The sequence below is a fragment of the Nicotiana tabacum genome, chromosome 5 (assembly GCF_000715075.1).
Source record: "Nicotiana tabacum cultivar K326 chromosome 5, ASM71507v2, whole genome shotgun sequence".
Classification (NCBI taxonomy): domain Eukaryota; kingdom Viridiplantae; phylum Streptophyta; class Magnoliopsida; order Solanales; family Solanaceae; genus Nicotiana; species Nicotiana tabacum.
The window spans coordinates 143315816-143387904 of record NC_134084.1 but is presented as its reverse complement, the minus strand read 5'-3'; the positions used below and the strand labels follow the sequence as shown (position 1 = coordinate 143387904).

At 39.9% G+C, this 72089-nt stretch overlaps 4 protein-coding genes and 1 long non-coding RNA gene across 6 annotated transcripts; 2 read left to right on the top strand and 3 right to left on the bottom strand.

Annotated features, from left to right (window-relative positions):
• Nucleotides 1–10273: 10273 nt before the first annotated feature.
• Nucleotides 10274–11322, top strand: LOC142180653 (uncharacterized). The gene is made up of 2 exons (XR_012709284.1): nt 10274–10381; nt 10812–11322. It is a non-coding gene; the product is annotated as an uncharacterized LOC142180653 (long non-coding RNA).
• Nucleotides 11323–31822: 20500 nt separating this feature from the next.
• On the top strand, nt 31823–38238 carry LOC107826239 (uncharacterized). 2 transcript variants are annotated; one of them, XM_075254160.1, is made up of 7 exons: nt 31823–32384; nt 33101–33189; nt 34294–34417; nt 34508–35178; nt 36338–36484; nt 36933–36989; nt 37981–38238. In XM_075254160.1, exons 4-7 carry the CDS (start codon nt 35008–35010, stop codon nt 38002–38004), a joined length of 399 nt encoding a protein of 132 aa, XP_075110261.1. In that variant the 5' UTR covers nt 31823–32384; nt 33101–33189; nt 34294–34417; nt 34508–35007; the 3' UTR covers nt 38005–38238. The 2 variants fall into 2 exon arrangements, with proteins under 2 accessions (XP_075110261.1, XP_075110260.1); XM_075254159.1 differs by having other exon boundaries at nt 31829–32384; nt 34294–35178.
• A 9861-nt stretch (nt 38239–48099) lies between these two features.
• LOC142181013 (secreted RxLR effector protein 161-like) lies at nt 48100–48699 on the bottom strand. The gene has a single exon (XM_075253123.1). It carries the CDS (start codon nt 48697–48699, stop codon nt 48100–48102), a length of 600 nt encoding a protein of 199 aa, XP_075109224.1.
• Nucleotides 48700–48857: 158 nt separating this feature from the next.
• Nucleotides 48858–51544, bottom strand: LOC142181012 (uncharacterized). The gene is made up of 4 exons (XM_075253122.1): nt 50666–51544; nt 50342–50623; nt 49635–49977; nt 48858–49408 (listed from the first exon to the last, which is right to left on the bottom strand). The coding sequence occupies exons 1-4, from the start codon at nt 51542–51544 to the stop codon at nt 48858–48860; spliced, it is 2055 nt and encodes a 684-aa protein (XP_075109223.1).
• A 135-nt stretch (nt 51545–51679) lies between these two features.
• Nucleotides 51680–52275, bottom strand: LOC142181011 (uncharacterized). Its single transcript, XM_075253121.1, has 2 exons — nt 52108–52275; nt 51680–51994 (listed from the first exon to the last, which is right to left on the bottom strand). The coding sequence occupies exons 1-2, from the start codon at nt 52273–52275 to the stop codon at nt 51680–51682; spliced, it is 483 nt and encodes a 160-aa protein (XP_075109222.1).
• Nucleotides 52276–72089: the final 19814 nt, after the last annotated feature.

Genomic DNA, 72089 nt, shown 5'->3' with positions numbered 1-72089 from the left:
CTTATTCTCTACTTGGAACAGGACAAGAAGTTGTTTGAAGAACACATAGTAGCAGATGTATGAATGCAATACACAAAATATTTGCCATATTCTATGTGGCTCTTAGTTGGATTATGTTATCTCTTTTGTTTATAGTACAAACACGGATAGCAACTGATATATTTAGTTGATCACGTAGCATAAGATAGTGGGTAGAAAACGATGAAGAAATAAGGCGTATACTTGAGTTTGATTTTGTAAGTATATTTAAAGGAAGTGGAAGAAAAGGAAATATTTGCTCAATTTTGATAACTCTAGGGAAGCAATATATATTGTTCTATATTTGTCACTATTTTCCAAGGGGCATCCCTTCTCTAAAGCAGGTAAAATAACTTTTTAGGCCCCATATTTATGAGGGTCTTATTTTTTATTACACCTAAAAACGTTGTGAATGAAAATGTTTGATTCTTTCTTTAACAAATATAGAGAAGAAGGATTAGCAATTGCTATAATTTATGTCAACGAAATTGCATTTGAAATGAATATCGAACGCAAATTTCGTAAACGTGTGATATGTAGGAAGAAATAATTTGATGAAAATGTTGATAATAAATTTTTAAAATCTCTCGAAGAGTCCTTTAGAGTTGATTACTTTTTATACATAGTAGATTAGGCTATTTTTTTATTTCACAACAAATTTGAACAATTGCATATAAAAATATTTTTGGTTTTCTATTTAGCAGTAAAAAATTGAGATCACTAGATGATAGAAATTTGAAAAAATATTGTCTTAATCTTGAATGTTCCTTAAAGCATAATAATCAATCCGATATTTATAGTTTAGATTTATTTTATAAATTAAAAGTGTTAAGAAAAATAGTACAATTAGAAGATAATAGTTTAATTGATATGCTCAATTAAATAAAAAGATTTGATTCATTTTCAAATGTTTATATTGCTTATAAAATTACGTTAATTGCTTTTGTTACTGTTGCTTCAACCGAAAGAAGTTTTTCAAAATTAAAAATTATTCTTACCTAAGATCAACAATGTCTCAAGAGAGGTTAAATGAATTAGCTATATTGTCAATTGAGAAACACTATTTAGAAGAAATTGATTATAAGAATATTATTAATAACTTTGCATCTCGAAAAATAGAGTTCACATAAAAAAAAAATTAAAAAAAGTTAAGGCTATCATAAAGTTTGGCTTTAAGCCACAAAAATTATCGGGCTGCCTTGATTCTAAACCTTTATAGTTTTGTAGGTTCGCTATGTGAATGTGATATTAGACAAGAACAAAACGGGATCAGAATTCAAAATGTTGGGCCCGTGCTTATCTAGTTTAAGTAAATAAAAATGTGTGATTCAGAGGATAGATATTCCAGAGTGGAAGTGGGAGCGAATCACCGAGGATTTCGTAGTTGGACTCCCACGGACTTTAAGGAAAGTTTGATGCTATTTAGGTGATTGTAGATCAGCTGACCAAGTCCGCGCACTTCATTCCTCTGTGTACTACCTATTCTTCGGAGCAGTTAGTTGAGATTTATATCAGAGAGATTGTTCACCTTCATGGTGTCCCAGTTTCCATTATTTCAGATAGAGGTACTCAGTTTACATCACAGTTTTGGAGAGCCGTGCAACGAGAGTTGGGTACTCAGGTTGAGTTGAGCACAGCTTTTCACCCTCAGACAGACGGACAGTCCGAGCACACTATTCAGATATTGGAGGACATGTTACGCGCTTGTGTCATTGATTTTGGGGGTTCATGGGACCAGTTTCTTCCATTCGCGGAGTTTGCTTAGAACAATAGTTATCAGTCGAGTATTCAGATGGCTTCATATTAGGCTTTATATGGGAGACGGTGTAGATCTCCAATAGGTTGATTTGAGTCAGGCGAGGCTAGGCTTTTGGGTACAGACTTGGTACAGGATACTTTGGACAAGGTGAAAGTGATTCAGGAGCGGCTTCGTCCAGCACACTCAAGATAAAAGAGTTATGCTGACAGAAAAGTTTGTGATGTGTCTTATATGGTTGGGGAGAAAGTTTTGGTGAAGGTTTCACCCATGAAGATTGTTATGAGATTTGGGAAGATGGGCAAGTTGAGCCCTCGGTTCATTAGACCTTTTGAGGTGCTTCGGAGGATCGGGGAGGTGGCGTATGAGCTTGCTTTGCCACCTAGCTTGTCGAGTGTGCATCTAGTATTTCATCTTTCTATGCTCCGAAAGTATATCGGCGATCCATCTCATGTCTTGGATTTCAGTACGGTTCAGTTAGATGGTGATTTGACTTATGATGTGGAGCTAGTGGCTATTCTGGAGCGGCATATCCGAAAGTTGAGATCAAAAGATATAGCTTCAGTGAAAGTGCGGTGGAGAGGTCGGCCCATGGAGGATGCTACTTGGGAGACCGAGCAGGAGATGCGGAGCAAATATCCATACCTATTTGAGGCTTCAGGTATGTTTCTAAACTCATTCAAGGACGAACATTTGTTTAACAGGGGGAGAATGTAACGACCCGACCGGTTGTTTCATGAGTTATAGCCTTGTTTCCCCCATTTCTGCTTCATTTTGTGTTCTTCAGCCGTGTTTTGTCGTATCCTGTTAGTTGGTTCGGGTCTAGAGTAGTTTTGGAGTGGAATGAGACACTTAGTCTCCTATTTAGAAGTTTAAGTTGGAAAAGTCAACTATATGTTGACTTATGTGTAAACTATCTTAGATGTGAATTTTGATGGTTCTGTTAGCTCTGTTAGGTGATTTTGGACTTGGGAGCACGTCCAGAATGTGATTTGGAGGTTCGTGGTATAATTAGGCATGAATTGGCGATTTTGGTCGATAGTGAAAATTTTAATATCGGGGTCGGAATGGAATTTCAAAAGTTGGAGTAGGTTTGTAGAATCATTTTTGAGGTGTGTGCAACATTTCAGGTCATTCGGAGGTGATTTGATAGGTTTCGGCGTCGTTTCCGGAATTTGAAAGTTTAGAGGTTCTTAGGCTTGAATCTGGGGGTAATTTGGTGTTTTGATGTTGTTTTGAGTGTTCTGAAGGTTCGACTAAGTTCGTATGTTGATATGTGACTTGTTGGTATTATTGGTTGAGGTCCCGAGGCCTCGGGTGTGTTTTAGATGGTTGACGGATTGGTTTTTGGTGTTTGAGAGTTGATGAAAACTGCTTGTGTGATTCTGATGGTGTTTCCGCACCTGCGGAGTAGGAACCGCAGGTGCGAGGTCCACAGAAGCGGAAAAAGGATCGCAGATACGGGCAGAAGTGGTGTGGGATGGATGCGCAGGTGCGAGTATTGGAGCACACCTACGAGACCGCAGGTGCGAGATGTGGGCCGCAGATGCAGATTCTGTGGAGTAAGTGAATCCGCACCTACGATTGTTTTTTCGCAGGTGTGCCGTCACAGAAGCGGTATTTTGACCGTAGATGCGGTTTTGCTAGGCAAAAAACATAAATTGAACCTTTCGCAAATTTTGCTCATTTTCACCATTTTTAAAAACGGGTTTGGAGCTTTTAGGTTATTTTAAAGAGGGATTCAAGGGATTAACAGTGAGGTAAGTTTCTTGAGCCCTAATACTCGTATATGTGGTGATTTCCCATTGTTTAATCATGCAATTAGTGAAGAATAGGGGTGAAAATGGGGGGTTAGGACTTGGGAGTTGGAGAGTTTGATTTGAGGATTTGAGGGACCACTTGATGTCGGATTTTGATGAATTTGGTATGGTAGACTCGTTAGTTTTGTGACTTTTGTCGGATTTCGAGACGTAGGCCCGGAGCCGGGTTTGATTGAATTTCGGGATTTATGTCTAATTTGATAGTTTTTCTTGAGGAATTCATTCCATTAGATCATATTGATGGTATTGTTCTTGTTGTGAATAGATTCGGAGAGATTGGAGGCCGAGTCGAGGGGCAAGAGCATCACAGAGTAGAGATTTGACCGGTTTGAGGTAAGTAACAATTGTAAATCTAGTCTTGAGGGTATGAAACCTCGAATTTTGTATCGTTTTACTATTTTGAGGTGGTGCGCATGCTAGGTGACGGGCGTGCGGGCATGCACCATTGAGGATTGTGACATGGTCCATCCCGTAGCAACTAAAAATTGCGTATTTTGTTGAAACTATATGATACTTATGTGTTTTAGAAAGAGTTTCTGTATATTGGGCTGAATGCCATGTTTAGGCCTTGTACTAGAGTTGTTTTGACCATTAGGGGCCTTTTTGTTTTTACTATCCTCTCACTGTTTTTGATTGAAAGTCTATACTTAGTCATGTTATACTTATTGATTTCATGACTCAGTCTTTATTACTTTGTTTTGATGCATATAAATATTGTTTTGGGTTGAGTACCCTATTTTTACTGAGAGCCCGAGTGGCTTGAGAGGTTTATGACTGAGTGAGGCCAAGGGCTTGATTTGTGAGGATATTTATGGCATCGGGCTGCACGCCGCAATATGTTTTACTGATTCATGATTGAGTGAGGTCGAGGGCCTGATTGATTTATGCCACGAGTTGGTTTGTTATAGCGCTTTGGCTTAAAGAACCTCTCCGGAATCTGCACACCCCTAGTGAGCGCAGGTACTTACTAAGTGCGAATGCCGAGTGCTGAGTGACTGGGAGGCATGAGTGATGGTGAGGTATGCCCGAGGGGCTGTATATGAGTGAATGTGAGGTTTTCTCGAGGGGCTGTATATGAGTGATATTTTGCTCGAGGGGTTGTTTATGATTTCATCATTTTTGCTCACTGTTGCATTGAGCCTCTATTTGAGAACTATTGAAAAATATCTTCAAATGATTTTACTGGAACTGCGTTAAACGAAATGATTTGATTCAAACTCTGCTTTTAAAAGCTTGTTGTATTTTTACTGAGATTTCATGATATGAACTTTATATGCTTTGTTGCTCGTCACTACTTCTCAGCCTTTATTTACTTTGGTTACTTACTGAGTTGGCGTACTCACATTACTCCATGCACCTTGTGTGCAGATCCAGGTGTATCAGGACCCAGTAGCGACTGTTGACTATTCCAGCTATAGATCTTCTCGGAGTTAGCAAGATAGCTGCTGGCAATCGCAGCTCTGCCCTTCTCCCTCCTATCTTCCTATAGTTGTTTGTAGTTACATTTCCAGACTATGTTAGTCTCAGTATTTTCAGACAAATTGTAGTAGATGCTCATGACTAGCGACACCCCGATGTCGGGCTTTTTTTCGCACTTTTATTATTCAGATTTTCTTTAAGAAGTTTATTATTAAATAGCTTGAATTTATCTTTGAAAATGAAATATCGTGTTCTTTTTGGTAAAGAGTCGGCTTGCCTAGTACCACGATAGGCGCTATCACGGCATGGTAGCTTGTGTCGTGACTGCTTTATTTTACTGTAATTTCTATAATTAATTCTTATATTTATCATTTTGTGCCAAGTGAAATCACATATCCTTAAAACCACTTATAAGTTTAATTGTTATCCGATTTTAAAGGTAAACAGAAATAAAGCGGCATTATTTATTATACAGTATAGTTTTTGGATGATTATTGCTAGACACCTTCTAGCCCGATCCCAAATGTTATCCAACACTGTCCACTTTCCATCACACACCTCCTATAATCGAATCACAAATTTGCTTTCTGCTACAAATATATATATATATATACTACTATTACTAATAAGCGAGAATGTTGAGGAGCTTCCGGTCAAAATGAATTGGCAAAAAACAAGTCAATTCTCATTATTCCCTAAAATACTCTTCCAGCTCAGTATGCTTGCTTGCATTCACAGGGTTAATATTGCCTTTTCAATCATTCAGCCGCAATTTGGTAAATCAAACTTCCATTCCAGAGATATTAGTAGTTCTGAGGAGGATAATCCAATGTGGATCCCATCTAAACTTTTCCCACATTTCTCTTTAAAATCTTGTAATAGCCTCTGTTATGTGTGGATAAGCTTGCGAAAGAGTGGGCCCTCCACCTACATTTTGCATGATTTATCGTGTAAGATTTTCAGTTCTCGAAAAAAAGTGGGCCCTGGTTTATTTATATACAATTAACAATTCAAATAAATCGAGGCCCACTTTTTTCAGAGAACTGAAAATCTTACACGGAAAATCAAGCAAAATGTAGGTGGAGGGCCCACTTATTTGCAAGCTTATCCACACATAACAGAGGCTATTACAAGATTTTAAAGAGAAATATGGGAAAAGTTTAGGTGGGACCCATGTTGGATTATCCTCCTCAGAACTACTAATATCTCTGGAATGGAAGTTTGATTTACCAAATTACGGCTGAATGATTGAAAAGGCAATATTAATCTTGTGAATGCAAGCAAGTATACTGAGCTGGAAGAGCATTTTAGGGAATAAAGTGAATTGACTTGGTTTTTTTGTCAATTCACTTTGACCGGAAGCTCCTCAACATTCTCACTTATTAATAGTAGTAATAATAATATACAGTAGAGACTTGAGTTCCATGTTTATATGAAACTAATGTATCTGTTCGCGCTTCGCGCGATTTTAAAAAGAATTAAAGAAATAGTTAAATGGGAATTTCATAAATTTTTCTAATAGAAATCAACTTATTTTTACGAAATCAAATAATTAAACGAAAAACTACATATTTGAACAGTCAAGACCATCTTATGAGTAATTGTCTGATGTATTTGAGCAATGTGAGGATTGCGTTTTGCGACACTAATGCTTGCTTGGATGGTTTACCCTTCTTAAGAAATGTTGTTAACGGAATAATATTTCAATCATATCTTACTATAGATGAGAACAACTTCAAATAACAAAAAGAGAATGATCAATATTTTTATCTAAAATACTAAGTTTTAGTTGTCATTGGTACCCTATTTTAGAGAGCTAGCTTGAGAGAAAGATTATGTAATTGTGACTTCTTCGGTCAATGGTGATTCAATTAAATTGTTTAAGAGTAGAATAATGCCTCATCTGAAGATGGAAACTTTATCCCTGTATCAGGCTCTAGGTTGAGTCCATAACATAACCAAAAAAAAAAAAAAATTAAGTGAAAACCATACATCATGCCAGCTACAATAAAAAACAATAATAAATAACCAAAACTTTTAAATATTTGCAGAATATAAGGCTCCAAACACAGAATGATGATGATGATGGTAATAATAATTATAATTATAATAATAAATTTAAAATATTATACAACGATTCTTTTTTTTAAAATATTAAGAAGTTGCTACTAACAACATAAGGATGGACATTTTTCTGTAGCCATTATTTTTTATATGCTTAGCCCCTGTAAAAGATTTTTATTTTACTATATTGTCTGATTTGGTTGTGAAATCTCACATGTCACGTACTTGCGAAGCATGATACATTTTCTTTTATATTAAGTGTGGTTGGAATGATCGATAATGTTTGGATACCGTTGCATTAACAATAATAATGAGTATAAAATTTTGAAAATTAGAAGGTAGAGAAAATTTTTTATTTGCTTTTCACTAATTCTAATATACATTAAGTTTTTTACGTGAAAACTCATGTATAGAGTTCATAAATTAACCAGTCGTAAGTTTCTTAGGTGCCATTATTCTCTTGCAATTAGTTGATCATCTCAACAATTGGTATGAAAACACCATTATTGTCACCACAGAAATTGATCAAAAAGGAAAATATAAGGGCAGAAACTACAACAAAAGACGAACTTCGAGAAGTAGCCGTATTTGCTAAGAGCTATAATTTCTTTTGCCTACTAACAATTAACAAATGATACCTAAAAAGTTATAATTATCAAAATACTTCTAGAAGAATCAAACTTTATGAGGAAAGAATACTTCCTCAAAGTGCTTGCTCGAGATCAATTGTATCATACCTGCAAAACAAAACAAAAAAAAAAAAAAAAACAATAAGCAATCCAATTCAACGAAGTAAATGAAACACAATACTCATAACTGAGTGTTTATAATTCTTCTTATAATTCAAAAAAGGTAATAGCATTATCACAATATATATTTCTAGAAGAATAAAAAGTTATAAGGAAAACATGTTTGAGAATATTTTTATTCTATCGCCAAAAGAGGAAAGAATATCATTCCGTCCTACAAATAATGAATCAATTATAAGAAGAAAACAAAACACAAATTCAGAATTACAAAAAAACAGTAATGCAGAATTTCTACTACAAAAGAAACAAACCTATAGATTGCTGAAATAATTTTTTTTTTCTTTGTCGAATATCATATATTCGTTGCAGTAAGCTTTATGAAGAGGAAATGGGTTAAAGATCAGTTATGAAGAGGAAGAGTGGTGTTGATTTACTACTTTAATTGCCACAATTATATAGGTGAAAGATCAATTATGAAGAGGAAGAGTGATGTGTTGATTTACTACTTTAATTATCATAGTTATATAGATAATTATTATGACATATTATAAACTGGTGTCGGTTAAAATTGCATCAGTTATGAGCATTGATTGTTGCAACCGTTGCACAATTTTTTGAAGAACATGACTTCTGAGAAAACTAATAACATGATATTTGGTTAATTTATTAATGATAGAGTAATGTACTAAAATGAGAGAGAAACCCAATAAACTAAGCTGTTAATTTTTTCTTTTGTAATTGAAATAAATATAATGAGATGTAATAATTAGGATAGAGAATGGTCAATTTTCAATTACTAAACAATTTAAATGAAAAGAATGAAAGGGAAAAGGCAAAAAAAAAAAAAAAAGAGAAAAAAGGTAAATAGGATTCTCGGCCAAAGAGAGGTGCCAAGACACATTTTCTACTCCCTTCTTTATATATATATATAAGTGGCTTTATATGAATGATATACAGTAGTTTTGACATGATTAATGCTAGCCACTACATATTAACGTGCACTTGATATATATGATATAAAGAAGTTTTCTGGTTCCTTAATAATCTTCAGCCAATAATATTATATGAAAACGATGCTTTTAAATTATGCATTTGTTTACAATATATAGACAAATTGCATTGACTAACGTGTAAAACAAAGCGAGAGGAGGGGTGCGTTAGGTAAGAAGGAAAATATTTTTCTAAAAACTATTATCATAAAAAATGCGTGGCTTTATCACTTATTTCCCTTGTTTGGTTGGTAAATGAAAAAAAAATTGAAAATATTTTTTAGTGTTTTTGTTAGAGAGTCGAAAATACTTTTTAGAAAAATAATTTTTTATGCTACTCTCCTCATACCCCTTCCTCCAAATACACAACGTTTTCAGGACTCTATTTTCTTTAACAATTTAATTATTCTTCAAAAAATTCACACAAACCCAAAGGAATTAATGTGCTGCTTTACTTTTTAAAGCAAAAAGAACGTTGAAATTTGTTCTCCATAACTAAATAGAAAATATTTTTTTGGTTGAAAAAGAAAGTACTCTTTCTATAACATGAAAAGGAAGTACTCATTTTATTTAAATGAAAGAAAATATTTTTTTTAACATCATGAAAAAAATATTTTTTTTTGTTCAAATGAAAGAAAATACTTTTCACTACACATCATGGAAAAAAAGTACTTTTTTGTTAAAATGAAAAAAATAGTTTTTTCTTATATCATGAAAAGAAAATAATCATTTCTTGAAATGGAAAAAAAAATTACTCTATTCATAACATGATAAGAAAGTACTATTGATAATATTTCTATTTAATTATGGTGGGGTTGGAGGGTCGGGGGAGGGGGTGGGGTTGGGGTAGGGGGCAAGGGGCGAGGGTGGAGTGGGGGTTGAGGTAGGTAGGGGTGGGTGGGTAGGTGGGAGTGTGGGGATGAGGGTTAGTGGGGATGGAGAATATGGTGGGGAAGGTTGAAAAAAAGTTTTTGAAAAATATTTTTTCTTCTCTAGAGAAAAAATTTTCTTCCAATTGGAGGAGAATGGGTTCATGAGAAAAATATTTGTAAAAACATTTAAGCCTACCAACAGAGGCTGACCCATATGTATAGGTGAGGGTTCATCGGATCCCGTAAACTTCGGATGAAATCGTGTGTATATATATACGTATATACCTTAAAAATGGTTAATTTAAAGCTGTTGGCACCCTGAATACTAAAAGCCTTTAGGGGTCACTGGTTGAGAAATAATATGCCCTCGTCTCGTAAATATTCCGGGTCCACCTCTGCCTACCATATATATATATATAAACATTTCCTTTCATACCAAACATACCCGAGATTAAAAACACATGCACGAGAGATACAATTTCATGATACACGACACTTCATTTTTTCAAAGTAAAAGGAGCTCACAAAATTGGCAATAGACCTTCACTAACGGCTATAAATATGCCCCTAATTAGTTGAGCAAAGCACTACAAACAAACACAACTTCCCCACTTCAGATTTCAAGACAAAGCATTGTCATTGGCTGGAATTAAATTTGCTTTCTTTTTTGCTGCTCTCCTCTTGGCGATTGTTGGTTAGTAGTTGCATTCCCCTCTTCCTAGCTCTCTATCTCTTTATATATGAACTCTCTCCATTCCAATTTATATGGCACAATGTCATTTTTAGTATGTTCCAAAAGAAAGACAAAACATGAACTAAATAACTCCGTGCAAGTCAAACATGAACACATAAAATAGGACGGAGGGAGTGTATGCACTGTCGAGGCAAACGTCGAGCTACAGGTTAAGCTGAACTAAATAACTTTTGCTCAAAGAATGTATTTTGTATTAAGGAATACATCAAATATGTATAAATATTAAATTTAGAACTCAGTCATTAGCACCTGAAATCGTCGCTCTAAAATTCAGATCCCATAAAGTTGAAATTCTAGCTCTGCCTCTAAGTGTGTATATATATCATTTTATATTAGTGTTTAACTCAATGTTGCTTGAATTAATATGCAGTTAATCCATCCATGATCAGCTCGCCGAAGATGAAAGTGAAAGCATTGAGAAACTTACCCTTAGATATGGAAATGGAAATGGTTGAAAGAAATCTATTGTTCTCAAGACTAAAAGATGATGGTTGGCTAACTTGTAAGAGACCTTGCAATCAGAATAGTGATTGCTCTGACGGTTGGTTTTGCGATTCATGTGGATATCCTGTCTTAGGGGATAGATATATGCAATGCCTCATTCCTCCAGAATCCTCAAAGTATGCTCAAGTGATTCCAACTGCATTCATCGCCGCGGGAGGTGAAAATCTGAGTGAATAGCTCTAATAAATAAATAGAACTGCATTTCTACATGTGTTTATGTTGCTTTTCATTTCCCTACGTACTTTGAGTGAATAAGTGACGACTATGTGTTAGATGTCCCAATATTAATTGGTCGTTTATTTTCTATCATATATGTATGTGTCTACTTACTATATATATTAATCTTGATGAATGAAATAAGTTATGCAGTTTGTGTATTTTCTCTCTCTTTTAGTACTATTTCTTTTGCTTCATCATTTTCTATAAACGCTTGGAAAAATCTGATCGTTGAAGTTGAATGCTAACTCAGTAATAGAGGTGTCATCGTGCTTCTTAGGGGTGCAATTATATATTACGTTCTTCATCTCGCATTTTTTAAGTAGTTTTGCATGTGGTTATGCAAATATAAAAGAAAAAATTGACATACGATCTTTTCCCATATCCAAGTACATTGTAATAGTACTTTATATTGCTGGTATCTATAGCTAAGTTTTGTAATACTGTGTCACGACCGGAGCCCGCCGCCACCCTGAGCTACTTTGCGAACAGAGACGGATTCAGGATTTTAGTTATGTGGGTTCAACATTTATTATTTTTGGCACAAAACTCATTATATTTTTAAAGTTATGGGTTCATATCTAATTTTTGTCTTAATTTTAGTCGACTTTTTTTCATAAATTTATACTGCATATGAAAAGTACTGGGGGTTCAGATCCCGTAGTCCGAAGGCTGCATCAGCCCCTGGCTGGAACTCTAACTTATTATCATTCTATGAAAATAATCAGTAGTTTAAAAAAATAAAACTATGTACCCTTGTCTACCCATTTGTTTTCCTACCCATAAACTAATTACATTTCCTACCCATAGTAGGTTTTGTGAGGAATTTTTTCTTTATTCTCCAATTCTTTTTTATTACTATGCTTCTTTTCTTTTCTTTTTTCTTTTTTTTCTTTTCTCCTTTTCTTTTTTCTCGTTTTCTTCTTATTTTTTTCTTTTTTTAATTTCTTTTTTTTATATTCTTTTTCTCTTCATAATCTAATTTCATTTACTGTTTTCATTATTTTTTTTATATATTATTACTAAAGAAAAATCAAATTGTGTACCAATTAAATGTAGCTAATACAATCAAAAAAATATTAACTAACATATGATACCAGTATAGTATATATGTATACCAACAGGGTATACAATTGTATGCAAAGAGTTTAAAATTTTTTAATTCAATTATTAAACTAAAATAATATCAGTTGTCACTAAAAAATTTAAAAAAATTCTAAAAGGATCTAATTGTAAGAGTATACCGTTACATTATATAGCATATTATAATTTTTTTTTTTGCATTTTCATTGCCCCTCACGCTGGGTAAAAGCTAAAACAAATTAAAAGGAAAAAGGCAAGTGAATTTACAGGTAATAAGTATACTATTATAGTATATTGTATACTATTAGAGCATATTGTTACAGTATCTTGCATATTATTACATTATACTATAATAATATATTGTATACTATAATAGTATACTATTGCAGTATAACTATATACTCCTATAGTATATGTATACTATTTTGTAAACTATAATAGTATACTGTTGCAGTATAGCTATATACTCCTATAACATATTGTATACCGTAGTGGTATATTATAGTTGTATTCTTCTTCGATTTTCAACTGAAAATTTCGATCTCAATCACCTCAAATCAGCTCCAAATGCTATCAAATTTCAGTATGAACTTCCAGAAGGCACTATAAGCAAAGCACCCACTTTGAATCATATAAGAAATCTTCAAAAATAAAATTGAGCTTCAAGCCCAACAATGGTGGATATTCTTAGTAATCCTTAATGGGAAAATTCTCAAAGGATCATATTAGCATGGGACCATGCAAATCAATTGGTGTTAGCTAAAAAAAAGTCAATTAATGTGTCTCTGTGTCTAGGGTTGAGTCAAAAACCCATGTAGAGTTTTTTCCCAGAAAGTCGATAAAGAGGATAATTGCCTTTAACTATTCTGTTGTTGACTTAGTAGCATCTGGTTCTTCAGGGTCGCTAATTATATGTGGATTCTTGGAGTCTTCCTATTTCGTTTTATTTAGTTTTTCATCAATTGAGGGGTGTAGATTGCAGATGAAGCTTATTGCTTTGATATTATTCATCGCTTCCATCTTTGGCAAATTAGCGACTGGAATTAGCGGGTAAATAGTTTGGGCCCCATGGGTAGGAGTAGTAAATAGTTTGGGCCTGGGCATTGAAGGATAAATAGTTTGGAATTAATGGATATAAAGTGAGATTTTCTCAAATTATTTTACTTAAATATAACAAAAATTATTTAAAACCCTCTCTCGCTTCTCTCATAACAACCATCATCCTAGAAATTAGGTTCAATTTCCTTCAGTAGTATCCGAAAAAACTCTCAAATATTTTTTAATTATTTTTTAGTTTTCTTATATGTATATCCAAATGTATATAACACAATAATAATTATATTATTTGTATATCACGTGTGTAACATAATAATAATGTGTATATCAAAAATTATATCAAAATTTTATTTTCTTTCTTTGTATAACACATTTCAAATTGAAAACTCAAGTTCAAGACGACTCCACATGTGTATCCTCTATTGTATCCCGTGTATATCTCTATGTGCATCAGTGATATCTCATGTATATCATGTGTAACTGTGTATATCCATGAAAATTTGTATTATATACATGATATACAATGTGATATACACGAGAGTCCATAAACAATTTGTGTTGTATACACGATATACAAAGTTGTAACGACTCGGCCGGTCATTTTAAGAGTTAGAGCCCCGATCCCCTATTAACTGCTTCCTCCGTACCTGTTTCTACTATTGTGACTTGTCGGGAAGATTCATTTTGATTTTTGAAGTAGTTTGGGACACCTAGTCCCTAAATGGAGGGTTAAGCCTTATGATTTGGACCATAGTCGGAACTATATGAAGACGACTCCGGAATAGAGTTTTGTCATTTCTGTTAGCTCCGTTGGGTGATTTTGGACCTAAGGGCGTATTTGGATTGTGTTTTGGAGGTATGTAGCTTATTTTGACTTGAAATGACGAAAGTCGAATTTTTTGGAGTTTTGGACCTGTAGTGGAATTTTTGATATTAGGGTCAGAATCCAATTTCGAAAGTTGGAGTAGGTTCGTAATGTTGAATAAGACTTGTGTGCAAAATTTGAGGTCATTCGGATGTGGTTTGATATGTTTCGGCATCCGTTGTCGAATTTGGAGATTTCTAAGTTCTTTAAGTTTGAATCGGGGATGATTTGTGTTTTTAACGTTGTTTGATATGATTTGAGGGCCCGATTAAGTTCGTATGGTATTTTAAGATTGGTTGGTATGTTTGGTTGAGCTCCTGGGAGCCTCGGGTGTGTTTCAGATGCTCAATGGGTTGAAATTTTAACTTATGCAATTTCTGAGTTTTTTCTTGTTCTGGTGTTTTCGCAATTGTGGAGAGGTCTGCGGAGGGGCGATCGCAGAAGCGGAATGGAGAAGGAAGCTGATATCCGCAGAAGCGGATGAGTGAGCGCAGAAGCGCATCCATAGGTGCGAAGAGCAGTGCGCAGGTGCGTAGCCTAGGTTTAATGAATCTCCGCAAGTGCGGAATCTTAATTGCAAACGCGGGACCGCAGAAGCGGAAATATGACCGCAGGTCGGTTTGACTGACAATAAAAAGGGTAAAATTGAGGGTATGAATTCATTCTCTATTTTTGGATTTGGGAGCTCGAAAATTGGTGATTCTTTAAGGGATTTTCAGAGAGTTTTGGGGTAACGATTCCTAACTCGTTTTTAGTTGTATTTCATTAATCTAAAGTTGTTTTCTCTATTTAATTTCGGATTTGGTTTGAAAAGTTGGGAAAATGGGGGAAAGTTTCCCCAACCAAGTTTCTCAATTTTGATTGGGATTTAGACATCTAATTTGGATAAGTTTGGTACGAGTGAATTCGTGAGTGAATAGGTGTTCATATTTGATAACCTTTACCCTATTCTGATATGTGGGCCCGGGGAGGCTTTTTTGGGCGATTTTTCCATTTTCTAGCCTTAGCTTCAATTTCATTAGTTAGATTAGTTTCTTGTAGTTATATTTATGTTATGTAATTGATTTGGCTTGATTTGGATCATTCAGAGCCGGATATTCTTGAAAAGAGCATATGTGATGGATTGATTTGAGCTTGGTTTGAGGTAAGTAGATTGCCTAACCTTGTGGGGGGGGGGGGAACTCCCCTTAGGATTTGGTATTTTTTGATATGTGAGTGCTGTGTACGTGAGGTGACGAGTACGTACACAGGCTATTTGTTGTAAAACCCTATTTTTCACTAAGTCATAACCTGTTTCTCTTTATTTGAACTACACTAGCATATGTAACTATCATGCTTAGTTAGAATAGCATGCCTACGTGTTTTAACTGCCTATTTGAACTCTATGCAACATGTTTAGTGAAATTACTTGCTTTCCTTGACCTGAACTTAGTCTAAACTGTAGGTTTCTTGTTGTAACTATTATTTCTATTGGTTGAGCTACATATTTACTTTGGGACTACAGAACGGTATTCCCCGAGATCTCCCGTACTACATATTTACTTTGGGACTACAGAACGGTATTCTAGGAGATCCTCCTGTTCTGCATATTTACTTTGGGACTATGGAACGGTATTCCCGGAGATCCCCCTGCACATTTATGTTTGGGACTAAGAGACCGTATCTCGGGAGATCCCTTGTTGTTATCATTGTGTTCTAAGCTGTTGGCATTCATTGATTCCATTCCTGTTAGATTTTTGTATTTATTTCTATTGTGATATTTCATTCTGTCCTATTTCATTATGTGTATACCAGTCAAGCCCTGACCTAATCTCGTCACTACTAGACCGAGGTTAGGCTTGACACTTACTGGTTATCATTGTGGTGTACTCACACCCTTTCCTGCACATGTTTTTCGTGTGCAAATCCAAGTTCAGGTTACCAGCCTCATCACTAGTTGCAGTCGTTGCTGCTTATTGGAGATTTCAAGGTACATTTGTCGTGCCCTCAGATCCTCGGAATCCCCCTCTATTTTCCTATGTTCATTTTCCTTCTTTCTATAGAAATGATGTATAGAAGACTTCTTAGTAGCTTGTGACTTGCGGGTTTACGAGTTTTGGTAATTGTTTTCATACATTTCAAAAGTGATAATTCTATATGTCGAGTGGCATTCAGTTGCTTAATAGGTATCTATTACTGTTAGTAGTTAATGTTCATGCTTTTATTTTATTTCTGCAAAGTGTTAGGCTTACCTAGTCGTAGAGACTAGGTGCCATCACGACCACGGAGGGAGACATTGGGTCGTGATAAGTTGGTATCAGAGCTCTAGGTTCATAGGACTCGTGAATCACAAGCCGGTTTATTAGAGTCTCGCGGATTGGTACGGAGATGTCTGTACTTATCTTCGGGAGGCTGTGGAACTGTTAGGAAATTCCACTTCATTTGATTCCTTTTTGTGCGAGATTATTGACTTTGAAATTCTAAACTTCTGTATTTTATTCTCTCACAGATGGTGAGGACACATGCAACCGAAGATTACCAGGCATCTATGCCCCCTGCTAGAGCCGCTCGATGCGGGGATAGAGGCCTAGGATGCACACATGGTGTAGCATGAGCACCCGAGTGAGGTGTTCCCGCCGCCCGCACTCCTGAGCAGCGAGTTCAGGTTGATCAGATTCTAGAGGTTATACCGGTACCACCTGTACCCCGCAGCTCAGCCCGAGGGTAGGGCAGCAGATTTAGAGGAGGAGCAGCGTAGGCTTGAGAAGTACAAAAAGTACGACCCTCCTACACTCAGTGGTCTACCATCAAGGATGCTTAGGGATTTCTATAGGAGTGCTATCGTATCCTCCGCACTATGGGCATAGCAGAGTTACGTATGGTTTCTTTCACTACCTTTCAGCTTCGAGGAGCAGCCTATCAGTGGTAGCGTATTTATGAGTTAGACAGTTCGGCTGAGTTAGCTTCCCCTATATGGACTCAGTTCTCGGACATGTTTTTGAGAGAGTATGTCCTTCAGAACCTCAGGGATGCATGGCGTGCAGTGTTTGAGTAGTTGTGCCAGGGTGTTATTACTGTTTCAGAGTATGCAGTCTGTTTCAGTGACTTGGCTAGACACGCACTGTCCTTGGTTTCTACAGTTCGAGAGAGGGTCTGTCGGTTTATTGAATGACTCATTCCCAACATCAGGACCAACATAGCTTGGGAGTTAGAGATAGATATCTCGTATCGACAGGTAATGAGTATTGCTAGAAGAGTAGAGGGCATGCATGCTCGGGATAGGGAGGAGAGAGAGGCCAAGAAGTCTCGAGAGTCGGGCTATTATTATGGTTCTCATGCCCGAACTGCAGTTCGTCATGATAGGGGTTATGTGAGTCGCCCCGTTCATTCAGCTCTTCTAGCCGCTAGTGGTATTTTAGCTCCTCCTAGACCTCAGGAGACTTATTGTGCACCTCCAGTATCTAGTGTGCCTCCTACACAGGGTGCTATCAACGGTCAGTCCAGCAGATCTGGCCCGAGCCAGTCACAACAGCCACGTCCTCCCAAAGCTTGTTTTTGAGTGTGGCGACACTCATCATATGGTGAGGGATTGCCCCAAACATAGTAGGGATGCACCTCCATATACTTCTCAGCCACAACGTGCTCTAATAGGTCCTCATGCTATGATTACAGCACCAGGTGCCACCCCACCTACTCAGCCAGCTCGAGGTGGAGGTCGAGGAGGTAGAGGTCGCCCTAGAGGGGGAGGCCAGGCCAGATACTATGCCCTTCCTGCTCGTACAGAGGCGATTGTTTCTGATTCTATCATTACAGGTATTGTTCAGGTCTGTCATAGAGATGCATCGGTTCTATTTGACTCAAGTTCCACTTATTTCTATATGTCCTCTTATTTTTCCATGCATTTGGGCGTATCTTGGGATTCTTTGAGTTCCCCTATTTATGTGTCTACCCCTATGGGAGATTCTCTTGTTGTGGACTGCATGTATCGGTCATAGTTGATTACTCCTAGTGGGTTTAAGATCAGAGCTGATTTATTATTGCTCAGCATGGTAGATTTTGATGTTATATTAGGCATGGACTGGTTGTCGCCCCATTATGCTATTCTTGATTTTCACGCCAAAACCGTGAAGCTAGCTATGCCAGGTTTACCTCAATTAGAGTGTAGGGGTACCTTAGATTACACTCCCAGTAGAGTTATTTCATTTCTTAAAGCTCAACGAATGGTTGAGAAGGGGTGTGACGCATATCTAGCCTATGTGAGAGATGTCAGTATTGATAACCCTACAGTTGAGTCAGTCCCAATAGTGAGGGATTTCCCTAATGTGTTTCCAGCTGATCTTCCGGGCATGCCACCCGACAGAGACATTGATTTTGGTATTGATTTGTTCTCGGGCACTCAGCCTATCTCTATTCCTCCTTATCGTATGACCTCTCTTGAGTTGAAGGAGATGAAGGAACAATTATAAGAATTGCTTGATAAGGGCTTCATTCAGCCTAGTGTGTCACCTTGGGGTGCTCCTGTCTTGTTTGTGAAGAAAAAGGATGGTTTTATGCGTATGTGCATTGATTATCGCCAGTTGAACAAAGTTACAGTGAAGAACCGGTATCCTTTGCCTCGTATTGATGACCTATTTGATCAGTTACAGGGTGCCCGAGTGTTTTCCAAGATTGACTTGCGTTCAGGTTATCATTAGTTGAAGATCTGGGAGCCAGATATCCCGAAAACTGCTTCTAGGACTCGGTATGGTCATTACGAGTTCCTTGTGATGTCATTTGGGCTGACCAATGCCCCACCAACATTTATGCATTTGATGCACAGTGTATTAAGGCCTTATCTTGGCTCATTCATCATTGTCTTTATTGATGACATTCTGGTGTACTCCCAAAGTCGGAAAGATCATGAGCAGCACTTGAGGATAATGCTTCAGACCTTGAGAGAAAATAAGTTATATGCAAAGTTCTCAAAATGTGAGTTCTGGTTAGATTCCGTGGCATTTTTTGGTCACGTGGTGTCGAGGGAAGGGATCGAGGTGGATCCAAAGAAGGTGGAAGCAGTGCAGAGTTGGCCCAGACCATCCTCAGCCATAGGGATCCGGAGTTTCCTTGGTTTGGCGAGATATTACCATCAATTTGTTAAAGGGTTCTCGTCTATTGCAGCGCCTATGACTAGGCTGGCCCAGAAGAGCGCTCCATTTAGATGGACAAAGGAGTGTGAGGAAAGCTTTCAGAAGCTCAAAAATGCTTTGACTACAACCCGAGTATTGGTATCGCCTTCAGGTTCAGGGTCTTATACAGTTTATTGTGATGCGTCGCGAGTTGGCCTCGGCACGGTGTTGATGCAGGACCGTAGGGTGATTATCTACATGTCCAGACAACTGAAGGTGCATGAGAAGAACTATCTTGTCCACGATCTTGAGTTAGCTGCTATTGTTCATGCTTTAAAGATTTGGAGGCACTATTTGTACGGTGTCTCTTGTGAGATCTACACCGATCACCAAAATTTGTAGCATTTGTTCAAGTAGAAGGATCTTAACTTGCATCATAGGAGGTAGTTAGAGTTGTTTAAGGATTTTGATATCACTATTTTGTACCACCCGGGGAAGACCAATATGGTGGCTGATGCTTTGAGTTGTCGGGTAGTGAGTTTGGGGAGTTTAGCTTATCTACCAACAGTAGAGAGGCCCATGGCGTTAGATGTTCAGGCCTTAGCCAGCCAGTTTGTGAGATTGGATATTTCTGAGTCTAGTCGAGTATTGGCTTGTGTGGTCTCTCGGTCTTCTCTTTATGATCGTATCAGGGAGCGTCAGTATGATGACCCCCATCTGTTTGTCCTTAGGTTAACGGTCCAACACAATGATTCTAAGGAGGTCACTATTGGGGATGATTGTGCATTGAGGATGCAGGCAGGCTATGTGTTCCTAATGTAGATGGGTTGCGTGAGTTGATTCTTCAGGAGGCTCATAGCTCGCGTGATGTTCTAATCGTCAATAACACACAAGAGGGGGAGGGGGGTGATTTGTGTGGTGACCAATTTTTCGCTTAAACTGTTTGTGGAAGGACCTGGTTCTTCTATGTGTTCTAACTACTACTGTTTGCGGAATAATAAGTACATAAAATAAAGAACACATATATTTTTACGTGGAAAACACCTGGCTTAAAAGGTGAAAAAATCATGACCTACTACTCAGTAGGATTTTCCCAAACTTCCCCTAAAATCACTGAGCCAAAATAGCATTTACAAAAACACTTTGTAAACCTAAGGATTAACTCTAATCCCGTTGTGGCGCACAGCCTCAACTGTTGCGACAACTTCAAGTTAGCTATAACTTGAACTAAGTAACTAATACAATTGCTTCTATGAAAGCTGAAAGGTACAATGTAAAATTACCTACTACAATTGAACTAGAATAAAATATACACTTAAAACTCTTTATGGAGCTGGTTCTTTAATCTGGTTCATGTAGCTTCAGGTTTGCACACTTGAATCACACACGAACTGCTTGCAAAAAGCCTTGCTATTTTGCTCTCAATTCACGTTTAACTTCTGCATTTTTGTGCAACACCTTTAATGTGAGAACATCCTCAATTTATAGAGTTAGTAGATGAAGAAATAACTAGAGTTCTGATACAACTCTTCCTTGGTGGAACCAATCAGGTCTGCTAGTAGTGAGATATAAAAGAGAACCAATCATTCCCCTATACAACTTCTGATCAATAGATGAACCAGGTTCATATATATCCAATTTCGTGGATGTTGCAATAGAAGTGTCAATTTCTTTGGATGTTCCTTCCTGGTTTTGTTACTGAGGAATAGGTTCCTGGACAGGTTCCCCTGAGGTTTGAGGATCAATTACTCTTTAGTCAGTTCCCCTGTCATGTTGCCCTGGGTGGAAAGACCTATTCCATCACCTGTTCCTTCCTATGATGCATATTGAGGATGGACTGTGGTTTCACCATTTGAATTTCTTATCAGCCCAATCTCTTCATTATCTTGTTCCTGCCTCTCAGAAAGAATGTTAGTTTTTCAATAAAATAATATATACACTTTTTTGTACACACATAGTTCTTTTACTAAATATATTTTAAGCTTTATTATGTGGAGAATATCCCAAGAATACTCCCTCATCACTTCTGGGATCATACTTACCTAGGGGGTCTTTGCCATTTTGTGCACAAAGCACTTGCATCTAAATGCCCTAAGATGGGATATATTTAGCTTTCTCCCTTTAAGTGACTCATAGGGAATCTTCTTAACAAGAGGTTTAGTCATGCAACTATTTATGATGTAGCATGCAAAAATTCAGCAAACTTAACATTTTTAAATTCAGTTCCATGATCAGACCTAATTGATGCAAATTGATTACCTAGTTGTTTCTGAGTTTTTCTAACGAAAGAAGTAAACATGTCAAATGCTTCATCTTTAGATGTTTTCCAAGTAAACCTAGAGTAATCATCAACAAGAACCATCACATATATTTTACCACCTTCGCTTAACGTTCTCATTGGACCACATAGATCCATATGGACCAGTTCCATCGTTCTGGTGGTGCTTACCACTTTCTTGCATTTAAAAGAGGATCTTACCTGCTTCCCCCTTGCACAAGCCTCACAAACTTTTTCTTCCTTGAACTTGATGTTAGGCAGCCCTATCACCAGATCCTTGGAGACTAATTTGTTGAGTTGACTCAGACTTGCATGTCCAAGTCTCATGTGCCAAAGGAGGGGATCATTGTCCAACACACTTAAGAAAGTGAGTTCATTTTTTGAAAGTGTGGACAAATCTACAATGTATGTATTGTTTACTCTTTTTCCCTGCAAAAAAATCTTGTTAGTGGTAAGATTAATCACAAAACATTTGGTAGAGGTGAATGCTACCAAGTTACCTCTATCACACAATAGTGATTGTCTTATTAGGCTGTATTTTAGGCAATCTATCAAGTAGACATTCTCAATAGAGTGAGAATTGGTCTTACCTACCTTTCCAACCCCAATGATCTCACCTTTCTTCCCATTTCCAAAAGAGACATTACCTACTTTGAGGTTCTCAAGTTAAAGGAACTGGTTCTTGTTTCCTGTTATATGCTTTGAGCATCCACTATCTATGTACCATATTAAGCTGCTTCCCTTCACTTAGACCCGCAAAAGGAAATCAGGGGTTAGTCTTAGGAACCCAAACTAGTTTGGGTCCTTTTCTATAGGAAAAAGGGTAAATTATATTCTTTTTAGCCCAACCCAGCAACCTATTTTTTCCTTGAACAAATTCTTTATTCTTTTGACTAGCCTTTTCTTTTGCAAATAGTGACCAGTTTTATCACAGTGTGTGCAAATTATGTTCTCAGGAAGTGTGAGGTACTTGCTTTTGGGATCCGACTTAGGTCCAGGGGTCCCGTAGCCAAGTCCTCTCTTATTGCTACTATGGTGTTCATGTAGCCATGAAAGTGCATCGGAGGACCTATTCCATTTACAGGTTCTATCTAGCTCATGCTTAACCTTGTTTAGATCCTCCTTAAGGACTCTTATCTGCTCATCTCTTTTATACAACTCATCTTTCATTTTTCCTACATTTTCTTCTAAAGTGAGTTGTGTGTGATCAACTTTCTTTTTACCAGTTCCTGATTTCAATTTTAGATTTTCAGATCTAAGCTCTAGGATAGTGGTGTCAAGTTCATAAACCTAGTTCTTTAACTCAGCATTTTTACTTTCACTTTCACTAGCCCTAAGTTCCATATTTTTGCACTTAGCTTTCAAAATCACACACTCCTTAGACAGCTGCTCATTTTCATTGTTTAGATCCTCAGATTCATCAATGAAATCCATCGGGTTCTCCTTTTCATTTATACTTACCTCAGATTCCTCATCGAATTCTCCAATTGCCATAAGTGCTTTTTCATCTCCATCTTCATCCTCTGAGTCCTCATCTGAGCTTTCTCCCCAAGCAGCAACCATAGCCTTTGTTGATCCTTTGTTCTTCTTGGGTTGAACCTATTCCTTCTTCCTGTTCCTTCGTTCAGCTCTTTCCTTCTTCCATTCAATTTCCCATTGAGGGCAGTTTTTGATGTGGTGATCAGTCTTCCCACACTTGTAACACCCCTCATTGGTTTGTTTTTCAGGAACCCTTGGTTTGTTGTAGCTTTCACTTCTTGAAGGACCCTTTTCTCTCATTAGTTACTTCTTGAAGTCCTTTGTGATCATGGTCATTTCATCCTCCTCTAGATCAGCACCTTCATTGATTCTGAATGCCAGGCTCCTTTCCCTCTTGGGTGCATCCATCTTCATGGTTTGCCTTCTTAGTTCATAGGCTGTGAGATTTCCAATTAGCTCGTCCAACTTAAGAGTGACAATGTTCTTTGATTCCTAAATGGCAGTGATTTTTCTTTCCCAAGTAACTGGCAGAACTCTTGTCAAAATTTTCTCAACTTTGTCCTCTTCAAGAGTAACCCTTCCAAGAGACTTAAGTTCATTTGTTAGTGCGGTGAACCTTGTATACATCACCTGGATGGTTTCTCCTTCCTTCGTGGTGAAATTCTCATATTGAGAATACAACAGTGTTCCTCTAGACCTCTTCACTTGAGGTGTTCCTTCATGAGCCACTTGCAATGTGTCCCAAATTTCCTTAGCAGTGGTAGAGCTTTGAATCCTACTGTACTCGTCTGGACCAAGTCCACACACAAGCCATTTCTTAGCCTTAGCATTCTTTTCCCATTTCCTCAAGTCCTCATCATTGTAGTCAGCTCTTGTTTTTGGCACATCTACTCCTTCAGCATTCTTCTTCATGGTAGCCAGGGGAGCATCAGTGACAATGTCCCATAGCTGATAGTCTTTGCCGATGATGTGATCTCTCATCCTGTTTTTCCACCAAGAGTAGTAGTGGCCATTAAAGAGTGAAGGCCTATCAGTGGATTGCCCTTCCTAGTTTCCAGGTGGTGCGCTCATCTTGATCTGTTCCTAAGGTGTTAGCCTTTTCAAGGATAACCTGCTCTGATACCAATTGATGTTCTAATCGTCAATACCACACAATAGGGGGGGGGGGGCGATTTGTGTGGTGACCAATTTTTCGCTTAAACTGTTTGTGGAAGGACCTGGTTCTTCTATGTGTTCTAACTACTACTGTTTGCGGAATAATAATTACATAAAATAAAGAACGCAGAGATTTTTACGTGGAAAACAGCTGGCTCAAAAGGTGAAAAAACCATGACCTACTACTTAGTAGGATATTCCCAAACTTCCACTAAAATCACTGAGCCAAAACAGCATTTACAAAAACTCTTTGTAAACCTAAGGATTAACTCTAATCCCATTGTGGCACACAGCCTCAACTGTTGCGACAACTTCAAGTTAGCTATAACTTGAACACTCTAAGTACCTAATACAATTGCTTCTATGAAAGCTGAAAGGTACAACTTTAAACCACCTACTACAATTGAACTAGAATAAAAGAAAGACACAATGGAACTGGTTTTTCTATCTCGTTCAAGTAGCTTCAGGAGTGCACACTCAAATCTCACATCACACACGAACTGCTTGTAAAAAGCCTTGCTATTTTGCTCTCAATTCACATTTAACTTCTGCATTTTTGTGCAACACCTTTAATGTGAGAACATCCTGCAATTTATAGAGTTAGTAGATGAAGAAATAACTAGAGTTCTGATGTAATTCTTCCTTGGCGGAAGAGTTCTAGTTGATTTCAACTTCTAACTCCTTCCATATCTTGGACAGTGTTCTCTTTGATTAAGGAGTCCTTCTCCTTATCAATTATGCAACCTTTTCGATCAGGAGATATTAAATACACAAAGTTAAGCTTATCTCCTTCACGTGCAACCCACATGCTCGAATCTGTCCGTTTTTGTGCACTTTGATGGACCTGGTTCATGCTGAGTTCCTTTGTTAGTCTTCAAAACTAACCTATACTTGGGACAACATCGCGGTACTCTATTTATCCGGGTGCCGCGAATATGTACCAGGATTTGAGACAACATTACTGGTGGAAGAGGATGAAGAAGGACATAGTGGAGTATGTTGCTCGGTGTCTAAATTGCCAGTAGGTGAAGTATGAGCATTAGCGATCGGGTATATTGCTTCAGAAGTTAGAGATTTCAGAGTAAAAATGGGAGCGAATCACTATGGATTTCGTTATTGGACTCCCACGGAGTCAGCGGAAGTTTGATGTAGTTTGGGTGATTGTGGATAGGTTGACCAAGTCAGCTTATTTCATTCCTGTGATGACTACCTATTCTTCCGAGCAACTGGCTCAAGTTTATATCCGTGAGATTGTCAGACTTCATGACGTGCCAGTATCTATCATCTTTGACCGTGGTACACAATTGACATCACGGTTCTGGAGAGCTGTACAAAATGAGTTGGGTACTCGGGTGGAGTTGAGCACAGTATTTCACCCTCATATGGACGGGCAGTCCATGTGCACTATTCAGATTCTTGAGGATATGCTTCGTGCGTGTGTGATGGAGTTTGGAGGTTCTGGGGATCAGTTCTTGCCACTTGTAGAGTTAGCCTACAACAATAGTTATGAGTCCAGCATTCAGATGGCACCATATGAGGCTCTGTATGGTAGGCGGTGTCGGTCCTTAGTGGGTTGGTTCGAGCCGGGCGAGGCCAGATTATTGGGTACGGGCTTGGTTCAAGATGCCTTCTAGAAGGTTAAGGTGATTCAGGACAGATTTCGCACAGCCCAGTCCAGACAGAAGAGTTATGCGGACCAGAAGGTTCGCAATGTTGCATTCATGGTTGAAGAGCAGGTCTTGCTTCGGGTTTTGCCTATGAAGGGCGTTATGAGGTTCTGAAAGAGGGGCAAGCTGAGCCCAAGGTTTATTAGCCCGTTTGAGGTGTTGCGGTGAGTTGGGAAGGTTGATTATGAGCTTGCCTTACCTCCCAGCTTAGCAAGAGTTCACTCGGTATATCATATTTCGATGCTCTAGAGGTATCACGGAAATTCGTCTCACGTGTTGGATTTCAGCTCAGTCCAGTTGGACAAGGATCTATCTTATTATGACGAGCCAGTGGCTATGTTGGACAGGCAGGTTCGAAAGTTGAGGTCAAAGAATATTGCATCAGCAAAGGTTTAGTGGAGAGGTTAGCCGGTTGAGGAGGCGACTTGGGAGACCGAGTAGGATATGCACAACCGTTATCCTCATCTTTTCACCACTTCAGGTATGTCTCTATGCTCGTTCGAGGATGAACAATTGTTTTAAGTGGGGAAGGATATAGCAACCCAGCCAGTCGTTTGAAAAGTTAGAGCTACAATCCCCTATTAACTACTTCCCCCGTACTTATTTCTGCAATTGTGACTTGCTGGGAAGATTCATTTTGGTTTTTGAAGTGGTTTGGGACGCTTAATCCCTAAATGGAGGGTTAAGACTTAGGATTTGGACCGTAGTCGGAATTGTGTGAAGACGACTCCGGAATGGAGTTGCGTTATTTCCGTTAGCTCTGTTGGGTGATTTTGTACTTATTGGCGTGTTCGGATTGTGTTTTGGAGGTTTGTAGCTCTTTTAGGCTTGAAATGGCGAAAATCGAATGTTTGGAGTTTTGCACTGGTTGTGAAATTTTTGATATCGGGGTCGAAATCCGATTTCGGAAGTTGGAGTACGTTCGTAATATTGAATATGACTTGCGTGCAAAATTATTCGGACGTGGTTTGATAGATTTTGGTATCGGTTGTTGAATTTGTAGATTTCTAAGTTCTTTAAGTTTGAATCGGGGATGATTTGTGTTTTTAGCATTGTTTAATGTGATTTGATGGCCCGACTAAGTTTGTATGGTGTTTTAGGATTGGTTGGTATATTTGGTTGAGGTTCCAGGGGCCTCGGGTGTGTTTAGGAAGCTCAACGAGTTGAAATTTTGTCTTATGCAATTTTTGAGTTTTTTCTTGTTCTGGAGTTTTCGCACCTGCAGAGGGGAGCCCGTAGGTGCGGACTCGCACATATGGAGTAAAGGCACAGGTGCGCTTTTGGTCATGAGAGTCAGTGGTCGCGGGTGCGATACACAAGTCGCAAAACCGGAGTCGCATCTGCGGAAGGGCGATTGCAAAAGCGGAAAGGAGAAGAAAGCTGAGTTCCGCAAAAGCGGACGAGTGAGCACAGAAGCGCGTCTGTAGGTGCGGAGGGCAGTGCACAGGTGCGGAGCCTAGGAGTTGAATGAATCTCCGCAGGTGCGAAATCTTAGCCACAAAAGCGAGACTGCAGAAGCGAAAATATGACCGCAGGTGCGGTTTGACTGGCAGAAAAAAGGGTAAAATCGAGGGTTTGAATTCATTCTCCATTTTTGGACTTGGGAGCTCGGAAATTGGCGATTCTTTAAGGGATTTTCAGAGAGAGTTTTGGGATAACGATTCCTAACTCGTTTTTAGTTGTATTTCATTAATCTAAAGTTGTTTTCTCCATTTAATTTTGGATTTGGACTGTAAGGTTGGGAAAATGGGGGAAAAGTTTCCCAACCGAATTTCTGGGTTTTGATTGGGATTTAGACATCATATTTGGATAATTTTGGTACGAGTGAATTTGTGAGTGATTAGGTGTTCATATTTGTTAACTTTTAGCTGATTTCGAGACGTAGGACCGTGGAGGCTTTTTTGGGCGATTTTTTGAATTTCTTGCCTTAACTTCGATTCCATTAGTTAGATTAGTTTCGTGTAGCTATATTTATGTTATGTAATTGATCTGGCTAGACTTGGGTCATCCGGAGCCGGATATTCGTGGAAAGAGCATTGTGACGGATAGATTTGAGCTTGGTTCGAGGTATGTGGCTTGCCTAACCTTGTGTGGGGGAACTAACCTTAGGATTTGGTATTGTTTTGATATGTGAGTGTCGTGTACGTGAGGTGACGAGTACGTACACAGGCTATTTGTTGTAAAACCCTATTTTCACTAAGTCATAACCTGTTTATCTTAATTTGAACTACACTAGCATATGTAACTATCCTGCTTAGTTAGAATAGCATGCCTATGTATTTTAACTGCCTATTTGAAATTTGTGCTGCATGTTTAGTGAAATTACTTGCTTTCCTTGACCTAAACTTAGTCTAAACTGTAGGTTTCTTGTTGTAACTGTTATTTCTATTGGTTGAGATACATATTTACTTTGGGACTACGTAACGGTATTCTGGGAGATCTCACAATATTGCATATTTACTTTTGAACTACTGAACGGTATTCCGGGATATTCCCCTGTTATACATATTTAATTTGGGACTACAGAACTATATTCCGGGAGATCCTCTTGCACATTTACGTTTGGGACTACGAGACGGTGTCTAGGGAGATCCCCTTTTGTTATCATTGTGTTCTGAGCTGTTGGCTTTCATTGATTCTATTCCTGTTAGATTTTCGTATTTATTTCTACTGCGATATTTCATTCTGTCCTATTTCATTATAGTTATACAAGCAGGGACCTGGCCTGATCTCATCACTACTCGACCGAGTTAGGCTTGACACTTTCTGGGTACCATTTTGGTGTATTCACGCCCTTTCCTACAGATATTTTTCGTGTGCAGATCCAGGTTCATGTTACCAGCCTCATCACTAGTTGCAGTCATTGCTTCTTATTGGAGATTTCAAGGTACATCTGCCGCTCCCGCAGATCCTTGGAGGCCTCCTCTATTTCCCTATGTTTATTTTCCTTCTTTCTTTAGAAATGATGTATAGAACAGTTAAGACTTCTTAGTAGCTTGTGACTTGCGGGTTTTTGGGTTTTGGGAATTGTTTTCGTACATTTCAAAAGTGATAATTGTATAGGCCGAGTGACATTCAGTTACTTAATAGGTATCTATTACTATTAGTAGTTAATGTTCATGCTTTTATTTTTTTCCCGCAAAGTGTTAGGCTTACCTAGTCGTAGAGACTAGGTTCCGTCACAACAACTCATGGAGGGAGAAATTGGGTCGTGACAAAAGTGATATACGCAGACGTCCGTAAAAATCTGTGTATAATATACACTGATGTACACGATATACAATGTGATATACATGTCGCAGTTGGATGTTAAGGTCTAATGTTTTACCTGAAACTAGTCTAAATCACTTCTAATCTTGCTCAAATTTTGTATATAGCCTCGTCTAGGTATTTTCAACCAATTTCAATCACATCCACTCGTTCAATCCAACCAAAAAAAGAAGAGAGAAAAAAAGTTGAAATATATTTTTTCTCTCTTAGTTTTTGCTTATGAGATTTTCTCTAATGTGAGATCAATCTTACCTTTTCATCCCACTGATTTTTTTTTTTGCATAAATTTTGCTAAACTATGAGAGCAAAAGAGAAGAGATAGAAGACGAAATATAAGGAGAGAAAGGGAGAGAGAAAAGAAAAAGATACATAGGTGAGAGAGAGAATAAATAGTAAGTAGGTATTTTTAAATTTAGCTATATAATGCAGATTTTTTGGAGCTGTCTTTATCAAAATAATTTATGGCCAATAATTTGCCAATTCCTCTTGCATGTTGTTATCCAGTGTTAATATTCCAAACGTTATTCATTTTATTTGGTCTTATGAGGCACAAATCTAAATTAGTCGGGTCAGTAAATTCCAAATATTAAACATTAGACCAAAAAACAAGGAGGGGATAACATCTAAGGAAAGAGAGTATATAATGAATTCCAACGGTATAAACTACGCTCATTACGCCAAACTTCTAAAATTTTACTTATGTTGATAAATGCTCTTACTAAAATAGATTGTGAGAAAAGTATTTGGGGAGAGTAGTAATTTATGTTTGATCATCTTATTTGAGAAAAGCTTTGTTGAAGGAACAATGTGTGTCTCGCTAATATTTTCCAATTTGCTTACAAGTGTCCAATTACAAAAAAGAAATTAAAGATACATCAAGAATTTACTTCGAAATTAGTATTAACTAAATATATAAATGGTTCTATATCCTACTTAATATGAAAGACTTTAACTAAGATTGTCTTCATTTTATAGAATTATAAATTTACAACAAAACCAAAAAATTACAAAAAAGTTTGAATGAATATAAATACAGTTACATCAAAATATTAATACTATACATGTAATTATTTTAGTTTTATATGATAATTCAAATATAAAGACATCATTCAAGTAATTAAAAAGATAATAATTAACCATGCCATTCCTTCACACCTGGAGAGAATGTTTGCTCTTTCTACTTTGTTTTTCCTTCTGATGTCCAAAAACAAAAGGGGCATTCCGGTCCACTAAACTTTCATTATGCGTGGGTTCCGTAGAAGAGCCGGACCACAATAGTCTATTGTCCGCAGCCTTATCCTGTATTTTTGCAAGAGACTGTTTCCACGACTCAAACCCATGACCTTTTAGTCACGTGATAACAACTTTACCAATTGCGCCAAGGCTCCTATTCTTGCCGTCCAAAAAGTAAAGAGAAAAAAAGGAGTCGGGATTAAATTTTACGGGAATGGACCAACGAATTGAGGCTTTATATGATGACCCGCCATGTCATCATGCCACATAGGCGCCATTTTGCATATATTAATGCCATGTGGAAGCTTACGTAAAAAGAAGGCTAGCATTTGTGAGAAGATTCTAGAGAGGTATGAACATTTCCTTAGGAAGAACCTAGATCCTTATGAATTTGCTAAGAAAGTTCTTGGAATCTTCTAGGCTTGTAGAAAATTCTAGAGAAAGCCCTTATCTTGTAAATATCAAGGACTTGTATAATAATTAATATTTACACACTAGCCCTAGGAGACTAGTATATAAAGGGAGCCACTCATTTGTAATTCACCAAGCAAACGATTCAAGTTCTCTCTAATACAAAGCTTCCTTTAACAATTCTCTTGTGTTATTTCTTCCATTCTCTTAGCGATCTTGAGTGTAGTGAGGCTGACTTGGCATAGCAAGAACGTGAACAAGTTGTGCAAGATCGTGAGCGAGTTGTCAAGTGTCGCACGTGTACTAAGTTAACAACTAAGGACGTTACAACGGGAATGGCAAATGGCGGAGAAATTAACGCTGCCAACACCCAAGTCAACATCATCCAGGATGCTGCTGGCAAGAGCGGCCGTAGCAAAAAGAGGAATGCCACCAACAAGAGCCAGGAGGTGCCACCTGAGGTTGTGTCAAACGAAGGGCTTACATCCCAAGAACCATCTGCCACTGAGGCGAGCGAGGAAGAAGTGGAGGTCCTTCCAGAGGACGTCTCGCTCGGTAAAGAGTGGGTGATGAAGATGAATGCGGGGATGGACGCCGTGGAGATCTTTGGCCAATGCTTGGGGAAGGTGGAAGGCACCCTTAACGTTCTTGAGGGGCATACTCTTGAAGAGATTGAGAGTATCTGAAATGACTTGGAGGGACGTACACAAACTGAGATGGAACTAAGACATACCATCACTGTCTTAGAGTGCAGACTCATGGAGGCTTTGAGTACTATCGATGCTATGAAGGCAAAGATAGAGTCACTCGAGGAGCATGTCAATGCTGGCGTGGCCGAGGTAACCAGCAATGTTAAGGTGACGAGGGAGGCCAAGATCGAGGCTCCCAAACCCCCGGTGCTCAAAGGTGTTCGTGATGCACAAGAAGTGAAAAACTTCCTTTGGCACTTGGAGAACTACTTCAGGCATGGAAAAGTGAGGGACGACGAGGCCAAAATCAACACTGCGGTATTGTACCTCTCAGAGACCCATGCTGTAGTGGAGAAGTAAGATGGCCGATGTGGATAAAGGTCTATGTACTATTAGCACATGGGATAAGTTCAAAGCGGAGTCAAGCGCCAGTATATGTTCGCGGCAGATCAATAATTGCCAGGAAAAATTTCTCTTTACTGGCAGTTTAAAGGAATGGCTGCTGCAGTTCCTCAATTGAAAGCTATTTTCACTGTTTATCTTTCCCTCCCATTCTTTTCCACAATAATCACCCATTCCCTCCAAATATTTTTCATGTAAATTGAATAGATTCACTTAAAGAAAATTATAGACAGCAGAAATAAGCAAAAGGGTCTTTCATCTATCTTATCGTCGGTTACCGACGACGGAGACGGAGACGGAGACGGAGACGAATCGATTACACGGAAGCACTTGTCTCCGGCGATAAGATTCACCAATTACATGACTCGAACCGGTCATATCTGGCCATTCCTCCTTATAGGACTCGTGCTGGTGGTCCTCACTCCTTTCGCTTACCACTCGCGTGACCTTGTTTGTATCTCCGCTTCCTCTTCCGATCACATTTCTCGCTTGCGATTTTTTTGGCTTCCAAGCCCTTGAAACAGACTTCGGATCTCTCGGTGTTCCCTGGTGTAAGTTCATTTTTCTTCGTTTCAATTATTTATTCTACTCACTGACACATAATAATTTATGAATTGTTTACAGATTTCTTCTATTCATTGTACGTAAATATTGAGAATTTCCTTTTTATGTGTTGTTGTTGGCGAACCAGAATTTTCCAGATCTGTATATTATGCATTGGCTGATTAGAAATATATGCTTAATTGAATCTCATGATTAAACAGATTACCTTAGCATGATTGGAACTGCATTTCGTTTTTGCTTGTGGTCCAGTTTTCTTTGATTAAAAGAAAGCCGAAGGTCTAATTTACCAAATTTGTCTGGATTTTTGGTGGAATATAAGGAACTCATAGCCCACTCCAGCAATTTAGGATTAAGACGTAGTTGATTGGGTTGAGTGGAGAATTGTTAAGGTGCGAGTTTACCCGATCAGCATTTAGTCTTTTCGTGGTTTATGATTTACTCAGCATGTAAATTAAAGACCAATCTCCAATAAGGTGAGATAAGTATGACTAAGAATTGCTATACCGTGTAATGTTAATGGAAGGGGTTGGTGTAATGGCCTAATGGGAACATTTACTAAGTGCGAGTTGAATTTCTGGTTGTCTTATTGGCATTTGGTACCCTCAGATTCGTTCAATTCAATCATCTGATGATCTGGTCAAATCTCCTGATTTAAACTTTATGGATGGTTCTTTTGGTTCCGCCGATATGTTCATATTTGTAGGGTGTTCTGTATGTGATGTACTGGAAGAGCGCATTTTGCTGCTATGCAGCATCCCATTTTCGGCAGGCATTCTTATGTGTGGCACAGAGGTATTCTTGCAGTTGACTCACGTTGTACAATTATTTGATGCATTATTCTGGACTGCCTATTTTTTCATTGCTCTTGGTGCCTAGTTCTCTATGCTAGAGAATAACAGATGTCCTAACAGTTACTTCAATAATGTGGCTATGCAACCATTTTACAGAACTATCTAGATTTGTACATTCCCATTAAGCTATTTCTTGCTGCTGCTTTGATCATTGTCAAATTTTCCATTTTAATCCTTTCCAATCCAAGATTTACACTGCACTCTTGTCTAGGTTTATGGTGGCTTATTGTCAGGCTTCACAGAGCTTTTCATATTGATTCTTCTGGCATTCTTGACCTTCTATTTTACTTGAATGTTGCAAGGTCTCTTTTGCCTTCTTTAGAGTCTTACATTACTACTATACGTAAAGGAAAGCAAAGCACCTCATGGTCGTCGTGTGTGTTTCCTGAAATTAACATCTATTTCAAGGGTACTTCTAGAATTTTTAATTCTTTCTGGTAAACTGTATTGTATTCTGTGGTCGAAATAGTTGACCTTCTGCTTTGTTCACTAAAAAGCCAAGACTATTTCCTTTATTCCCATCGCTTCATTGTACTGGTAACTGGGAAAGACTTAGCAGTACTTGCGGAACCAAAATATGGTTTATTTTTACTAAAAATACTTGTATACTTTGGTAAATCTAACCAATAGATGGGCCTTCTTTCTATGGCCAAAAGGACATCTTAGCATTGATGTCACATGAAAGTGACACATACTTTCACAAATTTCCAAGTGTCAGCTCCAGCTTAACACAAAGGACAAGAGGTTTTCTTCTTGGCATATTGTTGATGATTGGAAGCTTCTTCCCTTACTCATTTGGAGTTTACATTCAAGTAGCACATTGAAACATTTCTGTATATTCAAATTTTATACTGGTTACATGTGTTTGTTTAAGTGTAAAAATAAGTATAAAAATGGAATGTTCAGTGTGCTTTCATTAATTTGTTGATTTAGTTTGCAGTCATTGAATTTAATCTCCCCTTAATATCCAATTTGTTTTCTCTTTTTTTGTTGCTCCATAACTCTTTCATTATCATTGATCATTTATACATACCTAATCTTGCAGCTTCTTGATGGATTTTCAAATGGATATGTCGCTCCTTTAGCTCTACATTGACAGAACACCGCGTTCTTGAGCCTTGAGCTTTAACCCTTCAATCTCTTCCAATTCCCCCAATACAGTCAAAATGGTTAGTCAAATTTCATCCCCTTTTTGCTTTTATTGGAAATTTTAATTGCACTATTATTTTCCTTGTTTTTTTTCTTGGTGGTCAATACAGTCAAAATGGGTCCTCACCTGCTTGGTGATCCTCCCAAAATCAATGTCCCTCCGCCTGAGGCAGGTCCTGAAGATGATGAAGAAAGCAACTCCGATACTCTTCCTGCCATAAAGATCTATGATGATGATGTGAACATGAGGTTTCTCATCTGTGGAACGCCATGCTCACTGGTATGGGATTGGTTTCATGTACTCTTCCTATCACTTCTTTGAGTGATAATGTTCTAATCATTATGTGAACAACTTCCAAGACTATAAATCCATTGATCAATTCAAGTTGAAACGACAATGTGATCCTGAAACAACAATGTGATCCTTTCTTTACGAAATCCTCTGTCTGAACAAACTCCAAAAAGTTGGATAGTCTATTACAATTGCAAGTTAACAACAATGTGATAATTTCTTTCTGAATCGACTCTCTGAACTTGATCTAAACCATCAAATTAACTCTCTGGACAACTCAAAGCACTTGGATTAATTAACTATTTCTATGAATGGGATATGTTTGTCAAACTTAGTCCTTTTTCCTTATACACTTTATGTATTGCTGGTAACTATGTCAACTTTGGGGTGTTTGAGATTTATGGGGACAGAGCGCTAGCAGATGCTTTTGACATTTCTATGAGGATGGCTCTATCTATTCCTTTGGCTGATATACTCGCATATAGAAAGGTATTATATTAAGAGCTGATTTATTCAAAAATATCGCTGGTTATTTTATTTCTTAGATGCTTATCACATGAGAATTAACTCCTCTTACTATATGATGTTAACAAGATAGTATGTTCAGACTGATTTTGTTTCTGGAGATAAAACCTTCTGCTGCTTTATGCTCTGAGCAAAGATATTTTATGTGATTTTGGAACATATAAACTTCCCAACAAACATCAAAATTTGTTGCCAGCACTCTACTTATTTTGGAGTGTACTCCCAACAAAGAATGGGAGCATCACAATTCACATATGCACCAAGTTTGAGCCCATAGTTTCTATGTGCTTGTTGCAGATGTAAAGTATGGTTTATTGTGAGTTGTCTACATTCGCTCAGCTAAGAAAACATACTTATAAGTGACACAATTACAACACGGGAAAATATAGAGACTACTGAGACATTTGAGAGGTCAACATCCTGGTGGAAAGAAATAGTCCTGTTACCTATTGGGCATTATGTTGGAACTGACATTTAGGCAATTTGGTTCTGACTATGATGCTAGCATATGAAAACTGCAGAAGTATCTTGATTAAAATTAGTTTATCAGGATATACATCTTTAAATATGGATTTGGTAGCAGCCACTTGTAGTTCTTTATGTGTTTGGAGCACCATTTGTATGCCTTTAGTGTTTGCTTGGAGTATATTTAAGCCGTCTTTGAGTCTTGTGTATGTGGGGAGCAGATGCAGAGAAGAAGTTGATCATTTTGGTTTTCTTTTCAGTTCCTTTTTCATTTTTTTCTGTGTCTTTGTCTATAGCTTACATTTTCTTTTGATTGGTATGATCGAGTTAAATATTTTAAACTACTGACCACTTATTTTTAAAGTGGACCTTCTCATTGTTATTCTGGCAAAAATTTATCTGTTCAATCAGCGGTGTTGCTGCTTCTTAAAAATTAGAGCCTCAACATTCTTCCAATGAGCAGTGGTGTCAAATTGAGCTAATTTGCTTAAGCTGTTTAACTTTAAAAGTGGTTTTATCCCTGATTGTGTCCTCAGCAGTGGACATACCTCTTACACGAATTTTGAGGGGTATATATTCTTTTTCCCTCTGTAAATTATCTCATTGTTCTGCATTTCATTTTAACAATATAACTACTTCCAATTGTCTTATCCTACAGCTTTCAGGAGCTTACTTCACATTCCTGGAAATCATGATGAAAAACCAGATCCATTTGATACTAAACTTGGACTCAAGTAGCTTTATATTTATTGCTGGGTCTCTTGAGTCTGGACTTAAAGTACTGGATGCAAATATCAAATCACAGGTTTGTGCTGCATTCGACCATTGTCCTTGGGATGTTGGATGCCATTTCTTTGTATTTGTTTGATCTTTGCAAGTGACAAGAGGGGTTGCTCTGATGGTAAGCAACCTCCACTTCCAACCAATAGGTTGTGAGTTCGAGTCTCCCCAAGAGCAAGGTGAGAAGTTCTTGGAGGGAAGGATGCCGGGGTTCTATTTGGAAACAACCTCTCTACCCCAAGGTAGGGGTAAGGTCTGCGTACACACTACCCTCCCCAGACCCCCCTAAGTGAGATTATACTGGGTTGTTGTTGTTGTTGTTGTTGCTTTATGTATTGCTGAAGAAAACAGCTTATGCGCGAGCTAGCACACTTATAATATATTCTTCCTAGCTTTTCTTCTAAGTTGTATCATGTTATATTTGGAACTAATTCTACACATTGCTTATGTTATGAATGGCTTCTTGTGCTCAGGATGAATGCTTGTTGGGATCTATAGCAGATGGTCTGAATGCCCTCTTAAACATTGAAGTAAGTTACCCCAACATTGCCCCTTTTTGTTTCCTTGTGCAACATATTTTTCATTTCTTGAAGAAACAGCAGCAGTGCTTCCTTGTGATATTATAACTACTTCAGATGATGGTCGTTTGAAACCAGTTTCTTTGTTTGAGCTGCTCAGACTTGCCCTCTTTTTGGCTTCCTGCCATCTGGATAAGTGTGTCTGATCACCTTTCTCATAGAAACTGAATTTTGTGTAACTTAAGCAATGGCACACTTCCACTTTCTGTGGCAGGCTACTGATATTCTCTTTTCTTGAGCTTAAAGAAATGTTAATGGAAGCACCCAAGGGCGTGGTCTAGTGTCGATGAAGTGAGTGAAAACCATGAGAGACCAAGGTTCAAATCCTAGTAGAGACAAAAACGCTAGGTGATTTTTTTATATCTGCCTAAGCCTTGGTGGATAGAGTTACCTACTACCTATTTTAGGGGGAGGTAGCAGGAATTTGGTGTAATAGTTAAGATGCGCGTAGGCTAGCTTGGACACCACAATTGTTGTTCTTCCTGCATGCTTGATTGTTTTGTATCACAGCTGAGTTCCTTACGCTCCATATAGGACTGGAACACTGAGAATGCAACATAATATGCCACAGTTCCTTATATTTTATGCACACACTCAGTGTTGAAACATTAGAGCTGTGAGCATGTTTGCCTGTAAGCTCCTCCACCAGATTTTTCTTTGAAACATTTGGTCGAGCATGGTTGTCCCTCACTAAATTGCCACTGGTCAGAGGTTCTTTGGAACAAATTTAACCATATAAGTTTTTGCCATTTGATGACCTTTGAATCTTCTATTCTAGGTAATTTGGAGCCAAGAAAGGTTCGTGGGCCTACTTTACTAAAAGATATTTGTTTGTGTCCCTTTCTGGTTATGGACTTTTAGTTTCATAACCTCGCAAACTATTATCAGCTTTGGTGTTTGGCAACATTTAGTTCCTATTGACATAGTTATTTTATAATTTCAGGTCAAACAGTCTGATGTTCTATAATTTAGCGGGTGGAAGATTTCAATATGAGGAAGAGTTTCAGAGATTATTTTGAAGATTGTTATTCGTTAAGATTAGTTATATAGTGACATTAGCTATTTACTTCAAACAATATGAGTTATATTTTAAGGTTTTATGATATTAATATTTTGGATTAGTACTTTTTGTTCGTTAAAATTTAACGAGATATACTATAGTTTTATGAATTAATATCAATATGTTTTGTTATTTGCATTATTTTTTGGTCGAATGTAGTAGCTATTATTAATGGTGGCTAAACTTACTGTTATAACTTGTGAATTTTAGTGCCAATTTAACAGGATTAAGACGTTTATACAGGGATATTGTACCATTATATTGCTATTAAAGATGATTTTTAGTGGCAATTTAATTGACTTTGCTATTCATTAAAATGGACGCTAAAGGGGCATACTAATATATTTTTAGAAGAGATATTGTTGCCAATTTAATTGCCACAAAACAATTACCGCTAAAGGTATGGACTTTTAGCGACAAATATTTTGAATTTAGCGGCTATAAAAATGGATGTTAAAGGAGCATTATTAGTCGTTTTTAGAATGGGTTTAGCAGCCATAATAATTGCCGCAAACAATTGTCGTTAAAGAATATGAGTTTTAACGGCAATAAATCATACCTTTTACTAGCTTTTGGCAGAAATGCCGCTAAAGGCTTTACCGACCCCGGCATCACCGGCTAAAGATCAATTGCCGGTAAATGATATAACGGCTATTGTTATTGCCGCCAATGCTATTTTTTATTGCCGCTAAAGGTCCTTTTTGTAGTGGTGTATGTCAAGGAGTTCACTACCCTTATGCTTCAAATCCCCAACCTGACCAATGATGACTTGTTATTCCACTTCATGGACGGGTTACAAAATTGGGCTAAGCAGGAGTTGCAACGTCGACAAGTCACTGATATAGACCAAGCCATAGTGGAGGTTGAATCATTGATGTATTTCAGGCATGACAAGCACGACAAAGGCAATGACAAGGAGTCAAAGGTTAGCAATGTCAAAGGTGGGGGAAACCGTGGCAAAGGCAATGAGATACAACAACAATACTCCAAGACTCAAGATTTCAAAAAGTCGAGTGGCTGTCAGGGCTACGCCGAGAACAAGGCACAGGTCGAGAAGACGGGATGCTATATATGCGGAGGGCCACATGGCTTCAGGAATTGTACTGACCTCAAGAGCCTCAGTGCCATGGTATGTGAGCGGAGGGAGCAGCCACAAGGAGAGAGTCAGGGAACTGCACAGTTGGGTATGATCGGATTATGCGGTGCTGTCACGAAGCAAGCTATCCAACCTACCGAGAATGGCAATCAGTACATGGATCTCACCATCAACAACAAGCCTGCTCGTGCAATGGTGGATACTGGAGCAACTCATAATTTTGTGACTGAGGCTGCCGCAAAGAGACTAGAATTGAAGCTTGCACCAACCAACTCTCGCGTCAAGACCGTGAATGCGGAGATACATAATGCTCGTGGGGTAGCTAATGGAGTTGGTGTCAAATTGGGAACTTGGAAAGGTATGACAAACTTTACCGTAACCGCTATGGATATCTTTGACATCATACTGAGGCAAGAGTTCTTTAGACATTGTCATACTTTAATCGACCCCTACCTCCGACGTCTCTTGGTTATGGAGTGAGAAGGAGCTTGCATGGTACCTACAGTAACTATGCCACACGGACAGATCCAAGCACAACTCTCAGCTATGCAGGTTGTCAAGGGGATCAAGCAGGGGGAGCTGACATTCGTGGCAACCATTGCAAGTCTAGAGGAAGACAAGAATTTTCAAGAGACAGGGCCACCTTGAATAGAGAAGTTGCTTGAGGAGAATAAAGATGTCATTCCCGAGGAGTTAACTAAGCACTTACCGCCAAGGCAATAGGTGGATCACAAGATTGAGTTGGAGCCAGGGGCTAAGCCTCCCGCATTTGCCCCATATAGTATGGCACCGCCCGAGCTGGAGGAGCTCAAGAAACAATTTAAAGAATTGCTAGATGCTGGTTACATTCGCCCATCAAAGGCACCTTTCGGCGCACCAGTATTGTTCCAGAAGAAGAAGGATGGATCGCTGTGCCTGTGCATAGACTACCGAGCAATTAATAAGGTTAGAGTGAAGAATAAGTACCCGATCCCGCTCATTGCTGATTTGTTCGATAGACTTAGGCAAGCCAAGTACTTTACCAAGGTGGATCTTCGAAAGGGCTACTACCAGGTTCTCATTGCGGAAGGTGATGAGCCAAAGACAGAATGTGTAACGAGATATGGAGGCTTTGAGTGGTTGGTGATGCCATTCGGCTTAACCAATACGTCGGCCACATTTTGCACCCTTATGAGCAAGCTTTTTCATCCCTACCTTGATCAGTTCATGGTAGTATATCTAGATGACATAGTCATCTACAACAACACCTTGGAGGAACACATGGAGCACTTAAGGAAGGTTTTCCAAGTCTTGTGGGAGAACGAGCTATACATCAAGAGAGAGAAGTACGAGTTTGCACAATCAAATGTGCACTTCTTGGGCCATGTCATTAGCAATAGCGAGCTATGCATAGACGAGGCTAAGGTACATGCTATCTAGGAGTGGGAGGCACCCATAAAGGTAACTGAGTTGAGATCCTTCCTTGGCCTTATTAACTACTATCGCTGGTTCATCAGTGGATACTCAGCAAAGGCCGTACCATTGACTGAGTTGCTAAAGAAGAACAAGCCATGGGTTTGGACGGAGCATTGTCAAAAGGCGTTTGAATGCCTTAAGGCAGCTGTAACAGAGGAGCCAGTCTTGGCATTACCTGACTTTGCCAAGACATTTGAGGTTCACACAGATGCCTCAGACTTCGCCATTGGGGGTGTCCTGATGCAGGATAAGCATCCCATAGCATTTGAGAGTCGTAAGTTAAATGAGACGAAGCAGCATTACACGGTGCAAAAGAAGGAAATTACTGCCATTGTGCATTGCCTTCGTACATGGAGACATTATCTTCTAGGGTTGAGGTTCGTGGTCAAGACTGATAATGTGGCTACTAACTACTTTCAGACATAGAATAAGATCACACCAAAGCAGGCTAGGTGGCAGAATTTCTTAGCCGAATTTGATTATGCACTAGAGTATAAGCCAGGAAATGGTAATGTTGTAGCCGATGCCTTGAGCCGGAAAGTCGAGCTTGCTGCAATAACTTCCATGAGATGAGACATTCGGGAGGCTATAAAAGAAGGCATGCAGCATGATCCAACAGCCAAACAACTTATCGAGTTAGCCAACAAAGGCAAGACGAGACGGTTTTGGATAGAAGATGGCCTACTACTTACCACAGGTTGGCGGGTCTATGTGCCGAGGTTTGGAGATATTAGAGGACAGATCATAAGGGAGAGTCATGACACAACGTGGGCTGGTCATCCAGGTCAACATCGCACTAGGGCCTTGGTTGAGTTAGTCTACTATTGGCCACGCATGCGAGATGACATAGAGTGTTATGTGTAGACTTGTCTTGTCTGTCAACATGACAAGGTTGAACAACAACAACCCGAAGGAATTTTGGAGTCACTACCAGTTGCAGAGCGTCCATGAGACTATGGACTTTATCACTTGCCTACCGAAGTCTGACGGTTATGGTACTATTATAGTGGTCGTGGATATATTTTCCAAATATGCCACCTTCATGCCCGCCTCACCAGGTTGCACAACTAAGGAAGCCGCCAAGCTATTATTTAAGAACGTGGTAAAGTATTGGGGCTTACCAAGGCATATCATCAGTGATCGAGACCCCCGCTTTACTGGAAACATTTGGAGAGAGTTGTTCGACATACTTGACATGGAACTGCACTTTTCTACTAGTTTCCACCCACAAACGGATGGACAAACGGAACGGGTCAATGCCTTACTAGAATGCTACTTGAGTCATTATGTAAGCGCACACCAGAAAGATTTGGCAAGGCTCCTAGACATCGCCCAATTCTCTTATAACTTGCATCGGAGTAAGTCCACGGGGCGGACACCATTTGAGCTAGCCATAGGCCAACAACCACAAACTCTACATTCATTACCAGCCTCGTTCGAGGGAAAGAGTTTGGGGGCTTATCATATGGCCAAAGGATGGGAGGAGGAGATCGACACTGCTAAGTGCTACTTGGATAAGGTAGCTAAGAAGATGAAGAAGTTTGCGGACCGTAAGCGGCATCCCACAGACTATAGAGTTGGGGACATGGTCATGGTGAAGTTTAACCCAAGACAGTTCAAGGCACTATGGGGCATGTATCAGAATCTGATTCGCAAGTACGAGGGGCCATTTAAGATCGTCGCCAAGGTAGGAAAGATCTCATACAAGCTTGACATGCCATCGTATCTTAAGATCTACTTCCATGCCAGCATGGTTAAGCCATATCATGAAGATAAGGATGATCCGAGTAGGGGCCAATCAAGTTGAGCGCCAATGACTATCACCGCCTCGCATGATCAGGAGATTGAGGCTATCATAGATTACCAGTCCAGGCGAAAACAAGGGCAAAAATCCACCGCTATGTTCCTCATCCATTGGAAAGGGCAATCACCGGAGGAGGCCACGTGGTAACGATATGAATACTTGTGGCAATTCAAATATAAGATCCGAGAGTTTATGCAGCATTGCACCACGATCATCACAATATTGGGTGGGGGAGAGTGTGATAACCCGCCATGTCATCATGCCACATAGGTTCCATTTGGAATAAACTAATGCCATGTGGAAGCTTACATAAGAAGAAGGCTAACATTTGTGAGAAGATTCTAGAGAGGTATGGACATTTCCTTAGGAAGAACCTAGATCCTTATGGATTTGCTAAGAAAGTTCTTGGAATCTTCTAGGCTTGTAGAGAATTCTAGATAAAGCCCTTATCTTGTAAATATCAAGGACTTGTATAATAATTAATATTTACACACTAGCCCTAGGAGACTAGTATATAAAGGGGTCCACTCATTTGTAATTCACCAAGCAAACAATTCAAGTTCTCTCTAATACAAAGCTTCCTTTAACAATTCTCTTGTGTTCTTTCTTCCATTCTCTTAGCGATCTTGAGTGTAGTGAGACTGACTTGGCATAGCAAGAACGTGAGCAAATTGTGCAAGATCGTGAGCGAGTTGTCAAGTGTCGCACGTGTACTTAGTTAACAACTAAGAACGTGACATTTATGCGTGGAATATTAGGGATCATAAAACTCATTGGACATTATACCATTTTCGTGGCGTCATTCGTCACAAACTCGTCAATGAAATTTTTTCGTCTAGTTTATATAAGAACTAGTATTTGAGTATGCGGGTTGCGTGTGTACCTCATATCAATGAGTATATATTTTAATAAAATTACTAAATTATTATTAAAAAAAATATTTGAGTTATAAAATTAAGATTAAAGACAAATCTGTCAGCTAATTGAAATGGAAATTAACATGCAAAAGACCTGAACGTAAGGAAGCAACACTATTTTGGTTAGCAAGTTTAAGATGTAAAAGAGAGAAAGCAAAATTAAAGCCCCAACTAAGAAATGGTTGATAGAATATATGAGTCCACCAAACTATATAGAGACCAGGTCCTATAAAGGTTTCCATAGATAAGGCTAATGCAACAGTAAGTAAATGGAACAAGGAACGTTTACGTGGAAAAATCCCTGCTCAGGGGGATTAAAAACCACGACCTACACTGGTAGGATTTCAATTTCATTATGAACAATCTTTAGATTACAACCTATGCAACCTAAGAATTAAACTCTTAATCCCTCACTAACATGTAATACACCTATTACAAGTTACTTTGCAATACACATATTACAAAGACTTCAACTCATGACTAACTATAATCACGATAAAAACACTAAAGGTTTATGGTTTACAAGGGATTCCTAATTAAATCCTCTAGATAAGCACGGTAGGAATTACAATAAAGAATAATTACAAAGTTATAACTCAACTAAGGACATGCAAGAGACTTGTTGTAGGAACTGGTCCGTAGTAGTGTTGTACTTTGTTCTTGATGCACTTGAGAATTGAATGCTTGATTGTTAGATGCTTAGAATGCTTGAAAGAATTCTTAAGTGTTCAAGTGATGTTTTGTTGCAATGTTTATTGTTAATACAGCTTGGATGACACCATTTGAATGATGTAATCACTTGGTTGGTCAATGAGAGGTGACTGCTGCATTGTGCTGTATTGTTTGCGGGTATAGTTCGGGCAGTCACTTTCCAGCTGTAGACAGTTGACTTCATACTGCTATTAGGGGAACCCAAGGGGATCAGGTCCATGTGTTGATTCTTTATCTTCTGAAGTCATAGCAACTCACATTAGCTTGAGTCCGTTGATTGAGTTGTGTACCAAGTGTATCAGGTTCCTTATCTGGTTCTTTGACAGTAAGTTTGTTAGATCAACAAAACATAAAGCTAAGGTACTGTAAACCCATCAATTTCTCCCTTTTGATGATGAAAAACTTAGAAATTGACAATCATATTTACAACAACAACAAAAAACCCAGTTTGATCCCAATAGGAGGGGTCTGGGGATGGTAGTCTGTACGTAGACCTTACCCCTACCTAACGCAGGTAGAGAGGCTGTTTCCAATAGACCCTCGGCTCAGGAAGGGAAAGAAAAAGAAGAGGAAAGCAAGATGACAATCATATTTAGAGCAACAAAAATCTGATAAAGTAACAGGAACTTCACAAGTTCCCCCTGACTTTGTGCTTCCCCCTTAATTAGTCCCTGCTTTTCTTATTAGCTCCTTCAATTTTATCTACTTTTCCCCATTTTGGCATCATTAAAAACACACAAAGAAACAAATAGCATAAAGAAGTCTAGCTTGGTTAACTCATGCCACTTATATGCACACAACACGATAGAAAAGAGAAGCATAAATACATAAGCATTTACAGCAAAAGAAGGAAAGTTTGCATTAAACATATTTGGACTGTTTACACAGGAGCAGTACTAGTGATTTCCATCCACAAACCAAAAGGAAAAACAAAACCAACCACCGAAACATCATCAAAACACTGTCAAGAGAGATAACTGGACACTGGTCACTAAGAGATATGCCTAGGGGACACTAGAGGAGGAGGGCTTGGAAGAGGAAGCAAGTGTATTGAGAACGAGATCTATCCTAGCATTGGCATACATTTGCTCAGCGAGCAGTTTCTTCTTGAGGTTCTCAACTTATCATCTGAGGTCAACATTCTCCTTACTCAGACGAGCAACCTCTGCACTTAAAGAACTGGAGGACCCTGGTGCCTCTTGGGCTTGACTGAGCTAAGTCTCAAATATGGCATTCCTTACTTTAAACTTTCTGATCTCTTCAGTAGCACTGTTTTGAGCATTTATAAGCTGGGAAATCGTTGAAGTGCTACCTACCCCTCCAAGTTTGTCGATACACTCACATTCCTCTAGAGTAGTTTTAGAGATAGTCTGCTTCTTGGTCCTCATCTTAGGCTATCCCAAAGGTACTTTAAAAGAATTTGAAGACACGCGTAAGGAGAAATCCATAGGGGAGGCCATGATTTCTGTCTTTGAATGCTGCCACATTTTGCATATGCTCCATCATTATGGCTGGCAGATTAACAGTTTGGAAACCATCCAGCGCTTCCATCAGATACAGATCAGCCTTGGATGTGATGAACCTCCTCTTAGCGCGAGGAAGCAGGACCTTGTTCACCAACTCAAAAAGCAGTTGATAAATAGAAAGCAAATCTTTCTTATGCACCTGTTTCCCCCACTGCACTGCTCCCTCCTTAACTATAACATGCCTAAAGTTTGAGCCACAGGCATGTCTAACAGAAGACAGACCTTTAGTAGGAACCTTAAGTATGTCTCCTAACAGAGCAAAGTCCATAACAATGTCTACGCCATTTATCAGTACACAGATATGATTAAATTCAATGGTAAAGAGGTCTGCATAGAAACTTTGAACCTCTTCCTCATATACCTTGGGAACATCCACCTTGAATAGGTGTCCTCACTGTTGAAACTCAACCATCTCAAGCACTTGATGCATTCCAGCCATCTCAGAGATCTTAGGGTCAAAAGTACGACCCCACAGCACTTTCTGATACCTCAACCTTTCTTTACCAGATATACTTCCCTTTCTTGCCTTCTTCACAGAATTGGGTTACTTCACATCCTCTAACTTCCTTTTCATACACTTTCCACTGGACTTAACTTTCCCACTAGACTTCACTTGTACATCCTTATCAAACACAAACTCTTCTACCACAACTTCCTTCAACTTGCCAGTATCCTTTACTGACTTTTCACTGGGTTTTCCAACAACCTCTTTTGAAGTACTCTTAGTAAAGTGCTTCTTTTTCTGAGACTTCTTGATCAAGGAACTTGGTTCCTCTGTGGCTTCCTCATCAACTTCCACAACTAGGATATTTTTGTCACAAACAACTTCACCATCCTTCACCAGCCTTTTCTTCTTCTTCTTCCTGTTACTTCTCTTACTCTTCTTTAGCGCATACTCAAGAGCCTCCTTCTTCTTTAACTCTGTGGTAAGTTGCTTAAGAAGGGTCTCGGGTGTTGCTACAGGCTTCCTTACTGCAATGAACACACTTAGAGCAACATTATCCTCATCTTCTTCATCGTTGGACCTCATAACAGGAGCCACTACTTCCAAGGGTGTAGCATCAAAGTGAGGAGAAGGAGTAGGGTCGATACTGACCTGGGAAAATGATTCCTGACATGTTTCCTCAGGAGTGGGGTCAGGTCTATCAAGAGGGGTCCCAGTAGTCTCTTCTGGTGCAAGTTGTTCAATAAGCACTATTGCTCCTTCTCCCACCAAGGACTGACTCTCTTTCCTCTAAGACTCAGGCATGGTAGAATTTTCCTTCCCAATAATTCCCCTAGCAGCAGTAGCCAATATATTTTCCATGGCATCCCTTTTTTGAGGTTCCATAGGAGCAACAATAGAAGAAATAAGAGCACATGTACACTAATCAGAGTTTTCCTTAGAAACCTTAGCACTTTAAGACTGATCGATGAAGCTTTTTTTGTCGATGAAGACTTACCTTTTTTCTGTGGAGCTGGAATGTCATCTTTACTCTGTTCTTTGAGTGTCTCAGGCAATAAGGGAGAGAAGCTTTCATTCTTAGGATTTTCTGAGTTCTCAACACTTAGAGGAGGAGTATAGTCAGAGAGAGTAGAGAGAGATGGAGGGTGAAGGAAAAACTGGTTTAGGGTTTTCTATTTGAACAGTGGTGGAAGAAGGGATGACTGGTGTTGTTTCTACAAGAGAAGACTCGAGGTTTTTCTCTTCAGTGGTAGGAGGGATTGTTTGATCCTCAGCCATGGTAGAGGATTTTGCTTGAAGTTTCTGGAGAGACTGAGGAGAACAGAGATGGTCATTCAATTTAGAGTGAGAGGGTTATAATGAGGTGCATGGAAATTATGAAGGAAAGAGAAACGTGTTATGAAACGACGATAGATGTGTGGAAGACGCAACTTTTCAGATGGAAGTGAAAAGATTTGAATGAAAAGACGTGACATAAAGAATCTGAAAAGGTTGATAACGTGGCATTATTTTTGTTTTCTTTTGATATATGTATGAGAAAAGCAAAAGACTACTAACCTTTAGCACAAGAACCAGGTTCCTGACCAGTCTTAAAAAAACAAGATGCTCAACCTTCTTTTACTGCTCATGCATTGCCTCATCAACTTCTATAATCATCGTGCGTGTCTACTTGTAATGGTATAGAAGTGAGTTAGACTTGGTCGGAAAACACTTTAACTAATTTTACCTGTATGCGATTTTCATAGCCATATGGTAGGAATTAGGTTCTCAATTAGGCTTTATTAGCCCCCAGTGCCAGTCTATTTCTCTCAAAGTATTCTCTGCTCAGGGCTTTGGTGAAGATATCTACAATTTGGTCTTCTATGCTGCAAAACTTCATACAGATAAGCCCCTTTTCCACATTGTCTCTGAGAAAATGATGTCTCACATCAATGTGCTTGGTTCTTTTATGCTGGACTGGATTTTTGGCCATGTTGAGTGCACTTGTGTTATCACAAAGAGGAGGTACATAGTTAGTGTACTCCAAAATCCTCCAACTGCTGCTTGATCTACAGAAGCTGAGCACAGCAGGATGCTGCAGCTACATATTCAGCTTCAGCTGTTGAAAGAGCCACTAAATTTTGTTTCCTTGTCCCCCAAGAGATAATACATGATCCTAAGAAGTGAGCCATCCCAGAAGTGCTTTTTCTATCCACAAGACAACCTGCATAGTCTGCGTCAGCATACCCAATCAGATTAAAACTGTCACCTGATGGATAATATAGCACCAGGTTTTGTATTCGCTTAAGATATCTCAGGATTCTTTTGGTAGCCTTCAGATGAGATTCCTTGGGATTTGACTGAAACCTTGCACATAAACCTACACTAAAAGCAATATCTGGCCTGCTTGCAGTAAGATATAGGAGAAATCCAATGATGCCTCTATAAATTGTTTGATTCACAGAAGAGCCAGATTCGTCAATGTCTAGTCGAGTAGTAGTGGCAATAAGAGTGTAAATCACTTTTGATGCTTTCATGTCAAACCTATTCAGGATCACTTTGATGTACTTTTGCTGACTAATGAATGTTCCCTTTGTGGACTGCTTCACTTGAAGACCCCAGAAGAAATTTAACTCACCCTTCATGCTCATCTCAAACTCACTTCCCATGAGTTTTGCAAATTCCTCACATAGTGAATCAGCTGTTGCCCCAAAAATAATGTCATCAATATATACCTAAATAATCAACAGGTTCCTCCCTGACTGATGAGGAAGAGATTGCATTGTCTTCACATGCCTCCTTCACTTGAATCATCATATCTGCCTTTCTATTTGTCATCTCCTGGAAGTAGTAGAGGCTCTCCATCTTGATCATCCTTCTTGCTCTTCTCACGGGGGAGATAAGACTCGTCAAAGATTACGTGTATACTCTCCTCAACACACTGAGTCTGCTTGTTGTATACCTTGTAGGCTTTACTTTGAGAAGAGTGCCCCAAAAAGATTCCTTTATCACTCTTGGCATCAAATTTTCCAAGCTGATCATTTCCATTGTTGAGGACATAACATTTGCAGCCAAATGTTCTTAAGTGAGTCAGCTTGGGCTTTATTCCATTTAGCAACTCATAGGGAGTTTTGTTCAAGAGAGACCTGATCATGCACCTATTCACCAAGTAGCAGGCAGTGTTGATACCTTCAACCCAGAAGTTCTTAGCAATCTCACTATCGATCAGCATTGTTCTTGCCATTTCTTCAAGGGTTCTGTTCTTCCTTTCCACAACTCTATTTTGCTGTGGAGTTCTTGGGGCTGAGAAGTTGTGGGTGATGCCATTTTCGTTACAGAATTCATCAAACTTAGCATTGTCAAATTCTGTTCCATGATCTGATCAAATGCATGCTACTTTTGACTCAATCTTCACTTAAATTTTCTTCATAGAGGCTACAAAAACTTCAAAGGTCTCATCTTTTGTTCTAAGGAACAGAGTCCAAGTGAATCTGGAATAGTCATCCACTATCACAAGAATGTATCTTTTTCCTCCCCTACTTTGCACTCTCATATGACCACGTAGATCCATATGAAAGAGATCAAGTGGTTTTGATGTGCTGACATCCTTTCTTTGGCTTGAATGAGGATTTCACATGCTTTCCTCTAGCGCATGCATCACAAACATTGTGCTCTTTGAACCTTGACTTGGACAGACCATGAACCAGGTCCTTCTGAACCAGCTTATTCAGTAGAGAAAAGCTTGCATGACCCAACCTTCTGTGCCACAGTTTAGCATCATCATCAACTACTTTCAAGCAGCTCAGATCACCACTTTGTAGGGACTCAAAATTGGCAACATAGATATTCTTGTATCTTTTGGCCACAAGTACCACTTCACCATTTACTAGATTTGTAATTGTGCATATATTTGACAAGAACTCCACCTTGTTTCCTTTATCACATATCTGAGAGACACTCAAGAGACTATACTTAAGATCATTGACATAGTACACATTCTCATTTGAGTGAGTGAGTGATTTTCCAATTTTTCCAACACCAAGAATATACCTCTTTTCCCATTTCCAAAGGATACAATCCCTCTTTGAAGGGCTTTTAGTGAAAGAAAGTCCATGGTATTCCCGCTCATGTGCTTTGAGCATCCACTGTCCATGAACCATTGTTGACTGCTTCCTTTCACTGTTCCCTACACCAGGAAATTAAGGGTTAGATTAGGAACCCAAGCAAGTTTGGGTCCCTTGTAATAAGCAAGGGGATGAATAAATGTTCTTCTAGTCCATGTAGGTAACATGCGCTTTTTATGGGTGGCACCCGGTCCTCTTTTAGCAAAAACTTTCTTTTTCTGAAGAGAATGAACCCTGCTTGGAAATTTTCTTTGAAATACCCATTGTTCCCACAGTAGGTACACAGCCAATTATCAGGCACAGTAACATACTTGCTATGAGGGTTATAAGGAGTTCTCTCCCTTTGAAACCCTATTCCCTGTCTGTTTCCACCATTGTTCACATATATGGAAGTAATAGCATCCGAGGACCAGGTCCACTTAAGAGACTTCTCAAGATCACTTTGTAATTTTTCCAATTCTGCTTGAAGCTATCTATTTTTCTCAAGTTCAGCACACAAACTAGTTTTTACAGCATTTAACTCATTTTCAAATTTAATATATGCCTCACTAGCCACTTCTTTTCCTTTTTTAGAATTTCTAGGACTACATTCAGCTTTGAGTTCCTCTATTGTTTTCTTTAAGTCTATAATCACCACTAAGAGGTCATCTCTTTCCTGTTCAATAACAACCACTTTCTCCACTACGTTATTTTTTTCTTTACTGTAATTCTCAATGGTTTCTTTTAGGTCAACTACTACTACCATCAGATCATCTCTTTCGTGTTCTACACTAGTGATTTTCTTAGTTAGAACCTCCTTTTCATTTTCCAGATTATTTATAGTTTCCTTCAAATCAACCACACAAACTATCAAGTCATCTCTAGTTTGCTCAGTATCTCCTAACTCCATAGTTAAGGCATCAATTAACACACTAGCTAATGACATAAGTTTTCTAGGAGAGTAGGACTTCAGATTTCTCTGAACATCCCGAAACTTTACCTCATTATTGTCATCGTCTTCTATATGATCTGATTGAGCCATCAAAGCAAATATTGGGTCATATTCATTCGCTTCATTTTCAAATGCCATCATTGAGCTGTCACCTGCATCATCATCTTCTTCAGACTCGCTGGAAGAATCTCCCAATGCTGTAAGAGTTTGTTTCACAACATTGTCAGCGGCGTTATTTCTTTTGAAGTATTTATCAGGAACCAGGTTCCTCTTGGCTTCTTTGTCAGAGTTGTGTATGGATTGTTCTTGCTTTAGGAGAGGGAAATCTTTGATGAAATGCCCTGACTTTCTATACTTATGATAGAGGTCATAATTTTTTGGCTTGCTGGAACTGCCCCTCTTTGGTATACCTCCATTCCTTCGAACCATTTTCTGAAACCTTCTGGTTAAATAAGCCATGTCACTATCCTCGCCACTTGAGTCATTGCTTTCTGCCTTGAGTACCGGGTTCTTTTCCTTCTTTGGTTCTCTTCTTTTACTGTCCTTCTTCTTCATTTCATAAGTTTTTTTGATTTCCAACCAGCTCATCTATAGTTAGTTCCTGCAAATCCTTCCTTCAGTAATGGCATTCACTTTACTCTCCCATGAACTGGGAAAAACACTGAGAATTTTCCTCACGAGCTTGTTCCTAGGAATGATTTCACCAAGTGACTGTAACTCATTTATGATGGAAGTAAATCGAGTGTGCATATCTTGAATGGATTCATCGTCCTTCATTCTGAAGAGCTCATACTTAGTGGTGAGCATGTCAATCTTAGATTGCTTTACTTGAGTAGTTCCTTCGTGTGCTGTTTGCAAAGCTTCCCATAACAAATTGGTAAGCTGAAATCCTGTTGTATTCATTAGGACCTATACCACACACCAAAATTTTCTTGGCACGAAAAGTTTTCTCCACAGCCTTCCTGTTAACATCGTTTTATTCTTTCCTCGTCTTTGGCACTGCCACAACAGGAACTACGAACCTTTTTTGTAGGGACATAAGGACCATCACAAATAATATCCCACAGCTCGGAATATTTAGCCATGATAAAGTCATACATCCTTGTCTTCCACCACCCATAATATTGACCATTGAATCTAGGTGGTTTGTAGGTAGACTGACCCTCTTCGAAGTTTAGTAGAGCAGCCATGATGATCCTTTCTCGATGTTAATCTGATAGAAATAACACGATCTGATACCAATTAATAGAATATATGAGTCCATCAAACTATATTGAGACGAGGTCCAATATAGTTTTCCACCGATAAGGCTAATGCAACAGTAAGTAAATGGAACAGGGAACTATTACGTGAAAAAATCCCTGCTCAAGGGGATCAAAACCACGACCTACACTGGTAGGATTTCAACTTCACTATGAGCAATCTTTAGATTACAACTTATGCAACATAGGAATTAAATTCTTAATCCCTTACTAACTTGTAATACACCTATTACAAGCCACTTTACAATACACTTATTACAAAGACTTCAACTCATGACTAACTCTAGTCATGACACAAACACAAAAGGTTTATGGTTTACAAGGGGATCCTAATTAAAGCTTCTAGATAAGCAAAGTAGGAATTACAATGAAGAATAGTTACGAAGCTACAACTCAACTAAGAACATACAAGATACTTGTTGTAGGAACTGGTCCGTAGTAGTGTTCTACTTTATTCTTGATGCACTTGAGAATTGAATGCTTGATTGTCAGATGCTTAGAATGCTTGAAATAATTCTCAAGTGTTCAAGCGATGTTTTGTTTTTATGTTTATTGTTAATACAACTTGGATGACACCACTTGAATGATGTAATAACTTGGTTAGTCAATGAGAGGTAACTGTTGCACTGTGCTGCACTGTTTGCGAGTACAGTGGAGGTAGTCACTTTCCACCTGTAGACAGTTGACTTCGTACTGCTATCAGAGGAACCCAAGGGGATCAGGTCCTTGTGTTGATTCTTTATATTCTGAAGTCATAGCAACTCACATTAGATTGAGTCCGTTGATTGAGTTGTGTACCAAGTGTATCAGGCTCCTTATCTAGTTCTTTGACAATAGGTTTGTTAGTTATCAAAACATAAAGCTAAGGTACTGTAAACCCATCAATGGTCTATCCTTTTACTTTGAAGCGTCTGTCATGACCCAAGTTCTCCCTCCGTGAACTGTCGTGATTGCACCTAGTCTCTATGACTAGGTAAGCCTAACAATTTGCGAAAAAGGGAATTTGAAAGTACAACTAGCCATCTAACAGGTAAATATATATTAAGTGTTCAAATGCCGCTCGTCATATACAATAATAACACTATCGACCAATAACAACACTCCCAAAACCTGAAATCTCATGAATCACAAACTAGAGAAAATACATAGTGTTCTAACTCCAGAAGTCTAAACAACAGTGATTACAGAAGGTCTATAGCTAGAAGGGAGAATACAGAGGGACTCCTCGATCTACGGATGCAGAAGATATATCTCGAAGTCCCTGAAATTGCCTCACCTCACTGATAGTATGGCTGAGCAGAAGAAAATGAATCTGCACATGAAATCATGTGCATGAAAGGGCATGAGTACACCACAGCGGTACCAGTAAGTACCAAGCCTAACCTTGGTCGAGTAGTGACGAGGAAGGTCAGGGACCTACTAGTTACATATATAACAAGGTAAAATAATGTGCAATGAGACAGTATAATTAAATGCTAATAGTCAATAAAGGTGAAATCACAGAAAGAAATAACTCAATACACAGAGATAGCAATCCGGGATCTCCCAGGATATCGTCCCGTAGTCCCAAACGTAAATGTACAGAGGATCTCCCGGGATATCGTCCCGTAGTCCAAAAGTAAATATCTAATACAGAGGATCTCCCGGGATATCATCCCGTAGTCCCAATTATAAATGTGCAAGGGAATCTTCCGGAATACCGATCCATAGTCCCAAAGTAAATATGCTGGGGGATCTCCCGGAATACTGATCCGTAGTCCCAAAGTAAATACACAATAGTCTCAAGAAAGAATCCTACAATTCTATTCAAGTTCGTATCAGGAAAACAGGAAATTTCTACTCTAAACATGTTGCAAAAATCCAAGTAAGCAGTTAAAGCAGTTAAAGTAGTTAAGTCACATAAGCATACATTCCTAAGCTAGACAAAAGGTTTCATATACTAGTATTGTTCAGTTAAAGGACAAACATAATAAGTATTTAATGAAAACAGGATTTTTCAACAATTAGCACGTGTACGCACTCGTCACCTCACGTACACGATATTCATATAACAACAATACCAAAATTCTAAGGGGAGTTTCCCCAACACAAGGTTAGGCAAGCCACTTACCTCGAACCAGCTGAAAAATCAATCTGATATCATGCTCTTTCCACGAGTATCCAATTCCATGTGGACGAAATCTAATCAAATCAATATCATAACGTAAATACAACTACAAACAACTAATTTAGCTAATGAAATCGAAGCGAAGGCAAGAAAACAGAAAAACGCCCAAAAATCCTCCCCGGGCCCACATCTTGGAATCGGGTAAAAGTCACAAATTATGAACACCCATTCACTCACGAGTCTACCCATACCAATTTTACTCAAATCCGATACTAATATCTCGATCAAAATTCCAAAATTAGGCCTAAGAACTTTTCTCAATTTTCCCAATTTTCCCAATTTTCACCCTAAATCCGAAATTAGATTATGAGTTCATGTTTAGATTAATGGAATATAATCAAAAAGGAGTTAGGAATCATTACCCACAAACTTCCTCAGAAAATCCCTCCAAATTTCGCCTCCTACCGAGCTCTCAATCCAATTTTTGAGTTATGAACTCAAACCCCCAATTTTGGAATTATGAACCACCATCGTGAACGTGATGCACAAAATCCCACTGGCCAAATTTCCTCTTTCGTGAATGTGAGGGTCCACTCGCAAACGCGTAGCTTGCACTAGCAGACCCTTCGTGAACGCGTAGGGTAAAGGGTCCACACCTTCGTGAACGCGAAGCACCACTCAGCTGACTCTCTAAGATGCTCTTCGCGAATGCGAGACACCTCTCGCGAACGCGAAGAAGGATTTCTCTGCAACAAAACACTAGAAAAATCTGCCACTTCTCTAAGTTCAAAAATGACTCGTTGAGCATCCGAAACACACTCGAGGACCTCGGGACCTCAACCAAACTTACCAACCAATCCTAAAACACAATACGAACTTAGTCGAGCCCACAAATCACCTCAAACAACGCTAAAATCATGAATAACCGTCCAATCCAAACTTAATGAACATAAGATTTCAAAATTCTACAACTGATACCTAAACCAACCAAACCACGTCCGATTGACCCCAAATTTTGCAAACATGTCACATTCAACACTGCGGAACTATTCCAACTTTCAGAATCGAATTCCGACCCCGATATCAAAATCTCACTATCGATTCGGAAACTTCAAAAATTCCACTTTCGGCATTTAAGCCTAAATAAGCTACGGACCTTAAAACACAATCCAAACACGCCCCTAAGCCCGAAATCACTCAATGGAGCTAACGAAATCGATAGAATTCCATTCTGAGGCCGCCTTCACACTATTCCGACTACGGTCCAAATTCTAAAGCTTAAGCTCTCATTTAGAGACTAAGTGTCCCAAAATACTTCGAAACTCAAAATGAATCTTCCCGGCAACTCACAATAGCAGAAACAAATACGGGGAAAGCAGTTAATAGGGGATCGGGGAGTAAATTCTCAAAACGACCGCCCTTGTCGTTACATCCCCCCTCTTAAAATATTTGTTCGTCCTCGAACGAGCATAGAGACATACCTGAAGTGGTGAAAAGATGACGGTAACAGTTGCGCATATCATGCTCAGTCTCCCACGTCGTCTCCTAGAACGGCTGACCCTGCCACTAAACCTTTACCGATGTAATGCTCTTTGACCTCAGCTTTCGAACCTGCTTGTCTAATATCGCCACTGGCTCCTCAACATAGGATAGATCCTTGTCCAACTGGACTAAACTAAAATCCAAAACGTGCGGCAGATCATCGTGATACCTCTGGAGCATCAAAACATGAAATACCGGATGAACTCCTGCCAAGCTGGGAGGTAAGGTAAGGTCATAAGCAACCTCCACAACACGTCGCAATACCTTAAAAGCCCCAAAAAACCTCGGACTCAATTTCCCCATCTTCTCAAATCTTAGAACGCCCTTCATAGGCAAAACCCGCAGTAAGACCCGCTCTCCTACCATATAGGATACATCACGAACCTTCTGGTCCGCATAACTCTTTTGTCTGGACTGGGCTGTGCGGAGTCTTTCCTAAATCGCCTTAACCTTCTCCAGGGCATCCTGAATCAAGTCTATGCCCAATAATCTAGCCTCACACGGCTCGAACCAACCCATCGGGGATCTACACCGCCTACCATACAAGGCCTCATACGGTGCCATCTGAATGTTGAACTGATAACTATTACTGCAAGCAAACTCCGCCAGTGGAAAGAACTGATCCCAAGAACCTCAAGACTCCATCACACATGCACGGAGCATATCCTCAAGAATTTGAATAGTGTGCTCGGACTGTCCGTTGTTCTGAGGGTGAAATGCTGTGCTCAACTCCACCCGAGTACCCAACTCATGCTGTACGGCCCTCCAGAACCGTGATGTGAACTGAGTACCTCTATCTAAAATAATGGAAACTGGAATACCATGCAGACGAATAATCTCCCGGATATAAATCTCCGCCAACCGCTCCAAAGAATAGGTGGTACATACAGGAATGAAGTGCGCAGACTTGGTCAGCTGATCCACAATCACCCAAATGGCATCGAACTTCCTCAAAGTCCGTGGGAGTCCAACTATGAAGTCCATGGTGATCTGCTCCCACTTCAACTCCGGAATCTTTATCTACTGAAGCAAGCCACCCAGTCTCTAATGCTCGTATTTCACCTGCTAACAATTGAGGCACCAAGCTACAAACCCAACTATATCTTTCTTCATCTGCCTCCACCAATAGCGCTGCCTCAAATCTTGGTACATCTTTGCGGCACCCGGATGGATGGAATACCGCAAACTATGGGCCTCCTCTAGAGTCAACTCCCGAAGACCATCAACATCGGGTACACATATCCGACCCTGCATCCTCAATACCCCGTCATCACCGATGGTTACATCTCTGGCATCACCATGCAGAACCTTGTCCTTAAGGACACGCAAATGAGGGTCATCAAACTGACGCTCTCTGATACGATCCAACAAGGAAGACCGAGAAATCACACAAGCTAGAACCCGATGGGCTCCGAAAGATCCAGTATCACAAAATGGTTGGCTAAGGCCTGAACATCCATCGCCATGGGCCTCTCCGATGTTGGTAGATAAACCAAACTCTCCGCCCGGTGACTCAAAGCATCGACTACTATATTGGCCTTGCCCGGGTGATACGAGATAGTGATATCATAGTCCTTCAGCAGATATAACCACCTCCTCTGGCGCAAATTAAGGTCTTTCTGCTTGAACAGATGCTGCAAACTCTGGTGATCAGTATAAATCTCAGAAAGAACACCGTACAAATAATGATGCCAGATCTTCAAGGCGTGAACAATAGCAGCTAACTCGAGATCATGTACAGGATAATTCTTCTCATGCACTTTCAGCTGTCGGGATGAGTAGGCAATCACCCTACCATCCTGCATCAATAACGGCCCAAGGCCAATTCTCTAGGCATCACAATAGCCACTATAAGACCTCGAACTTGTAGGCAATATAAAAACTGGGGCTGTAGTCAAAGCTGTCTTGAGCTTCTGGAAGCTCTCCTCACACTCTTCCGTCCACTAGAATGGAGCACCCTTCTGGGTCAGCCTGGTTATAGGTGCTGCAATAGATGAACATCCCTCAACAAATCGGCGGTAGTAACCGCCAAGCCAAGAAAACTACGGATCTCTGTAGTTGAGGATGGTCTGGGCCAACTATACACTACTTCCACTTTCTTCGGATCCACCTTGATCCCTTCATTTGATACCACGTGACCCAAGAATGCCACAGAATCCAACCAAAACTCACTTTTCGAGAACTTCGCATATAATTTCTTTTCTCTCAAAGTCTGAAGCACTATCCTTAGGTGCTACTCATGATCTTCCCAACTCCGGGGGTATAACCAGAATGTCATCAATAAAGACAATGACGAACGAGTCAAGATATGGCTGGAACACGCTGTGCATCAAATGCATAAATGTTGTTAGGTCATTGGTCAGCCCAAATGACATAACCAGGAACTCGTAATGACCATACCGAGTCCTGAAAGCAGTCTTCGGGATTCTGGCTCCTAAATCTTCAACTTATGATAATCTAAATGCAAGTCAATTTTAGAAAGCACTCAAGCACCCTGTAACTGGTCAAACATATCATCAATACGAGGTAAAGGATACCAGTTCTTCGCTATAACTTTGTTCAACTGGCGATAATCAATGCGCATACGTATAGAACCATGCTTTTTCTACACAAACAAGACAGGAGCACCCCAAGGCGAGGGTTGAATAAAGCCCTTACCAAACAATTCCTGTAACTGATCCTTCAACTCAGAAGGGGCCATACGATAAGGAGGAATAGAAATGGGCTGGGTGCCCGACAACAAATCAATGCCGAAATAAATATCTCTGTCTGGTGGCATTTCCGGAAGATCAGTTGGAAACACATCAGAGAAATCCCATACTACCGGGATTGAATCAACTATAGGGGTATCGATATTGACATCTCTAACATAAGCTAGATACGTGTCACACCCCTTCTCAACCATTCGCTGAGCCTTAATGAATGAAATAAATCTATTGGGAGTATGATCTAAAGTACCCCTCCACTCTACTCGTGGTACACCTGGCATAGCCAGCATCACGATTTTGGCGTGACAATCAAGAATAGCATAATGGGGCAACAACTAGTCCATGCCCAAGATAACATCAAAATCTACGATGTTGGGCAATAATAAGTCGGCTCTAGTCTTAAAACCACTAAGAGCAATCAAAACGACCGATAAACGTAGTCTACACTAAAAGAATCTCCCACGGTAGTAGAAACATAAATAGGGGAACTCAAAGAATCCCGAGATATGCCCAAATGCAGGGTAAAGTAAGAGGACACATAAGAATAAGTGGAGCCTAGATTAAATAAAGCCGATGCATCTCTATGACAAACTAGGACAATACCTGTGATGATATAATCGGAGGTGACGACCTCAGTACGGGCGGGAAGGGCATAGCATATGGCTTGACCTCCCCCTCTAGAGCGACCTCTGCCTCCCCGACCTCCACCTCTAGCTGGCTGGGCAGGTGGGGCAGCAACTGGTGTTGTGATCATAGCCTGGGAACTCTACGGAGCATGCTATGGCTGAGAAGTCTGTGGAAGTGCACCCCTCATAAGTCTAGGGAAATCCCTCACCATATGGCATGTTCCGCCACACTCAAAACAAGCTCTAGGAGAGCATGGAAGTTGTGACTGGCTCGGGCTAAGTCTGCTGAACTAACCGATGAAAGCACCCCGTGCAGGAGGCGCACTAGATACTGGAGGTGCATAATAAGGCTCCAGAGGTATAGGAGGAGCAGGAATACCACTGGTTACTGGAAGAGCTGAATGAACAGGGCAACTCATATAACCCCTACCATGACGAACTACACCTGGAGTACGGACACCAGAATAATGGCCTGACTCTCAAGGCCTCTTGGCCTCTGTCTCCTCTCTATCCCAACCAAGCATGACCTCTACTCTCATAGCAATGCTCACCACCAACTGATAAGTAACATCCATCTCCAACTTCCGGGCCATACTAGACCTGATGTTGGGAATGAGTCCCTCAATAAGCAAGGTCGGTGCATGTCTAGCCAAGTGAGTGAAGCGGACAGCATACTCCGAAACAGTCATAGTACCCTGGCGCAAATGCTCAAATTCTGTGCGCCATGCGTCCGTGAGGTTTTGAGGAACAAACTCCCTCAAGAACATATTTAAATACTGGGTCTATGTAAGGAAAGCTGCCTCAGCCCGGCTGTCCAACTCAAAAGTACGCCACCACTGATAGGCTGCTCCTCGAAGCTGGAAGGTAGTGAAAGAAACCCCACATGATCCTGATATACCCATAGTGTGGAGGATACGGTAGCACTCCTCCAGAAAACCCAGAGCATCATCTGATGCTAGACCACTGAATGTAGAAGGCTTGTACTTCTTGAACCTCTCAAGCCTCCGCTGCTCATCCTCTGAAGATGATACCCTTTCCTCGGGCTGAACTAAGGCTATAAGCGATACCAGTATAACCTCTGGGATCTAATCAACCTGGACCCGATGCTCTAGGATGCGGGCGGTAGGAGTCTGTGCTCCTCCCCCGGCCTGGGATGTGGCTGCAGTAAGGGGAATCAACCCTACCTGAGCTAGAGTGGTGTACATGCTCACGAACAGTGCAAGGGTCTCCTGAAGAGCTGGAGTAGTAGTAGCAGTAGGCGTATCAGGTGCCTGGGCTCAGGCTGGAGCTACTAGTAGCTCCTCTGTGGCAGCTCGCGCGGGTGCTCTAGCTGCACCACGTGCGCATCCTCGGCCTTTACCCTGCCCCTTCCTTTGGCGGCTCTAGTAGTGGGCACGGGTGCATGGTCATCTCCGGTAGCACGTGTCTTCACCATCTATGAGAGAATAAAAGACAAAGGTTTAGAATTTTGATATCAAAAATCTCGCTCGACAAGAAAATCAAATGAAGTGGAATTTTCCTAACAGTTACATAGCCTCTCGTAGATATGTACAGACGTCTCCACACCAATCCGCGAGACTTTAATAAACCGGCTTGTGATTTATGACTCCTATAAACCTAGAGCTCTGATACCAACTTGTCACGACCCAAGTTCTCCCTCCGTGAACTGTCGTGATGACACCTAGCCTCTACGAATAGGTAAGACTAACAATTTGCGAAAAAAGAAATTTGAAAGTACAACTAGCCATCTAACAGGTAAATATATATAAAGTTTTTAAAATTCCGCTCAACATATACAATAATAATACTCTCGACCAATAATAAAACTCCCAAAACCCGGAATCTCATGAATCAGAAACTAGAGAAAATACATAGTGTTCTAACTCCAGAAATCTAAACAAAAGTAATTACAGAAGGTCTATAGCTAGAAGGGAGAATAGAGAGGGACTCCTCGGTCTGCGGATACGGCAAATATACCTCGAAGTCTATGAAATCGCCTCACTGATAGTATGGCTGAGCAGAAGAACCTGGATTTGCACACAAAAACATGTGCACGAAAGGGCATGAGTACACCACATCGGTACCTAGTAAGTGTCAAGCCTAACCTCAGTCGAGTAATGATAAGGAAGGTCAGGGCCCTACTGGTTACATAGATAACAAGGTAAAATAATGTGCAATGAGACAATATAATTAAATGTTAATAGCCAATAAAGGTGAAATCACAGAAAGAAATAACTCAATACACAAATATAGCAACCGGGGATCTCCCAAGATATCGTCCAAAAGTCCCAAACGTAAATGTACAGAGGATCTCCCTGGATATCGTCCCGTAGTCCAATTATAAATGTGCAGGGTAATCTCCCGGAATACCGATCCGTAGTCCCAAAGTAAATATGCTGGGGGGTCTCCCGGAATACCGATCCGTAGTCCCAAAGTAAATACACAACATTCTCAAGAAAGAATCCTGCAATTCTATTCAAGTTCGTATCAGGAAAACAAGAAATTTCTACTCTAAACATGATGCAAAAATCCAAGTAAGCAGTTAAAGCAGCTAAGAGAGTTAAGTCACATAAGCATGCATTCCTAAGCTAGACAGAAGGTTTCATATACTAGTATTGTTCAATTAAAGGACAAACATAGATAAGTTTTTAATGAAAACGGGATTTTTCAACAATTAGCACGTGTACGCACTTGTCACCTCACGTACACGATATTCATATAACAACAGAAACAAAATCCTAAGGAGAACTTCCCCCACACAAGGTTAGGCAAGCCACTTACCTCGAACCAGCTCAAAAATCAATCTGATATCACGCTCTTGCCACGAGTATCCAACTCCGAGTGACCCAAATCTAATCAAATCAATATCATAACGTAAATACAACTACAAACAACTAATTTAGCTAATGAAATCGAAGCTAACGCAAGAAAATAGAAAAACGCCAAAAAATCCTCCTTGGTCCCATGTCTCGAAATCGGAACACCCATTCACTCACGAGTCTATCCATACCAATTTCACTCAAATCCGATACCAAAATCTCGATCAAAATCCCAAAATTAGGCCTAAGAACTTTTCTCAATTTTCCCCAATTGTTTAACCCAAATCCGAAATTAGATGATTAGTTCATCTTAAGATTAATGGGATATACTCATAAAGGAGTTAAGAACCATTACCCACAAACTTCCTCCAAAAATCCCTCCAAATTTCGCCTCCTACCGAGCTCTCAATCCAATTTTTGAGTTATGAACTCAAACCCTCGATTTTGGAATTTAAATTCTGCCTAGGTGCATTCTTCTTCGCGAATGCAAGACCACCATCACGAACGCGATGCACAAAATCCCACTGGCCAAGTTTCCTCCTTCGCGAACGTGTAGCTTGCACTGGCAGACCCTTCACGAACACGATGACCTTGTCACGAACGCATAGGCTAAAGGGTCCACACCTTCGCGAACACAAGAGAATCACTCAGGCTCTAAGATGCTCTTCGCGAACGCAAAGAAGGATTTCTCTACAACAAAACACCAGAAAAATCTACCACTTCTCTAAGTACAAAAATGACCCGTTGAGCATCCGAAACACACCCGAGGCCCCCGGGACCTCAACCAAACTTACCAGCCAATCCTAAACCACCATACGAACTTAGCCAAGCCCTCAAATCACCTCAAACAACACTAAAATCACGAATCACCCTCCAATCCAAACTTAATGAACTCAAGATTTTAAAATTCTACAGCCGACGCCGAAACCAACCAAACCACATCCGATTGACCCCAAATTTTGCACACAAGTGACATTCAATACTACGGAACTATTTCAACTTTTGGAATCGGATTTCACCCCCGATATCAAAATCTCACTATCGATCCGGAAACTTAAAAAATTCCACTTTCAGCATTTCAAGCCTAAATAAGCTACGGACCTCCAAAACACAATCGGAACACGCCCTAAGCCTGAAATCACTCAACAGAGCTAACGGAATCGACGGAATTCCATTCCGAGGCCGTCTTCATACTGTTCCGACCACAGTCCAAATTCTAAAGCTTAAGCTCTCATTTAGGGACTAAGTGTCCCAAAACACTCCGAAACTCAAAACGAATCTCCTGGCAACTCACAATAGCAGAAACAAACACGAAGAAAGTAGTTAATAGGGAATCAGGACGTAAATTCTCAAAACGACCGGCCGGATCATTACAGCGTCCAAGTTTAGAATCTTGAAATGAAAAGAGAAGGTTAAAAAATGCATATAAAGAGTTTGAAAAGTATACACAACGCATCTGGTTGAGTAAGATATGTGAATTCCAATTTAATGCTTAAATAAGAAGACTAGCTATAAAACACCCAAAAAAGCATTTAAGAATATATGAGATAATTACTCTTAAATATTTAAAACTTAAGATAGCATAATATATATATATATATATATATATATATATATATATATATATATATATATATATATACTGTATACAAGGAACGAATTTTTTTTTTGTTTGGAAGATTAAGTACTTGCATTACTTCGAAGGGCAAAATAAAGTTACAAGGGAGGGTGGTAAGAGGCACCGTATGTAAAAGCAGCGAAAAAACATCCAGTATCTAAGCTTTGGTCCAAAGATTGACCAATTAAAAAATAATGTATTGCTCTTCATGTACCGATTAAAAAATTATATGTATAAATCGTTCTTCCTCTACTCACTTAGCGGATACATATTATCTCATCTACGTTAATAATTTTTAGATCTCTTTTATCATGAAGGCATTTTCTTTATTTATCCATAACATGGTTTTTGCATTGTGACGGATTGATTGGCAGACTTTTATTATATCTTTGCGTACAATAATAAGGTACACCATCTTTTCCTATTGCTATATTAAGAATTTTTTTGTTGTTGGTTTCTGCTTTAATTTAGTCCTTAAAACTAATGAAGGCTAATAATATACTAACTCAAGAAAGGAAGAAATTACGTTAGCAACGTCCTAAAGTCATCAATTGACTATAAAAATATGTCTCATACCTGATTGTGCGGTGGACAGTTGAATTGTTTGCATTGTGGCTCATTAACCACATACACGTGCAATTAATTGTGGCTCATTAACCACATACTTGAGCAGGATAGTATTAACGTATAACGACTTGACCGGTCATTTCGAGAGTTGTAGCCTCGTTCCCCCATTTCTTGCTTTTTTTTTTGTATTCGGCAGCTGTGTGATGACTACAGGGTTAGTTGGTGTGGGTTCGGAGTAGTTTTGGAGTGAATTGAGACACTTAGTCTCTTATTTGGAAGCTTAAGTTGGAAAAGTTGAGCGGATTTGACTTATGTATAAATGACATTGGATTTGAACTTTGATGGTTCCGTTGACTGCATTAGTTGATTTTGGACTTAAAAGCGTCCGGAATGCGATTGTGAGGTCCGTAGTAGAATTAGGCTTGAATTGGCGAAAGATGGAATTTTGGCGATTTTAGCCGGCAGTGGAAGTTTTGATATCGATGTCGGATTAGATCTCGGGAAGTGGGAGTAGGTTCGTTGTGTCATTTTTGACTTGAATGCAAAATTTGAAGTCAATCGACGTGGCTTGATAGGTTTCAGCGTCGGTTGTAGAATTTGAAAGTTTCGAAGTTCATCAGGCTTGAATCCGTGTGTAGTTCGTGTTTTTGATATTGTTCGAGGTGTTTTGATAATTTCATTAAGTTCGTATAATGTTATAGGACCTATTGGTATGTTTGGTTGTGGTCCCAGGGCCTCGGGGTGATTTCGGAAGGTTGACGGCTTGAATTGAGTTGAAGAGTGCATGCTGAAGTGCTGCTGGTTCTGGTGTTTTCGCACCTGTGGTGGGGAGCCCGCAAGTGCGGCCTCACAGAAGCGAGTAGGAGGCCGCAGATGCGGGCAAGGCTGGGTGGACTGGAGTCGCAAGAGCGAAGAGAAGTGCGCATCTGCGAGCCCGCAGGTGCGAGGATGGCTCCGCATATGCGGAGGAAGGAATTTTGGCTATTTTCGCTGAAGCGGAGGAATGAGCACAGGTGTGCGTCTACAGGTGCGAGACCTAGGATGCAGGTGCGAGACCAGTGTTTTAAGTGAGTTTCCACATAAGCAGAGCTCTAGCCGCAGAAGCGGCTCCGCAGGTGTGGGTTTGCTGGGCAGAATCTATAAATAGAACACTTCGAGATTTTTCATCATTTTTATCACTTTGAGCTCGGATTTTGGGGATTTTTGAGAGGGATTTCAAAGTAATTACTGAGGTAAGTTCCTTGCACCTATTTATATTCAACAATGGTGTTTTCCCACAGATTTTACACCTAGTTAGTGAAATTTTGAAGTGAAATTTGGGAGTTTAGGGCTTGAGAATTGGAGAGTGATTTTTGGGGTTTTGGATGACCAATGATGTCGAATTTTGATAAATTTAGTATGATTGGACTCGTGAGTGAATGGGCTTTCGGGTTTTGTGGTTTTTGTTAGATTTCAAGATGTGTTCCCGGCGGTCGGGTTTGAGTCGATTTTGAATTTGAGGCTTAATTTAGTAGTTTTCTTGTGGAATTGATCCCTTTGGCCTTTATTGATTGTGTTGTATTACTTGTGGCTAGATTCGAGACGTTTGGAGGCCGATTTGAGAGGCAAAGGCATTGCGGAGTAGGATTTTGCTCGGATTGAGGTAAGTAACAGTAATGGTCCTGAGGGTATGAAACCCTGGATTTTGGGTCGTGTGATTATTTTGGAGGTGAAGCACATGCTAGGTGACGGGCGTGTAGGCATGCACCGAAGGGATTGTGTCACAACCCTAAACCCGAACCTGGTCGCCTCTCATGAAGACAAGGTGAGCTAACACTTTCCATTTCAGTTTTAAGCATTCAAACCATAAGAATTTATGTCTAAAACATGATAAATAATCCAAAAGTAAGTAGTTAACAGTACAGTTGCTGAAGATAAACCCAACACAGCCCGATACCGGAGTGTCACTAGTTATGATCATCTAACATACGCAACAAGTCTGAAATGCCTACGAACTATTACAGAACAACTGATTTAGATATAGAAATGAGATAAGGGGGAGAAACACGGGACTGCGGATGCCAAGCAGCTACCTCGTGGACTCTGAATTTTGTCGGGAGCTCTCAACTCGCGCTAGCAGGATCAACAATGCCTGAATCTGCACACGGGCTGCAGGGAGTAAAGTGAGTACTCCAACTTAGTGAGTGATAATCACAAATAAACGACTAAGAGATATGAAAACACGTAAGGCACATTACAGGCTATATTGAAGCAGTAAAACAGGTAAGAACAGTGATTCAGTAAAGATATATAAAATCATTTAAGTTTAGTTTAAACTTCATGAAATGCGTATTCAACAATTACACAGGTAAATGACAGACAAATAAGAAAGATAAACACATAAAGGTTCGCCCCTCGGGAAATATCTAAGAACAATACCAGCCTCTCGGGTTATATCTCACATCACAATGGGTACGCGCGCTCATTGGGGGTGTGCAGACTCCTAGAGGGGCCCCTTACGGCCCAAGCTCAATATCAAGCCATCTCGTGGCATCATCACTAGGCCCTCGGCCTCGTATCAACAAGCCAACTCGTGGCGTACATATCTCAGGCCCTCAGCCTCATAATCATAATCAGTGTTTCCTCACAACATAAGCCCTCGGCCTTACTCAGTCAGAATCTCACAGCCACTCGGGCAACAGTAAAATATAGTGCTTAGCCCAAAATATCATTTAAAATATCATGTAAGTGTTAAAGCAGAGTAAACATGGCTGAGTTATGAAAAACAGTAGAATATAGCATGACTGAGTTCAAGTATAAAGTCAAAATGGTGAGGAAATATCAATAAAAATCCCTTAAGGGTTCAAATAGTTGGCACGAAGCCCAAATATGGCATTCAACCCAAAACATGGCGATAGTAAATAGTTTTCAAAAAAATACGCGGTACAACAGTCATTCAGGATGGACTAAGTCACAATCTTCAATAGTGCACGACCCCAAGCTCGTCATCTAGCGTGTGCGTCACCTCAATATAGCACTACGATGTGCAATCCGGGGTTTCATACCATCAGAACATCATTTACAATCATTACTCACCTCAATTCGGTCCAAACTCTAGCCCGCGACGCCATTGCCCCTCGAATCGGCCTCCACTCGCATCGAATCTATCCAAAATCAGAATCACGGCGTCAAAATATGCTAAGGGAACGAAGCCCAATAGAAAATATTCAATTTACAACATAAATCCTGAAATTACCAAAACCCAAACCCCGGGCCTACGTCTCGAAATTCGATAATTTTTACATCAATAGATTCCTCATCTACCCACGAGTTCATACATATCAAAAGTTCCGAAATCCGACCTCAAATGATCTTTCAAATCCTCAATCAAAAGTCTAAGTTTCCAATCCCTAGGTTTCCCCTAATTTTAACCCTTAATTTCCATTAATTATAGCTCTAATCCGTGAAATAATACCATAGGAATGAGTTTTAGTTCCAAAATCCTTACCTCAATGAAATTCCCTTGAAATCCTTCTTCAAAATCATCCAAAAAGCTCCAAAGCCGACTTAGAAATGGTGGAATAGCTCAAAAATCGCGAAAGAAACAATTTATATGTTCGGTCCCAGGGATTTTGCATATGCGGCCCAATTCCCGCTTCTGCGGTCAAGACCACTGCATCTGCCATCCTCACTTAAGTCCCACTTTTCGCATCTGCGATGAATATTCTGCATCTGCGCCTTCGTAGGTGCGGTCCCACAACCGCATCTGCGGTTCCTGCCTTCCCATCCATTTCCTGCTTCTGCGGCCCCCTTCACGCATCTGCAGCATCGCACCTACGGTCCCCAATCCATAGATGCGGAAACACCAGAAGCCGAAAATCTGCAGCTTTCTCCAAAATTCCAAACTCTCCGTCAACCATCCAAAATCACCACGAGGCCCCCGGGACCTCAACCAAAAGTCCCAACATATCCCAAAACCTTATTCAAACTAAACCAATCTTCAAAACACCTCAAACAACATCGGATGAACCAAAACTCATCGGATTCATGCCTAAGTTTCAAAAATCTTCTGAATTCCGCTTTTGATCGAAACCCAACCAAACCACGTCCGAATGACCTAAAATTTTGCACACGCATCCCAAATGACACAACAGAACTACTGAAACTCTTAGAATTCCATTCCGACCCCTATATCAAAATCTCACCTATCAACCGGAAATCGCCAAAATACCAACTTCGCCAATTCAAGCCTAAATCTACTCCGGACCTCCAAAACACATTCCGATCACGCTCCTAAGTCCCAAATTACCTCCCAAAGCTGTCCAAACCATCGGAACTCACATCCTAACCCTCTAACACATAAGTCAATATCCGATTGGCTTTTCCAACTTAAGCTTCCTCAAAAGAGGCTAAGTGTCTCAAACCTTACCAAATCCTTTTTGAACTTGAGCCAACCAACCCGATCGCATATAGAACCGATAGACAAAGCAATAAGAAGTAGAAATGGGGGAAATGGAGTGGAACTTATGAGACGACTAGTCGGGTCTTCACAGATTGTGACTCGGTCCGTCCTGTGAGTCTGTGGAATCGAATAGCTTATTGTCTACTACATGTTCCCTCTATTTTTATAGAAATTGACTTGGTCCGCATCTGCATTTCCTGCCTTCCCAACTATTTTCCGCTTTTTTTGCCCCCTTCACGCATCTACGGCATCGCACATGCGGTCCCCAATCCGCAGGTGCGGAAACACCAGAAGCCGAAAATCTGCAGCTTTCTCCAAAATTCCAAACTCTCCGTCAACCATCCGAAATCACCCCGAGGCCCCCGGGACCTCAATAAAAAGCACCAACATATCCCAAAACCTTATTCAAACTTATACCAATCTTCAAAATACCTCAAACAATATCGGATCAACCAAAACTCATTGGATTCAAGCCTAAGTTTCAAAAATCTTCCGAATTCCGCTTTTGATCAAAAACCCAAACTAACCACGTCTGAATGACCTAAAATTTTGTACACACATCCCAAATGACACAACAGAACTACTGCAACTCTCAGAATTCCATTCCGACCCCTATATCAAAATCTCACCTATCAACCAGAAATCGCCAAAATACCAACTTCGCCAATTCAAGCCTAAATCTACTCTGGACATCCAAAACACATTCCGATCACGCTCCTAAGTCCCAAATTACCTCCCGAAGCTATCCAAACCATCGGAACTTACATCCTATCCCTCTAACATATAAGTCAACATCTGGTTGACTTTTCCAACTTAAGCTTCCTCAAAACAGGCTAAGTGTCTCAAACCTTACCAAATCCTTTCCGAACTCGAGCCAACCAACCCGATCACATACAGAACCAATAGACAAAGAAATAAGAAGCATAAATGGGGGAAACGAAGCGGCAACTCATGAGACGACTGGTCGGGTCGTCACATCTTCCCCAACTTAAGCAAACGTTCGTCCTCGAACGAGTCAAGAAACATACCTAAAGCCTCAAATAGGTGAGGATACCTTCCTCGTATCTCCCGCTCGGTCTCCCAGGTAGCCTCCTCCACGGGCCGACCTCTGCACTGCACTTTCACTAAAGCTATATCCTTTGACCTCAACTTTCGAACCTGACAAACCAAAATAGCTACTGGCTCCACATCATAAGTTAAATCATCATCTAGCTGAACCGTGCTGAAATCTAGAACATGAGACGGATCCCCAATATACTTCCGGAGCATAGAAACATGAATTACCGGATGCACACTCGACAAGCTGGGTGGCAAAGCAAGCTCATAAGCCACCTCCCAAATCCCCCAAAGCACCTCAAAAGGCCCAATGAACCGAGGACTCAATTTACCTTTCTTCCCAAATCTCATGACACCCTTCATGGGCGAAACCTTCAACAGAACCTTCTCACCAACCATGTAGGACACATCCCGAACCTTCCTATCCGTATAGCTTTTTTGCCTCGACTGCGCTGTATGAAGCCTCTCCTAAATTACCTTCACATTTTCTAAAGCATCCTGCACCAGGTCTGTCCCCAATAGCCTAGCCTCACCCAGCTCGAACCAACCAACTGGAGATCTACACCGCCTCCTATATAAAGCCTCATACGGAGCCATCCGAATACTCGACTGGTAGCTGTTGTTATAAGCAAACTCTGCAAGCTGTAGAAATTGATCCCATGACCCTCCAAAATCAATGACACAAGTGTGCAACATGTCCTCCAATATCTGGATAGTGCCCTCGGACTGCCCATCCGTCTGAGGGTGAAAAGTTGTGCTCAACTCAACTTGAGTGCCCAACTCTCGCTGTACAGACCTCCAAAACTATGAAGTGAACTGAGTGCCCCTATCTGAAATGATGGAAACTAGGACACCATGCAACCGAACAATCTCTCGGATATAGATCTCTGCCAACCGCTCTAAAGAATAGGTAGTACATACAGGAATGAAGTGCGCGGACTTGGTCAACCGATCCACAATCACCCAAATAGCATCGAACTTCTTCAAAGTCCGTGGGAGCCCAACTATAAAGTCCATAGTGATCCTCTCCCACTTCCACTCTAGAATATCCATCTGCTGAAGCAAGCCACCCAGTCTCTGATGCTCATATTTCACCTGCTGACAATTGAGACACCGAGCTACAAATCCCACAATGTCTTTCTTCATTCTCCTCTACCAATAATGCTATCTCAGATCCTGATACATCTTTACAACACTCGAATGAATGGAATACCGCAAGCTATGGGCCTCCTCCAGAATCAACTCCCGAAGCCCATCCACATTGGGCATGCATATCCGGCCCTGTATCCTCAACACCCCATCATCACCAATGGTCACAACTCTAGCATCATCATGCTGAACTCTGTCCTTAAGGACAAGCAAATGCGGATCATCATACTAGTGCTCTCTGCTATGATCATACAAGGATGACCGAGAAACCACACAAGCCAATACCCGACTGGGCTAATATCTAACCTCACGAATCGATTGGCCAAGGCCTGAACATAAACTGTAAGAGGTCTCTTCCCAACTGGAATATATGCCAAACTTCCCATACTCACCGCCTTTCGGCTCAAAGCATCGGCTACCACATTGGCCTTTCCCAGATGGTACAATATAGCTATATCATAATCCTTAAGAAACTCCAACCACCTCCGCTACCTCAAATTAAGATCCTTCTGCTTGAACAAGTGTTGGAGGCTACGATGATCAGTAAACACTTCACAAGACACACCATACAGACAATGCCTCCAAATCTTCAACGTGTGCACTATGGTAGCCAACTCCAAATCATGAACGGGGTAGTTTTTCTCATATGGCTTCAACTAACGAGAAGCATAAGCAATAACTCTACCCTCCTGCATTAATACACAACTAATACCAACTTTCGAAGCATCACAATACACGGTATATGAACCTTAAGCTGATGGAAAAACTAACACTGGAGTTGTGGTCAAAGCTATCTTGAGCTTCTGAAAGCTCTCCTCACACTCGTCCGACCATACAAATGAAGCACCCTTCTGAGTCAACTTGGTCAAGGGCGATGCGATAAATGAGAATACCTAAACAAACCGGCAATAATAGCCTGCCAAACCAAGAAAACTGCATATCTCTGTGGCTGAGAATGGTCTGGGCCAACTCTGAACTGCCTCTATGTTCTTCAGATCAACCTGAATACCCTCGCTGGACACCACATGTCCCAAGAAAGACATTGAACTAAGCCAAAACTCACACTTGGAGAATTTTTCATAAAGCTTCTTGCCCTCAATCTCTGCAAC

Excerpts from the sequence above, each read along its gene's own strand:
- LOC142181013 (XM_075253123.1), bottom strand. The coding sequence starts at position 48,699 with ATGGGAAGTGAGTTTGAGATGAGCATGAAGGGTGAGTTAAATTTCTTC.
- LOC142181011 (XM_075253121.1), bottom strand. The coding sequence starts at position 52,275 with ATGGCTGCTCTACTAAACTTCGAAGAGGGTCAGTCTACCTACAAACCA. Across the intron at positions 51,995-52,107 it reads CTTATGTCCCTACAAAAAAG|GTCCTAATGAATACAACAGG; the intron begins GTTCGTAGTTCC and ends TGTGTGGTATAG.
- LOC142181012 (XM_075253122.1), bottom strand. The coding sequence starts at position 51,544 with ATGGCTTATTTAACCAGAAGGTTTCAGAAAATGGTTCGAAGGAATGGA. Across the intron at positions 50,624-50,665 it reads TTGAAAATGAGTTAAATGCT|CTTCAAGCAGAATTGGAAAA; the intron begins GTAAAAACTAGT and ends AAAAATAGATAG. Across the intron at positions 49,409-49,634 it reads ATTCAAGCCAAAGAAAGGAT|ATCATGGAACAGAATTTGAC; the intron begins GTCAGCACATCA and ends GCATTTGATCAG.
- LOC107826239 (XM_075254160.1), top strand. The coding sequence starts at position 35,008 with ATGTTTGTCAAACTTAGTCCTTTTTCCTTATACACTTTATGTATTGCT. Across the intron at positions 35,179-36,337 it reads ATATACTCGCATATAGAAAG|CTTTCAGGAGCTTACTTCAC; the intron begins GTATTATATTAA and ends CTTATCCTACAG. Across the intron at positions 36,485-36,932 it reads ATGCAAATATCAAATCACAG|GATGAATGCTTGTTGGGATC; the intron begins GTTTGTGCTGCA and ends TCTTGTGCTCAG.